The sequence below is a fragment of the Falco biarmicus genome, chromosome 9, assembly GCF_023638135.1.
Source record: "Falco biarmicus isolate bFalBia1 chromosome 9, bFalBia1.pri, whole genome shotgun sequence".
Lineage (NCBI taxonomy): Eukaryota > Metazoa > Chordata > Aves > Falconiformes > Falconidae > Falco > Falco biarmicus.
The window spans coordinates 54903621-54975709 of record NC_079296.1 but is presented as its reverse complement, the minus strand read 5'-3'; the positions used below and the strand labels follow the sequence as shown (position 1 = coordinate 54975709).

General features: G+C 41.6%; 3 long non-coding RNA genes across 4 annotated transcripts; all 3 read right to left on the bottom strand.

Annotated features, from left to right (window-relative positions):
* Nucleotides 1–16828: 16828 nt before the first annotated feature.
* On the bottom strand, nucleotides 16829–20153 carry LOC130155176 (uncharacterized). The gene is made up of 3 exons (XR_008823937.1): nucleotides 19941–20153; nucleotides 17930–18043; nucleotides 16829–17123 (listed from the first exon to the last, which is right to left on the bottom strand). It is a non-coding gene; the product is annotated as an uncharacterized LOC130155176 (long non-coding RNA).
* A 1493-nt stretch (nucleotides 20154–21646) lies between these two features.
* Nucleotides 21647–56744, bottom strand: LOC130155466 (uncharacterized). 2 transcript variants are annotated; one of them, XR_008824086.1, is made up of 5 exons: nucleotides 54858–56744; nucleotides 53423–54784; nucleotides 34795–34991; nucleotides 33450–33558; nucleotides 21647–21881 (listed from the first exon to the last, which is right to left on the bottom strand). It is a non-coding gene; the product is annotated as an uncharacterized LOC130155466 (long non-coding RNA). The 2 variants fall into 2 exon arrangements; XR_008824085.1 differs by having other exon boundaries at nucleotides 53423–56744.
* A 3089-nt stretch (nucleotides 56745–59833) lies between these two features.
* LOC130155489 (uncharacterized) lies at nucleotides 59834–65214 on the bottom strand. The gene is made up of 2 exons (XR_008824089.1): nucleotides 65175–65214; nucleotides 59834–64704 (listed from the first exon to the last, which is right to left on the bottom strand). It is a non-coding gene; the product is annotated as an uncharacterized LOC130155489 (long non-coding RNA).
* Nucleotides 65215–72089: the final 6875 nt, after the last annotated feature.

Below are 72089 nucleotides of genomic sequence, written 5' to 3'. Positions count from 1 at the left end.
TACCACTTAGAGGATTCCCTGTGAGAATCTGTGGGGCTCATCATGCCCTACTGCTGGTTTTGCGGATTTGTTCTCCTATCTGTGTGCAACTTGTCTGTCCCTTCCCGAGGTGGCTGTTGCAACCTATGCTGCAGGGCTCCTGCCCAGAAATAGCCCTGGAAATGCTCTTGGGATGCAAGAAAAACAGCTTGTCTCTGTAGAAAAAAATGTATTCTCTTCCACTGCTTTCCCCCCGTGAGGTATCAGAGAAGCAAGAACAGGGAAAGCCAGAAAACTCTCACAGAACTACAGATACCCATCCAAGGCTGTGTAAAGCGTGGGGTGGTGAGGTCTACTCGGGGTGGAGAAAAAACAAGTTTATCCTAAGGACAGTGCTTGTTGGTGGCAGCCTCATTACAGTCTAGGTCTCACAGCAATACTAGACAAAAGTAGAGTGTTGTTAGCCATATTAGTGTGTTATGAACATATTTGTGAGTAAATGTTTAATAACACTTAAGAGAAGCAAGCTATAAAGCTACGGCTATACTCGTAACTAAATAGGCCACGGTCTCTTTGCGCCTTATGGCAAGTGATACCACTCATGTATACCTGGCTGCCCCCACACCCCCTTCTCTTCCCAAATGGGTTGTTCTCACCCAACTGCACTTACTAACAACCCCAGGTGCATGCCATCTCCTGAACTACAGCAGGAATTGGGACTGAAACCCACGGGATGTAGTGTGGGAAGACATTGGTTGGAAGAAGCCAAAGCTGCACCAGGGAGGGTGCTGGGACTGCTGTCCCGCGCTGGAGCAGGTGATCTTCTCGTGTTTGACTTGCTGTTAGACACACAGCTCACATGGCAAACACGCTGGCCTGCTACGCTGAAACTGGAAATCTAATATTTGGAGATTGTCCAGAAAACTTTTACATCTAGGGATTCAGAGTTCACACTAGAAGAGCTAACATCTGCAAAATACCAAGCAACCTAAAATGTGTATCTCAGGTTAGCTTTTCTTTAGCAATTTGATAAACAACCTGTCCTAAAAATAACCTGACAAGGAAAGGTCAAATGGAGTACAGCCATCATCTACCCCAAAATCAATACTACTAAAATGTAGAACAATTCAAAATACATCACCTAAGTCTTGCTCCTCTTTATCCATCATCAAACTAACATAACATTGATAATCCTACCATTGCAGAAGACAAACACAGTAAGCACTTTTGAGTCATGGAACAACAGGAGATAAAAAAGGCCAGGGCTGAATAAACACACTGCTGTTGAGCTAAAAGATACAGAGAGAGAGAGAGAGAGGGTGTCTGTATGTCTGTCTGTGTGTCTCTCTGTGTCTGTGTGTCTGTCTGTGTCTGTGTGTATCTGTGTGTCTGTCTGTGCCTGTGTCTGTGTGTGTTACCACCCTTTTAGCCCCTGCAATTAAAATTTGAATTCAGTTTAATAATGGCCTGACTATGTGACCCCAACCCCTGACATTTATCACTTCCACGGACAGAAACCCTGTCACCGAAGCAGACTCAGAACTCAAAATGCAGATTTGGGTTCTGCTGAGATCCCTCATGCTCCTCTGTCTGCTTCTCTGTACTGTAAGAAGGACCATTTTACTTGTGTTCATTTTTTACCTTGCAGGAAATCATTCCAATTTCAGGGACATTTCTCTTTCTCCAAGCACATACACCCATAAATGAATATATTATAAGGATTACAATAAATACAATGGATATCAATAAAATCTCACAGAAGCATAAAATATTACTTCCTGTAAAAAGTGCAATATTTGGAAGGGCCATTTCTAGTGCTGTTATCTCCTAAGACCTTCAATTAAGGTTGCTTGTTTCTGTCTTCTTCAGGCACTAATAAATCTCTGAAAGAAGAAATGAAACAGGCATTCTATTGTATTGCAATATATATAACTTACATAAAATACCTGTTTATCCACTAGCCAACACATAATTTTCCAGCCACTCTATAAACCAATTTGTTGCTATGCCCCATCCATGCTGCAAAATTCCCCTCTCATGAACTATTTTCCTGTCTCCATAGTAACAAAAACACTTAAAAAGGACAGAATGAATAGGGTGATGTACAAAAACGGGTGACAATACAGTCAAAATACGGAGCACATTTAAAGCTGGAACGACCACAGATAGCTCATGTTGTCAGGCAGACCTGCAGGGCTCGTGCTCAGGAATGTTCTCACATCAGCGGGAAAATGGTCACAGCAATATGCTCTGGTATCCTTGCTTCCCACTATTTTTCCCTGGTTTAATCACAGTAACAAGTACTTGTACTGCATTTAGCACCACCGTATCAAGACATGATATTGGAATAAGAAATTAAATCATTGCTACTACTGAGGTCCACATCCACAGCCCTCAAATTTCAAATGCTCGTTGGATAAACAGCACAAATTCTGCAGCAGAACTAATCACAGGCACCACACATGGATCAAAATACTTTACTGATCTTGATGCATAATAATATTGGAGTGGTAAAAACATTTCCATAAAACATGAGAACAAATTCTGCCTGTGCAGAAAAATAAAATTAAAGAAGGATTATTATAAAGTTTAACAAATCCTAGATACAGCCGCATAAACAGAGCTCATGTTACCCGGCAAAACACAGCACTGAAAGATTTTCACCAGCTTTTTGTACCAGCAGCCACCGATAGATGCACACCTGTCTTTGTGGCTGTTGAGGCTCTGTACCTCGAACCAGGCTGTTGCCACGTGTCATAATAATTTCCCCTCTTTGAAAAATGGCTCAAGAAATAGATATTACTTAGGTACGTAAAATAAATGTGTCTGTAGATCTCTGCATGACTCTGGTTTTAGTATCTAGTCTTGCAACTTGGTTGTGCTACTTTGCGATTTGTGAATCATTTTACATTCTTACTGAAAACAGAGTAATGTGGTACAAACGATGTCCACCCTTATAACTGAGGAGTCAGGAAATATTCCCAAAACATCCTTTTCCAATCCCTTTTCTTAACGTTTAAGGGAATTTGAGGCAACAGAAGAAGATACATTCTTATCTGCTATACAGACAAGCTTTTTTCTTCTGAATACTTGGGGTATCTCAGTATCTGAAGTATTTTTGTTCAACAGGGAAGAAAAAACATTTTTCCTTGAAGATGTTAGTGTGACACCCAATCAGAAAACCAAGTCCAAAGACACGACTTGAGGAAATCCAAGACTTCTTTGAATCCACACTAAGAGAAAAAATAATGCGCTTATCTAAGAGCAGTTGGTTTCGCTCGTACCTGGAAGGCAGACATCTCCTCCCCTGCCATCATTAGTGCAGGCTGGTTAATGAGCTTCTGTGCTGCCTCCAGTATCACTGACTGAGCTGGGCTGTCATGCCTGACACCGCCGTCATGGCAAAATGCACACAGCACCTGTTACGAGGAGCAATGGCATTCACACCTTGATGTTATCAAGCAATGGTTGAGCTGTCAATATGGTCATCAGAACACATTCAGGGTAAAGTTTCCAAAGCAAGGCTTCATGAGCTTGTAACTGGTGGAAATCTGAATGTAAGAGATAATGAATCAAGAACACAAGCCTGGGGCTTGTGGGGCTGAGCTGGGACACCAGCCAGGAGCAGAGGGGGATGAACAGGAAAGAAGCCTGAGCTGCCACTGAATCCAGTGCCTGCATTCATAGCAGTAGGAGGAAGTGCTAAAGTCCCACACACACACACCCCCCCCCCCCCCAAAAAAAAAAAAATCACGTCAGCTATTTCTTAGAGGTTATTGCACTGGTAGCAGGAACAAGGTGAACACATGATCTCATCTGCCAAACACAGTGGTAGGGAAGCGAGCAGAGGTGTTCTCCCTCAGGCTGGGAAGTGCCGTTGAATACCCCCACTGACCGAGAAACAGGCCAGAAAACTGGGAGGTAAAACCTAGGATTCGTTATATTTCATCCCACAATGCATTATATTTCTGTATAGCAAAAGCAGGAGTTAAATTCAAACCAGCCCTTAGGCTGAACAGTAATCGCCACTATCATAAAAACCTTGTCATTCAGGAAATATACTTTCATATTGCCAGTCTCTTTGAAAGGACGCTTTCCCACTCTGGCTTGACTGAAGTTAGTCTTTAAATATCTATTCAAGGCTGGAAAGGAAACTGATATTTTACATTTATTGAACTTGGCGTTGCAAGAATCATTCTTCGGTTTCTGACAGAAAACAATCCAAATGCAAAACCAGGCAGTATTTAAGGAGAAAGGAAAACGTCAGCTCCCTGGTCCTGACATGCCCCACTCCTCCCACCTCTGCAGCACAGCAGTGCCCATAAATCAGTGCCGTCCCTCGCAAGGGTACAGGCTGTGCTGGGGAGGTAAACATGCTTTTTTCCCCCTCCGGTAGTAATGAATTTCTTAAGAGTCTTCCCAGACAGAGCACACGACCATGAAGCCTGCCAAACTCCCTGACCAGAGAGAGCACTCAAACCTGAGCCAAACCTCCTCTTGCTTTTTCAAACCATCTGCTATTTCCCTCAGGGAAAATATAGGAAGCACAAAACAAAACCACAGATCTGCCCCTTACTGGAAAAACAAGCCACTTATTATTTTTTCTCTTTTTTTCTGGAAGGGGACAGACTGCCATTTACCCACTCTTGATCCTCCATACTGCATCAAAAGACTCTCCTATCTGGCCACCATGAAATTGTATGAGCTGACTTGATTTAAAGGTTGAACTGTGTTATATCCATGAACAAAAAATGCTTAGGATGAGCTAACAGTGTCTATTTCTTCTGCTGCAATATAATCTTTTTGTTGATTTTATTTTTTTCTTGTTGCTGTTATTTTTCTCTTAAAAGAAACTATACACTGAGCAGTTCATCTATTTTGCTTTCCAGAAAGACTCACTGTGCAAAAGATGAAACATCACCTACACTAATAAAAAGTACTTTACTGAATAACCCATCAGAATTACTTCCTAAAGAGTCTTCTGTAAGTGAAATAAGCTCTTTGGTTTGGACACCATGTACCGTGCAAGCTCTGACAGCTACAAAAGGAATAGTTAAGGTTTTTAGTGTGTGAGGGTTGCTGAAACACTGTTCCTTCAGAGAGAAAACTGAACTACCAACACAACACACACCCCCCATTCAAATATCCAAAAAGCTCAAAACATTCAAAAGCCAAAAGAACATCTTTGCTACCGCTTGAAATTGGAAATATTTGTAGGGAATTAAAAAGCAGAGCACTGTAAAAGCCTATCTTTATGCACCTACAAGTGCCCAGGCCAGGTGTGTATCTCCTCCCACATGGTGCAGTGTTAGGTATCTCATACCTGGTTCAGCTGAAAAATTCCCTGTAGCTGTTGGCAATGGCTGTGCCGTGGTTTAACCCTGGCCTGCAACTGAGCCCCACGCAGCCGCTCGCTCACTGCCCCTCACCCAGAGGGATGGGGAGGAGGATCTGAAAGGAATGTGAAACTCAAGGGTTGAGATAAGAACCATTTAATAGGTAAAGCAAAACCGCGCACAAAAGCAAAGCAAACCCAGGAATTCATCCCCCACTGCCCACGGGCAGGCGGGGGTTCGTCCATCCCCAGGGCAGCCGGGCTCCATCACACGTAACGGCTACTCGGGAAGACAAATGCCACAATGCCAAATGTCCCCCCTTCCTTCTTCTTGCCCCAGTTTATATACTCAGCATGATACCATATGGTATGGAATGTCCCTTTGGCCAGTTCGGGTCACCTGTCCTGGCTGTGTCCCCTCCCAGCTTCCCGTGCCCCTCCAGCCCTCCCGCTGGCAGGGCCCAGGAAACCGAAAAGTCCTTGATTTAGTGGAAACATCACCCAGCAACAACTAACATCAGTGTGCTATCAATGTTGTTCTCACATCAGAGCCAAAACACAGCCCTGCACCAGCAACCAAGAAGGAAACCAACTCTATCCCAGCTGAAACTGGGACAGGCTGCCATCGTGACCAAAACACGGGGGACCAAATCAGGAATCCCCAGGAGAGAAAGCTTACGCACTCAGCACGGTGGTTTACCCATAGCATATGGAGGCAACACCACAGGCACTGGTGTAGTAATATATATTTCTGTTTACATCACTAAAGCTGCTCCATTTGGTTTTAATTCATTGATTAAATATTATTTCTGCATACTACAGTCCCAAACGTTGAGTTATGAGTGGCTGAAGCTTTAGGAGTAAGTAACTACTGTCTGTTCCCTGTGAAGTTAAACATTAGCATCATCTTACAGGCTATAGGAAGCAAGAGCTTCATCTTAAAATACAACCAAGCAATGATTTTTTGATATTTTTTTTTTTAAAGCCAACATAAGGAAACTTCACAGGCACCTCTGAACTGTAAAAAGTGAAGCCTATTTAAATTAGATAGGATTTTAGAAGCGTGTTTGATGACAATGTTGATAAGAGCTAGTTTTCACTAGAACCATTTGGAGAGACTTTCCGCATCATTTTGCATTTTCCGTCATGGTTGGCCTATTTTGCTGGTAATTCAAAAGGCTCAGAAGCGCACACACAAAAAAACCCCAACCTTTTTCTGTTTTCTCAAAACCATCTGAAAAAAAGATGACACCTTGCAGTGATGTAAGCTACTTTTGCTAAACCTAGTGGAACTTCCCTGATTTATACTGGCTGAATACATTGCTGTTTATGCTTTGGGAATTTTATCAGATGTTGTAGTTTTCAGAAATTGATTGCTGTTTTCAGCGATCTAATCCCTGTCAGGTGGTAGACTCTTCAGCTCCCATTCACATCAGTGAAATCCAGCAAAAGCACTGTCAAAACCAAAGACCAATTGCCTGCAGAAATGCTGGTGTTAGCTAAAATTGATCATAAAATACTTATTGAATTGCTAAAAGGTGCCTAGCTAATCCTCTCAAACTTTATAAATATATTTCTTGCTGAAAAGAGAATCTTTATGCCATTGGCAAATTGGACTACAAACAGAGGGAAGATTTGTTGGTTGTAGATGTGCTTCCCAAAGCCCGCGCCAGGAAGGGTGGCAGAGCAAAGCAGAGAGCTGTAGATGCAGGTACAGGAAAACACGGCTTGGAGGGACCCTGTCCTGCACCCCCCGCACTGTGATGGGGATCCCACCCCCACCAGATCACCCCACTCCTGCTGCCAGGGGGGCTGAGCACTCCAACAGTCTCATACCAGCATGGAAATTGTGTAAGTATTAAACAGTAAAACTATAAAGTGTTTTGTTAGTTTTCTTTCACTCTGCAGCAGCATTTTCATTCACAACTGCTTTTCTGATTTTGTTTTCAGAACTTTATAATTTTACAACAAAGTAAAGAAACTCACTCATTTCTGTAAACTTTTCCATGCTGGTATTAATGTGCTCTGGAGCCATGTGGGGTGGGAAGCAAAGTCTTTTGCTGCAAATGTAATTAATTCTCAAACTCCACTGAATGCTACTAGATTTAAAGCGCATCATTACCCTATTCAGATCTTCAGAAGAAATTTGTGCTTGAGTAACACCTGAAACATTTCTTCTGGGTTATTTTTTTCAGAATCCATTTCAATAACAACATGAAGCAGTTTGAATTTTGAAACGAAGTCAGAAGTTGGCAGGAATTTTGCGGGGACAGGAAGAAGGGACTGGTGCTCTCATTGTCTTTGATAGTAGAAGATTTTTTTTCTTTTCTTAAACATGGACATTAAACTTTCTAAAGAAATACAGAGCACATTTCATCACATAAACAGGAAGTGAGAACTTTCTAATGAATTTCATAATGGAATTACTTATTTCCATTATAATGGAATTAATTATTTGTGAGCGAAGTTTGCTTGAAGCAGTATCTCCTCCTATCTGTCTCTAAAATTACTAACCAAAGTAAAGGTCTATGATCTTCTGCATGTGGTCTCTTCTTACTTTTGCTTTTATCTTTTCTTCTTAACTTTTTCACTCTGATCTCTCTACAGCGAGGGATTTTCAGAGATTTGTTCCTCCAGAATAAAGAGAACAGTCCCCCCCTCTCCATTTTATTGTTAACCCTGCAAACTTGAGAACAGAAACCCAAGTGGGTTCTTACCTTTCTACACACTTGCACCAGCAGAAGGGCCACGTGTTGCCTTCAATTAAACCGGTGCAATCATACCAGTGGAAAAAAAAAAAAAAAAAAAAAAAAAAAGAAGAGACAGCTACGTAGAAAGGTGGGGGGTGGGGGGACAGAGATGGGGACGACACACCAAACCAGAAATGCTTATATCCTCTTTTCTACATTCACACAGAGCTGAAAAGCAGAGACTGTCCACTGAACACATCTTGATGCTGGGCTCTCCGTGGCAGAGAGTGCTGGGGATACTTGCTGTTCCCAGGTCTAATGGTACTCTCTGCCAGCTTGAGCATGTGTTACAGCAGCTTCAAGGCTGCTCTAATTTATTCTGCTATTGACGGATCCTTGTGGGAATATATTATCTGTGGAAGTTCAGCAATGCAGAGCTGTATCGCAGCTCCTCTTGGCCCAAGTACCTCGTTATTATTTGCATTAGGGTTGCTCCAGGGTTGCCTGGGGCCATGCTGTGCTTAGTGCTGTGGAAACACAGCGGTGTGTGCCCTCTCTCAGAAAGGGACAAGAAGAAAATGGCCTGGGACCAGTTGCCTGTGGAGTGTGGGGCTGCGGCTGTGCAGGATAGGCTCCCCCCAGCTAAAGGTCCTCTTCTGCGGGGAAATCTCTTCTGAGCACTCATGGGCACAACCAGCAGCAACAACAAGCAGAAAGCTGAGCAAATCGGGTTTGTTTCTTTCTGAAAAAAAGAAGAAAAAAAAAAAAAAGAAAAGGAACCACATTTTCATACTCGGGCAATGTCATAACTTGTGATTATTTGATCTTTACTTGGATGTAGAAACTTCCCAGAGGAAAGCTTCCTTCCCTCGCATGGGAGGCCAGGACTAAAATAATCGCGGCACGGACCTGGGGATGATTTAGCCTGAAAACTTTCAGGTGCTCATTGAACATTGCAAACTGGATTTCAGGCACCAGGAGGGGAATACTTTCCCCTTTGAATGCAAAAACCTAGCAGGATTCCTTTGTAATCTATACTTTCCTCTAGGCCTTTTGAAGCTTAACTTTAGGCTGAGTTCAAGTGAGGAGTCTTAATTTCTGCTTCCTCACAGCATTTTTACTCTGGGACTCACTATTGCTTTGTTTGCTTGGGAAGGAGGATAAAAAGCAAAAAGTGAATAGAAATCACCCTCTAAATCAATGCTTGGAATGCACACAGTTAGCTGAGAAATGGTTTTATTTATTAAAGATGTGAGAATCCCTGCTTCCATTGCACATCTAAATTTTCACTTAAGCAAGATAACTGCAGTCCTCAAAAAGGGAACAACCAGTGCTTAGGAGTAGCAGAAGTGGGTACTTTTGAGATCATCAGTATTTTATAATGCAAACAGAGAGACAATATTGTCTGAAATACGGTCTTAAAACCAGCTTCATCTATGCAACAGCAGTTTTCCCCACTTGCCTTGCAGTTTTAAAAATGAACTTGTTCCAGCAAAAGAAATAACACAGATACTTGTCATACAAGGTCACTGGCTATTTTATCCCACAGCTTAGGTTTTATGCTGTACAGCTCAACTTCAGACTCATTCAGAAATCAAAAATCTTGTGACAGACAGAAGTTGATGACAAATGCATGCAGTGCTGACCCACAGTACACCATCCACTTCTCTGATGTGTTCCACATTGTTCAGACATTGCCCTTCCACATCTACTTTCTTATTTATATTGGTATAAATATGCATTTATTTAATTGTCTTTTGTATGTGTAACATACATGTGTATGTTATGTATGTGTAAAATACATTAAAGCATCGCTTTAATATTAATCCATTCTCCTTTTAGTGAAATTAAAGTTCTACAATGTTTTTCCACTAGTTTTTGGATGAGAAAATTCCCATTTTAACTAAATTTAATTAATTTTAGATTTATTTTTCTCATTTTAACATGAAAATTCCCATTTAGCTCAAATGAGTTGTGATTTTAGTTTATCAAGTTTGCCAGTACCAGCAACAGTGCTAGCTAAGCAAGCAGACACATGGTAAGAAAGTTGGGTTTGAGTCTTACTACTCTATTAAACAGCCCTTTTCCCCATCTGGGAGCAGGTTTTTTGCTACATGGACTCCTTACCTCACTTAAGAAACATCTCTCTCCAGGCAGATGTAGGTCACTCAGCCAACAGCTCACGCCCAACTTCTTGCTGGCCCTCAGCACAGGTGTCAGTAGGAGATTTGAGGGTCATCATCCCAGAGCAGTGGAGGGCAGGGAATCTTTTTATTCTTGCAAGGAGAGTGGAGAAAGCAACCTTCAGAACATGTCCCTTAAGCAGCAGCACAAGTCTGCACCCCTACCTACCTCCGCTGAATGTTCGGGGGAAACAACACAAGCCATTTACGCCTGCAAACCTATACAAACAAGCAAGGTATTTGCCATGAGAAGTAGCTCATGGTAAGAGGAATGCGGTTTTCTGTATTTGGCTAGGAAGAGTTTCTAACAAGCTTTGGGAGAATTAAGCCTCCCCTTCCCGTGGATATTTTAACATAGAGATACAGTGTAAGAACAGGTCTTTCTCTGAAGAAAATATCCCACACTGCTGATCAAGAAATATTAAGAGGCTTAAATAAATATTGTCCGCTTGTTGTACTGTGATATCTCTGCAGCACACAGTGAAAACCACAGGAGGCACCACTGTCTCCAAAATGTTAAAGAAAATAATATTATAGTGTAAGTGAACCACTATCATGAACAAGTTGTAACAATTTAATACATTTATTGAAAGCTAAATTTTCCATATTTTCAGCAAGTTCTCATGCCCTTTGGGATATATTGTGTAGCTCAAACTACCAGCTACTGTCCCCTCCAGCAATAAAACATTAATAGACTGAAACTTTTCAATTGCGTTACTATGAATGCGATGCAATTTAATTTTATAAATGCCATCAATAATGCATAAAAAATATTGTAAAACATAACATGATGATTTTAATTCCTAAAAGTGGGTCTGAAGAAACAGCGGATGAAGTGCAATACTAAGCAGGTGCCAAATATAATTATTTACTCATGCTAATATCCACATGCCCAGAGCTGGTCAGACAACGCCTATGCAAACACCTTGCTCTGCCAACCACCTCCCTTTTAGTCATGTTAATTAAATCATGGTCATAAAAGACTGCTTCTGCCTGGCAAACTACACAAGCCTCTGTTTTTGAACATTGTAGGAAATCAGTTGTAAGAAGTGTTACTTTCACTCAATATAAAATTTGCTATTGGGGGTGAAGCTGGTACTTGATAGAGAGGACAGTTTTCTGTTATCCACACAGGTTCTGATCTCTGGCCTGACGACATAATGGGAACACATTATGAACTTGTCACTGTGGACAGTCACAAATATAAAGTGTAAAGAGAAAGAGTGTTTTAAAGACATTTTCACCTCTGGAAGGGTCTGATCCTTGGTGACAGAAGTGGGACGGCTGAGACCTGCAGTCAGCAACATTCTGAAAATGCATCCTGCATAACTGCTATCCTATTTTTCCCATGCCCATGATTCCTAGGGATGAAATTAGCCTCTTCCATTCAACCACATGAGAAGAACCAGGTCGCATCAACCTGATGTGAGGGACCAGGTTGCACCAGATGTGCAGCCTTTGGCATTCTCTGTGGCTGCATCCCTCTACAGTGATCCTCTACCTCCTCCTGGGACCCATTTTGGAACCTATCATACGTACATAAGTCTCAAACATAGTGAAAGGACATTAAATAACGTAAGGGAAGGACAAAGATGAGGTGTAGACTTTTAGCCAGCATGGGATTTCACTGCAAGACAGATCTCTGTTAGAAAGTGTAAATGCAGAATTTGGCTCACCCATTTGTGGTTTTGTGTCTGCTGAATAGCATGGTAGCCACTAAGTGTTCAACTATAGACTAACTTCTGCTTTACTTACCTTTTAACTAAAAAGATACATTTTTGAGTATTTTTCTAACATACACATTCATAATTAGCAGATAATATTCTAGCATTTGTAAGAACTAAAATCCAAGTGGCAGCACAAACTGGCTCTGTCATTCAAGTACCATTAAATCGGGGTGGGGGGGGAGGGGGGAAGAGGGGTGTTGCCATTTATGTGAACATGCATCATAAAGCAACACAAATATAACACAAGGTGAGACACGTGCTTTATCACTGCAAAGCAGAGCCTGGATAACCATGGATCCTAAATTGCACTACAGACTTTCCAGTGCGGTCAGGAGGAGACATTTCTGTGTTGAGACAAGGCCAACATATCCTCCAGTTGTGTACAGCAGCATAAAAATACTTTGCCAGCAAGGCTCACTTTGCTTGCCAGATCAGCATTTTTCCCTGGCATAAACTTGCCCAAGTGCATTATTTACAGAAATAGCAGACAACTCAACTTCAAGAGGACCTTTGGGACAGGTCCTCAGGCAACAGAGGCAGCTTCTCTGTACTGACAGTGTTGGGTTTACTCACACTGAAGATACGGTCTGAAAAGGACATGGCAAATGCGGGAGGGGGGGTTTCAAAAAAAACACCCTGGATATTCACACCTGCAGATCTTTCCAAGCCAATGTGTCCCACAAGCATAAACATAGTCTTGCGTGTGGGACATAGCCGTGATCAGGCTGGCACGGGAGGAACTGACAGCCAGAGACAAACAAGACCTACAAGATACCAGACATCAGTCTTGCACTTGAAACAGCCTTGCACGATGCAGGCGTATACATACCACAGGCATTTTCATCAGGGAAAGCTTTTAGAAGTACCTGGTCTGAAACACTCTGTGAGAAGTGGATCCAAAAATAAAAGATCTCCTCATAAGCTGCTTCTTGGAACAACTCTCACATGAAGACCAAGCTTGGCAGATTTGTGGCTGATGTGCTGGGTTGTGACATCTGAAGTCAGATTGTAACTTGACATGAGAGATCCAATCTGACAGCATGCATCAGCTTAAGATGCAGCAACTGAAGTCTTAAGAATATGTTTTTCTCTTTGCTCTGCAGTTTTGACAAAAGCTCCACTTACAGAAATGGCCCATCAGGTACTCCCTGCCTCTGCTCTTGGCTGGCTTTGACAGGCTCGGTCACAGGCTCCCGGGCCACTGTTCGTAGAGAAACGTGATGCATTTGGGGGCATTTCGCAATATGTTCCTATTTGAATGCCCAGATCACTGACTACGTTTCCTTGAGGATAATACATTCAAATTAAAGCAACGCCTGTAAAAGTGACAGATCAAAGGACCTAGAGTGCAATGTACCAGCTCCGTCCCCTCCCTTTCGCAGCCGTTTGATTTACTGAGGAGGAGAGGTTTTACCTGCAGATAGCAGCCCCAGCCCCATGCCTTCGGCCAGGCTTGTTCCCACTGTGATGCCATGTTCCCTTATCCCACCGAACCATCACTGAACCAAATTACCTTCTCCATCCACAACGCATGAAGCTTGCCACCACACATGAAGCATCCTCTTTCAATTAAGGCTATTTTGTAGCATCCCTCATGTGCAGCAACTTCCATTCTATCAATACGTGAAGGAGACTAAGCAGACACAATTTGCATCCCAAAGAGCCAGAGATGGGAGCTAAATCAGAGATATATATGATAACTTTCGGTTAGTTAAACCCTTTTCATTACACCAGCATAGATCCCCGCTGACTTATCCATTAGTACATTAGGTATAATTATGTCAAGAGAAAACTAGCTGAGCCTAAAAAGACAGTAAAACCTACTGACGAGCAATTTGCACCAACTTGCTTTTTAGCATCTGAATTCGTTTTGGGAAGCGTGGAAGTTCAAGATCTCCTTTTCCACCTGCAGAACATTCTCACTCAGACCTTTATGGTGGCTCTGACCCCAGAAGACCATCTGGGAGGCTGTCCAATGACTGCAGCCTTTGGCTGCTCACATGTAAACACCAGAATTTTGTTAATTCTCGGTACCCAAGATTGTCTTCATTAGTATGGAAGTGACCAAAACAGAAAAAATAAAGGCTGCTAGTGAAGAATTCTTTCCACTTACTTGGTGCAGCTTCAAATATTACGAAAAGCCCAAGAGCGGCTGATGACATCAGCTACCCTGCACTGAGGCAAAGTGATTTATAGGGAAAAAGCTTCTGGACAGAACAACACTGGCATCAGTCAAGGGTAAAGTGAAAAAAATCTTTCACTCAGTGGTGAGCAAGTAACCCAGCTCAGCGGCTGGTCATAACAAAACTCTTGACCTCATCTCGTATTTAACTTTCCAAGGGAAGTTTTGATGGCATCCAAGACTGGGTATGTTTGAACAGGATCACAGACATACCGGCTCTTTCCTGGATAAACTATGTGAAGCTGGAGAACAGCATCTGCCCTAAACAACAAAATGACATAAAAATCAGTCACATCCTCATCCCTATATTATCATGATTATAAAATACACTCGGGTAAACACTACATGGAGCAATCTCATCAAATTCACTGCTAGGATTTTTTGTGCCTTCCACTGTTTTTTCCTGTCTATGAAGACCACAAACAGTGTTTCTGTGCTAATTCACTTGTGTCTTCATAGGGGCAAAAAGAAGAGACAGGAAACATGACAAAGAGAACAGCTATGGAGGGAGTAATACAACCAACTTCAAAATCATTTTGGTCCCCCATCCTACCCTCTCCTGCTCCAAGCTGCCATGACTGAAAAACGTGCCCTCAGAAAGAGCAATTTTAGACCATTGCTTTATGTGCTCTGTTGTTCACCCTTTTTTTGTATTTCTTTCAAATATTGTAATTCATACAGCAGAGAGAAGAGATTTGGAGGGTAACTTTTTAATGATACACTCATAAGCTTAAGCTTATATTGATAACTGGTTTTGAGCAGCAACTGTGTTATTTGCAAAAAAAAAAAAGTAGAAACCAATTTAGGGAATTAGGAAACAATTAACCCTTAGGGCATAAGCGCTGCTATTAGGCATCAGCCCACCCTGGGCACACCATGAGGAACCTTATCTGCAGGAGATCAGAGGGATGGGAAAGGAAAATTGCATGTCCATTCCCAGAAAATTAAACACCAATTTGAAAACTCATCATGTGTTTTTAAAGCTATCTGAAAACATTAAGTGTGCAAGGAGAACCCTGGGACAAAGCGCTTCTCCAAGCAGGGGCTGTACTTCAAACACTACTTGTGCCGGTGGAAATTTATTCACCTTTGGGTCCTTGAGCAGCCCATAGTGGGAGGACCCCCAGCCTTTCATTGCTGCATCCTGGCCCAGCTGGTTGTCAGTGTTAGGTGGAAAAGAGCAGACATTTTGCATCACGTGCATGATCCGATCCTCAGCTGGGATAAGCTGTCAGAAGCTCCTTTGAAAGAAGCTGTGATATTTCACACCCACAGAGATGCTGCCTCTCTGGGGACAGACAGCTTTTTTCCCAGAAACTCATATATCATCACGATAACTGAATTCAAAATGAAATATGAGTGTTGAGCAGGCCCACGGAGCATGACCACTAGCAGATATAACCCAGCTTACCTGGGCTGCCTTCAGCATCTCATAAATGTTTGGTCCTGGTGGCATTTGCTGCACTTCTCTCACAAGAATCTTCAGTACACATACTGTAGCTTAAATCTCCAAGACAATTTCTAACCCACATGAACTATCATGAGAAACATCACCATGTACCAAGCAGCCCATGCAGCAGTTCTGGATAGATTTTGGGGTAATGTTTTGAGGTGAAAACAAGGTTTTCAGCTTGGGCAGACACCCACTGCCTCCCTGAAGTCTGTCCCTCCCTACAGTTAACAAGGACACAGCATAAGAAACATACTGCATTAACCATACTCCAGCTTCCTACAAGTACAGACCCACAAGACAACCATGTTTTGCCTTTTCTGCTCAAGGGAGGAACCCACTGTGGATGCAGCAGACCCAAGCACAAAGCGCCGGGAGCTGAGAAGACAAGAAGACAGGCAGTGGTCCCAAGCCCTGATAGCCCTGGTATGTTGCTGCTGCTGTTGTTCTGCTTTACAGTGCAATTGCCAAAATGTAAAAGGAAACAAGTTTTCTGCATGAGAAATATGTTTCTAGCGCAGACGAGGAAAGAATACTTCATTGTTTTAAAGAATAGTTAGAAAATTGGATATTTCTGAAAAATGAGCCCTGTGAATATAAACCAGCCGAGTCCCTGAAGGCCTGCAGTTTCCCAAGGAAACCTCTATGAATCTTGCCAAGCACACAGTATGAATAATTCCTAAAACAATTACTGGGTGAAGTAAATAGGTGGCTCAACAATTTAAAGTACGTGTGTGTGAGGGTGAGGGACTAATTGCAGGGAGACAAATCTGAGCCAGGTGCTGCTCCAGTCCTAGGGTTAAAGGTTGAACTTGATGATCTTAAAGGCCTCTTCCAACCTAAATGATTCTATGAGTCTATGATTCCCTGAGGTTTGGTGACATCTCACTGAGACTCCAACCATCCCGCGAGGACACAGGCAGTGGGATGTACTGGCAGCAGACCCCCAGCATCACTGCCATCAAGCCCTGGCACTCCCTGGAGCAAAGCCTGGCCCTTTGGTTACGTTACATAGTGATTTTGAGATGCTAATAAGTTAAGAGGTGCTCCAAATCCAGAAGGCATAACACATCATTTAGCGCTAATGACAATGGGGCTGCGCCTGCACTTTGTCACCCTCAGAAGGGACCAAAGAAATTATTCCTCCACACAAGGCCAGGGGGAAGAAGGGATACAAGGAGCAAGGGATTCCCTAATATCTGCTGAGAAGGCTGTAATTTCCTGAGCAAGAATCATAAGAGAAATTACTTTCATATCAAAGATACACAGGGGGTTATAAATATTTATGTAAAACTTGCAAAAAATAAATGGTACTGAATAAATAAAATATTTTTTAAAACAGTTAAAAAATGACAAGTGCACATGGGATTATTTTTTTTTTTTCTGATCCTAGAAGCATTCATGCAGATCTGGCAGTGCTGTACCTCACTTGTATAAATCATTGTAAGAGATACTGGAGAGGGAATAAAGGTCCAGATTAAAGAGCTGTGTTAAGTGTTTCCATCCCACTGTGCTCTACAGGTCCTTGTTGTCCCTCCTCTGCCCTCCCAGCAGGTCCTTATGCACATGATGTTTCTCTGCCAACATAAAGAGAGCAAGAAAACATTGCCTCAGCAAGTTCAGCACTCATACAGAAAATAATTTACTTAATGTAGGGCAGAATTAGGAAGACTCGAATCGCCTTGTCCCGGTCCAAGTACTCGGAAAAGGCTTCTGTGGCCTCTGGGACAACATTTCTGGGGAACATTTCTCTCCAAAGCTCAGCTCCTGCAAAAGATCCGAGTTTAAAGGCCAGCTACATGGGCTATTAATAAATCCAGTGCACAATGATTTTAGGCACAACTCTGCTACGTGCACATTAGCATTTGCTTATGCAGCTGGGATGGAGGCATCCTGCAAACCTTTTCCCTTCTGTTTGCATGCCCCCTGGGCAGCACACTTGAGTGGCTACACAACTAGCTCCAGAGCACACTGCAAACCAAGCTGGCCTCATTATTAATATTCGGTTTTTTTCCTCCACTCCTTCTTGGTGGGTCAACCAGAGACAGCTCTGCCTGTCCAGGCTGTTAAGGAGCCAGCAGCAGCTCTGCGAATATCAGCCCCTTTAAAATTACCAGCTGAAGCAATTTGGTGAAAGCATTTGCAGATTTCACGAAAATCAAATCTGTTTGCCATAATAATAATAATAATAATAACAACAATAACAATAATAATAGTAGTAGTAGTAGTAGTAATAATAGTAGTAGTAATAATAATAGTAGTAATAATAATAATAATAGCAGTTTATATCAACACCTGATAAAGTCCTATGAGATTTAGAAGTTTAGACAATGAAGTGGAATATCATCAGTCCAGGAGAATAATTTGGTACTTTGTTCTTTACCTTTCACTTGAGCTTTATGGTGCATTTTTAACAGCAATGGAAACCACTGCAAAGCATCACAGTGTCTTGTGGGTGTGTAAGAACATGCTCTGAGCTCTTTTCCTCTGAGGAGATCTGCATGCAACAAAAAACAAAACAAATAAAAATATATCTTATTCAGAATTTTTTGCCAAAATACTTGAGTCTTTTCCCTGGCTTCCCAGAGATCCCATGATGGGGCAACTGTGCCAAGGGGCTGCTTGCAGCCTTTTTAGCTCCCTATACAGGGAAGAAATACAGGGGCAAAACCAATAACACAACAAAGATCTGAATGTATGTCTGAACAAAAATCTCAAGTTTCACCTTAGAAGTGTCATGAACAAAACAGCCACAGCAGCTCGTTCAAAGCCTGGCAGCTCCGGACACTCCTGTGAGATCTGGTCCGAGTGCCTGGCCGCTGCCATGCCCCTGAAGGTACCAGGACTGGGGGGCTGGGGGGGGACAATTTACTGTTGTTCATATAAATATGTGTTGCTTATGCAAAAGAGTTCTAATCCAAGTGTCTGTCAGCAGTTCCTAGCACTGAGCTTTGAGAATGCAAAGGGAAAAAAAAAAATCTCTGGTTTTTTCTCAGAACTGAGCAAAAGGAGTATTTTGCTTTAAACCCAATATTTCAGTCCGCTCTGTTTCGATCTGCTCAGCATTAGCTCCATGCAGACTGTGTTTTCCTTCTCTCTCAGTTTCAGTATACAGTTAGGTGAGTAATATAATCTATAAATAAAATATTTTTATCATCTGAATGTCATTAGGAGGCTTAGAATTTGTGCCGCTAGATCTAACCTATCACAGATTATCCAGGGCAGATGTTATTTAAGATCTGTAGTAACTATGATCATATGGGTTAAAATTAAGAGAGGGTATAATGAGCTTCTTAAATAGCAGGGAATATCACTATGGGAAAGATCCTATATTTTTTTTAAGTATCCCAGCTGCCTGACTCAAGGGTTCATGATACTCCACCCAAACAGTTCATTCTTCCACACTTCATTACTCTTAGCCTTTTGTACATTTAAAAATATATATATGTATAATCTCTTCTATTCTACCATTATCAGGACATCATTAGAGCGTACAGCTCATTAGACTTCGTAGCTTCATGTCTATAACCAAGCTATTAGACAGAAATTGCTATTTCCACAAGCGCTCTGAGCTAGCATCCTAACTTCTGGGACGAAAAGAAGCAGGAGGAATGTTAATTTCCATGGTGGATCAAAGAAAGATCTCTCTTCTGTGGGATCTGCTCCTGGGTCTGAGAGGGGAACAGCAACGTAGCATGAGGAGGAGACTAACAATCACTGAATCACCGGTAGAGAGCTGCCATTTGAAACTCTAGGGATCCACCGCATTCTAAAAGCCAGGACAAGAAAACAATTTTCTGCAAAAATGTATTTAAGACAAATGACATCTTACACACCCACACGCCAACCTAAGAGGGTTAACAGTACTAAATATCATTCATAATGATGTCTTATTGTTATTTGTACCTCAATGAAATTCCGTTTACTGGCAGAACAGATGCACATCTTGTTTTGACCACTGCAATTAAAAAGAATAGCACCCTCCAGCTGATGTTGATGAAAACATTGGAGTTACTCCATAGATGGAAGCTTGGATGCCCAGATTTCTGAACACTTACAGATAAAATCAGAACCTAAGTCCCTTTAATTACTGTATTAAATCCCATATTGTATTCTTTGAGCCTAGATTAAATTTGATCAGTTTTTACATAAGTATGACCAAAAGAAAGTCAATAATAAATGTGAGATCCTCACAAAGAAATAGAGACAGAAAAGGAAAACACAGCCAAGGACTATTTGTGAGTGGAAAATCCCTCCTGTGATGGAAGCGTGGGTTGGTGGCCTCCGCCACATCGCTCCCCACCGCAGACACCAGTGCCAGCGCTCATCTCAGCATCAGCCAGATGGAGAGGGACTTCCACAGGGTTTTCCCCAAATCCCTTACCTGGGCTTACCTTATACTTTCACGGTCCTGTGGCTTTATAAAATTCAGGTTTGAAAAGGCCCCTCTCCCAGTGTGAGGGGTGCAGTGAAGCTGGTTTTGCCCTCCGTGCAGCCTACCCACTCCCTTCCTGGGCCATCGCTGCCACCACGAGGTGCCTCCTTCACCAGGACTTTCTGCCCTGGTTTGCGGTAAAGTCACATACATTTTCTCACGACTCCTGTGTTACTCCTTGTGGAAGGCAAAGCAAAAGAAACAAATGTTTATTGTGGCTTTAATGGCTACTTATTTTATTACAGTCAATTGCAAACTCCCCGGAGCGGTGTGGTGATGAACGCACATCTCTGCTAACGAGTAGCAATTAGGAAAAACAGGTAGCACCATCTACAAAGACAGACCCCCTCTTTTCAGTAAGATTAGATGACACTAGAGTCCATAGCGGTCCCCATAGCAGTGCATGGGAGTTGGGTCCCAGCATGGGGAGGATGCCCCAGCTCCAAAAACCCAGCGTGCCGCTGCCTGGGTGCAGCACCACCAGGAGTAAACCCCAGGAGGGAGCAGCAACCAAAGGCAGTGGCTGCTGGTCCCTGTGGGCCAAGACGGCTATTTGGAAATAAAATAAAACTAGATTAGAGACACTACATGTTTCCTCCAGAAACCTGAGTGAGCGGTCAGCAGGGCAGAGCACGTTTCAAATGCTGCTCCACAAGCACTGGCAATTAAAAACCTTGGTTGAGTGTGTAAAACAAAGCACTTTGTTCTTTCTATCTCATTTTAAATTGTTCCAACAGTTAATTGTGTTAAGATTTGGTTTCTTCACATAAACACATACTGTATGTAGGAATTAACTATACAGTAAACCTATATACCTGCTCGGAAGTGTTTGTGAACTCATAATTATTACAATAAAAGCTAAAAATTAATTGCTGGAGTAAACCAGCAGCACGGATATTGTTAGCGATCAAAGAGAGGAAACAAAGGAAAAAAAGTGCAAATTAAAACCCAGCTAATCCAATTACTGGCTCATATTTTCTCAGCTAAAAATAAGTTAGGTTTCTTCTCTTATGTCACTATGTATGAGGACCTCTGTAAGATGCAGCTGTAAGCATGCACATCCTGTAAAGATTTCCACAGTAACAACTGCTGACAAACTCTTACAACTCTGGTTATCTTAAAGCGTCTCTTCATGCGATCTGTTGGCTGAAGCTGCTGAGTATTTTAGCATTGACTTCAGATTCACACAAGCACCCCTCAGCAGACGCCATCAACCACTCCAGCAGCTGACAGAAAAAGTCCTTCATCCCACAGGATTAGTGCCCGATCTCACCAGCTCCTTACAGGACCAGAGTCCTGCCTTAATAAATTCAGCCACAGCAAACTCTATGTATTTATTGTGCATGCATTACTAGAAGAATATTATATATGATCATGACCTTTTGAGATCAACTATTTATTACTTGGAAGAAGCAGTTGCTACTGCAACTCCATAAATATTGCTTCCCACCCAGGCAGGAGGTGCTGCCCGCAGCTCCCCACACTCTACAAGCGGCAGCCGCTGCAGGCAGCATGGCCAGCACGTCACTCCGCTTCCACACCAGCAGCCCTGCTCAGCACAAGGCTCATCTGGAGGAACCACCTTTACATTTCTTAGATGCAGCATCCATTTAAAAATCTCTCCCTGTTCTGCCATAGAAAAATAATAGAAGATTGGAAGTGTCCTTACCGGAGTTACCCAAGTCTGTCTTTGTTTATTGCTCCCACTGCTCCTTGGAAAAGTCAGTCTTGGCCGTGTTGAGCAGCCCAGCCCAGCATGCAAAGCGCTGAAGTCATCCGCAGCCCAAGAGCCTCTGATGCCAGCTGCAGCACGATGGGCTCATTCAGCAAGAGCTGCTGACCTCCTCTGCATCCAATATCACTTCCCAGCTAGCATCTTTTTTTCATTATTTTATTTTTTCTGGAAATCAGAAGCATTTTTAAATCATGACACCCTGAATACCAAGCAACGATTTTGGGGGAAGCTTCTCAAGCAAAGTCTAGACAGAAGAGGAGAACTCTAACCCAGTCTGAAAGGATTATATTCTCACTAACCAGGCCAGCAATCATTCCTCTAAATGCATACAGATATATGGGTTCCCTAGAAAGAAGAATCACAGAATGACCGGAAGAAAAACCTCTGTTTTCTGGGGTACTAAGTATCGATTACTTTCATTTCACTTGTGGAAATGAAACACCCCTAAAAGGCAGCATCAGGTTTACTAAGTACAGATTTGATGAGCTAAGTGGAGCCTCATGTATCTGCATAGCTGAAGATGTGACTAATTTTTGGCAGAAGCAGCAGAGATTTGTTATAAAAAACAAAGCACCTGCATTAGTTAATTAGCTCCTGGTACTGAAAGATCCTTCCCAGAAGGACTGCGTTCACAGTAAATTCCTTCCTGAGTCACAGCGATATATGTATCAGCAGACAATTCAATCATGACAGCAGAAACCCGATGTGCACAACTCTCAAATCTTTTCCGACATCAGCCTTCAGCAGTGAGACAGCCTTGGAAGCTGAGCTAGAAAAAGATGGATTACATTACAGAACATGGAAGATCTGCCACCCACCAATGGAAAATGATCTTTTTAAAACGAAGATGGAGGGACTTAATGAATTGATAACTGAATCTCATCACAGTACTGTTATAATGGGACATATCAAAGTTTGCCATCAGCTACACGTTACTGTCTGAGCCTTCTTCCTTTCTACTTTAATGGATAAAGTGATTTATTTTTTTTCCCCCATTGATGATGTGGTGGGGGAACCTGATACTCCAAACGGGGAGCTCATCAGCGGGGGCTGGGGGTCCCCTGGGCCGGGTGCTCTTTCAGCAAATGCAATAATAGGAAGGCAGAATGAGGCTGGCAATGAGGGGCAAAAAATTAAAAACTTTGCCTGCAAAGAGATTGGAGACAATCCAAAAGGGCAAATACGAGCATTTCCTTCACAGGTTGCATTCATTGGCCATACATTTCCAAACACATAAAAGATGTCCTGCTCCTTCTGTCCTAAGAGGCCAAAATATGATATAAACCAGCAGGATTCAGTCAAAGAAATATCAAGTCACAACATCAGTTTCTCCGATGTGGAATAACCTAACAAGGAGTTTAATTTTGGCAAATCAACATTTAAAAGTTGCCCAGAATTGCAGTTTACAACAGGGTAAAGGATGAGGATGGTGAAACTGTAGGCACAGAACACAGGTTCTTGCTAAATAAACTCATTACATCTAACTTTGCACTACTTCTACTTAACAATATTCAGTTGCTGTTAATAACATGGTATATTGTGACAGAAGACACTCAGATCTGTGTCGTAAAAGACAACAGCAAACCGTAGCCTGAGATGTCCAAGGTGGCAGTCAGTGGCACTGCTGCCCCTAGGTCCAGCCCTCCTCCTGCCTGCGGGTCAGGGATGCCCGCTGTCCTGCTGCACACCCCATGGCCCCCAGAGGATGCAATGAGCTTCAAAGACACGTTTGCAGTCTCCCTGGAACTCACAGGTTTTTCCTCGCATTGGTTTTCTACTCTATGACCAACCCTACCCAGATGCTCAGAGTGAAAATTGGGAGGATATAGCCTTATAATTTATTTTTGGAGATTTTTAAGCTGGTATTCTTCATTTCCTTGCCTGATCTCCTGCCTTATAAAGTAGAATAAAATAAAATCTCTAAGGGCCTTCTTGGAGCTCCTGTTTCAATAGTGGAGCTACTGCTGGGAATAATTCCGACATTGTTTTGGGGGCTTTTGTTGGTTGATATGACACATTACCAGCTTGGGATTTGAGGCTGGGGATTTTTCCCCCCTCCCCCCCATCTCAAGAGGAGGTAAGGTATCTATTCTAAAAATAATCCTTATAGCCATAGTGGCAGGCATTTTCAAAAAGGAAGGTTCTGCAATTTTTACCAAGCACAGTCACTCTGATTTCACCTTGATGTCCCCCAAAAATGTGTCCTGCTCCTGAGCAGGAGAAACTAGACAGTGCAGAGCCAGGACCTGGTCCAGGAGGGTATTTTTGATTCAACAGAGAGAATTTAGTACCTATTCTTTTTAAACAGGAAAGATGGTGACAATATTCCTGTTTTTGTTTTGCTTCCCATTCAATGCTCCATTCTGCAAGGACTTCAGTGCATGTTTATCTCTGCAAATATCCTCAGAGATTGCAGTAGGACAAAAAAGCTGTTTGTTTATTGGGGCGGGGGAGGCACACACAGGGGTTGGGATGCAAATAATCTGCATATATATAACCTTTCTAAAATGAATTTGTTTTGTCTGAGATTTACGCTGCCATCCTTGGTAGCGGAATAACATTACAGTGTGCAAGTAGTCCAATAAATTCATTCACTTCTCCTGATGCCTGCTCGGCCACCTCCTTTTCCACTGCAAAATTACAGAGAAAGAAAACAACAAAAAAAAAAAAAAACAAACAAAAAAAAAAATGAATACACAGAGGTCTCAAAATTCACAGTGTTTTGAGCTCATACCAAAGTCAGCGTGCCTGTATGTGGGAAAGTTTCCACTGACTTCATTTCCAAGAGGTGTCTGAAAGTGCTCTGGGACAGACCCTCATCCTGCTGGCACGCACAGCTCCTGCCCCAACAAGGACGTTTCGGCTGATTGGCAAAGAAAAATGTCTTCTTTTTGTCACAGTGAATAATCCAGGTACTGAGAAAACTCAATTGCTCATGGTGTTAAGAAAACAGATGTTGCAGGACTTTAACAGTGGTTCAAAGACTCTTTACACTGATGCCCAAAGCTGTTAAAAGGGCACAGGCTTATTCCCTGCATGGACTCTTCCTTTTAACTCCATACCAGGCTTTCATAGCTTCAGTGGCTATTTATGAATCATGATGTTGTTAATCAGTATTTCTTATTCACTGAAAAATAGGATCAGCAAATTTAGCAAATTGTGAAAGTCATTTAAGACCATTGTCTTACATCTGAAAAGAGCCAGTTTTGATAGATGAACTTTCTGCCTTCCTGCTCACCCTCTCTCTGCTTAATCAACTGCTTCCCTCTCATGGAAAAAAAAAATCCTTTCATCATAGAGTCACAGAATGGTTTGGGTTGGAGGGGACCTTAAAGACCACCCAGTCCCACCCCGTGCCCCGGGCAGGGCCCCCTCCCCCCAGCCCAGGCTGCTCCCAGCCCCATCCAGCCTGGCCTTGAGCACTGCCAGGGATGGGGCACCCACAGCTGCTCTGGGCAGCCTGGGCCAGCGCCTCGCCGCCCTCACGGGGAACAATTTGTGCCTCACAGCTCATCTGCATCTCCCCTCTCTCAGCTTAAGGCCATTCCCCCTTGGCCTGTCACCACGTGCCCACGTACAAAGCCCCTCTCCAGCTTTCTCATCAGCCCTTTTAAGTTGCCCTTCAGCTTCACATTCCACACCAGCCCCTCCTTGTTGGTGACAACAAGGTCCAGCATAGCACCCCTCCTCATGGGCTCCTCTATCACTATCCTGTATCACATAGAAGGCAACACCCCCTCCTCATCTCCCCTGCTTGTCCTTCATAAAAACCCTCTACCCTTCCTTCCCAATGCTACTGTCATAAGAGCCATCCCACCACATCTCTGTGATGCCAGTCAAGGTCATAGCCCTGCAGGCCTGCACATGCCTCCAACTCCTCTTGTTTATTCCCCATGCTATGTGTGTTTGTATGGAGCATTTTGGTTGGGCCCCTGATGGAGCTGGCTTACCAGCTGGGGAGGCTGGACTACCTTTGTGCTGCTCTATAGGTGCTCTCCTGTTGACCTGTGACTCCTCTCCAGGTGCTGGGCATCTATTGCCGGCACTGGCATCAGCCTGGTAGGAGGGGGATGGACTGAGATTTCTTTCCCCTGGTAACTTCAGTGTAAAGCAGATCAGGCTGCCTTAGTCAGCTGCAGTGTCCCTCCTGATGTGATGGGTCTCTGCTCTTCATTCTGCAGAGGGCAGAAGTGGTTCTGCAAGGGCACCTCGGGCTCTGGGCGATGTCTCTTCCTCCCGCAGGTCCTTGCCGTTGTGAGCTTCCGTTCTTCTGCATTATTGGCCCCTCTCCTGGCTGTGTGTGCCGGTGGGGGATTTTTGGGTTGCTTGGCCACAGGCTGTGGGGTCCACTGCAGACTGCACTTGTCAGCAACTATTTAAATCCTTCCCAGCCTCCCAGAGGTTACACAGCCTCCTCACCACCTCCTGCAGCTCAGCCACTGGCTGCAGGAGGTTTCCACCTAGGCACACCTTCTTCAGGCAGGTCTGCTGCCTGTCCCTGCCCCAGGAGAAGGGTCCAGGTACGTCTTGCAGCCTCAGGTCTGCACTACAGCCTCCCCCTGCAGCAACTCCATCTGGGTGGAGGCATTAGCCACCGCAGACCCCCCAGTCAGAGCTGCAGCCTTGACTCTCGGACAAGTGCCCACCATTCTGCCTTAAGGGTCAGGTAGGATGAGTGCCCTTTACCTGTGTAGATGGTCACAGGATGCTACACAGTTGGGTTACGTGGACCTTAAGTCTCTCCACTCAGCCAGTGGAACGCATCTGCACTGGATGATCACCTTGGCAAGTGACTGTTGATGGGGGTTACACCACATTTAAATTAATCTCATTTATAAGCAAAACACTGTATTCTTTTCATCATGGCAAGACAACAACCCACTGTTTGGTTAGGCACTGTGCAAAGCCCAAATCCCTGACGAGAGACTGCTCACCCTAAGGATGGAACCCCAGGCCCCCCATGGCAGTGGCTTCCCTGATTTCTGGATTTCTCCCAAAGTGTTGTACATGAAATGTAGGCGTTGAAGGCTGCAGGGTGCTCAGACAGGGTTACTATTAATGGACTAGGGAAATACTGCAGCACGGAGCTCAGTGCCGCCTGCACTTAAAGTGCCTTATAGCCCAGCTACCTGATGCCAGTGTGGGCATCCTACAACCTTGGTGTGTGGAGCAAACAGGGAAAACTGACACTGGTGCTCCAGGTTAAGATTGGTTTATCTTTTCCCTTGCATCTTCTTTACGATTTTTGACATTAGACAAAGTGGGGTTTTCCTAGAAAAAAAATTTCATAACCACTTCTCTGCATAGCACTACAAAGGCCTCATAAGGTTATAATCTTCAAACATATTATTGCAAGCCTTTGATATTAAAATTAACTGCTGTAAGTAGTTAATTCCTGGGTGTTTAAGAATAAAGACCATCCCTGTGCAATGACAATTTGAGAACAGAATTGAGTTGATGTTCCTCAAGAGCTCAGGTTCAGGTGTGTCCCTGGGCTTTCTGCAACCTCTAAGGCTCAAAGAGCATTTCAGACTTATTTACCGGGGCAGAGAGAGGGGAGAGTTTGTACAAACTTTGATTGATTTGCATTTCTTCAATTATTTATTTCTTTTTTTGGAATTAGAGAAATACTAGTCCCTGGTAACTTGTTATAGAGCATTTGGGCATCTCATACCTCTGGATCTAAGAGATACGGATAGGAAGAGCCTGATCTGGATGGAGACGTGTGCTATCAACAGGTGCAGTAGGCTTTCCGGACTGGAAATCAGAAACTAGACATGCACCACTCCTGTTGAGCAGACACAAAGTAAATCAGTTTGGTTACCTACAACTTTGTGCTGCTCCTTGGTCACCATTAAATCCTAAGCTGTAAAATGAAGTTCATCCAATCGAATTTCTTGAACCCTTCTGAAGAAAATAGAGAGTGAACGTATCAGACCTTGTTGGTTTTGCCATGATGCTTATTACTTTACGCTGTCCCCACAAATCTCTCATAATACTTGGCACTTAAAAAATAGGTTAGGAACACTCAGTGATTAATCCTCCCAAAGACCCCAGGAGATCCATAAACAGATATTAGCCTCCCTGTCTACAGAAAGTGAGATGGAGATAGTGAGGATTAGACAATAAGCTGACCCTGTGGCCAAACCGATGCCCTGCTTTATTTGCTAATCCCTTATCATCTGTACTCTGCTAAGATCCAGGTTGATGACAATATTTTAAGCCTTATTTTCAAAGGCAAGGACAGAGCTGCAGAACAATTGCTATCACTGGAGCAGGCATTAACTTCTCCTCCCAACAGCAAAACCCAGCCTGATAAATGGCTGAAAGGCAGGGTGCAGCGCCAGGAGGGCAGTGGGGGCGACTGACTTCAGCAGCACGGTCCTGAGCCCAGTGCCGGGGTTGACTCAGGCATCTCCAGGCACCTCCACACTGCAGGGTTGACATAAACACATCTTAAAGCATTCTTGGGTGATATCAATCAAATGCAGTGACTAAACCTGCTCTACTTAAAAGCTGAGACACAGCACTTTTCATGTACCCTGTGACTATATCCACTCCTATTGCTGCCCACTCTGGAATGAAGTAGCATATGACAACATGTCATTTTTCCACTTTCTGAGCACCACCACACTGACATTTTTGGGGAAATGGCTGTATCCTGTACACCTCTGGGCACCCAGCAAAGCCCGCACTCAGTGCAGAGTGGGATGATCATGACCCATCTCCCCAGCGAGAGGCAGGAGCTGCTGAGCTGCCTGACGGCATCTCTTCCTGGGTAGAGCAGCTTTTGGCTCTTTTCTCCTGGCAAAATCTCCATCTGGGAAATGCTGGAGGCCCGTGTCTCTCGGCAAAGTCCGGGACGGTCTGCTTGCAGACTTGTCACCTGCCTCTGTCAGAGCCTTTCCCCTTGCACCCCGACTCTGCGCTGGCCCCAGTGGAAGATGGCTCTGCTTTCCCAGCTCCCACTGAGCCCTGAATTTGGCAAAAGGATCTAACGAGGAGTAGTCTGCACGCATCCACTATTTCCACGCGTGGGTTTTTGTTCTCCCTGTGAGACCACAGGTACACTCATTGCTGCTTCTGAAGACCTACCGTACAGGCCATTGTGAACCCGCTGCTGCTGAAGCAAGATCCCAGCTGCCGTTTCCTATGTCAAACACCCAAGCCTCCTTATAAATACATACATATTTACACAGTGCAAGCGCACAACCACACCAGTATCTCCCGAAACTGGCAAAATCTAATCTGCTCCCCAGTCATGACAAGCCAACTGCCGAGTTTCAGTCTACAGTGTTTTCTATACGGCCAACCGTATGCCTGTAATAATGGTGGTTTACAAGAGACACACCAAGAATTACTGAACCAAAGCTTTGTGCAAATGTAAATGCTGTGATATTATACACAAAGCGCATATTTTTCTTTCTTAGATTATAACGTTTGGCACAGCTGCACATAACATGCCATATAAACTCCAGCGTACATTAAGTTCATTCGCATAGCACTTTCTTCGGGATAATCCCCAGAAGATGAGATAAATTATATGATTCCCATGTGCAAGATCTAAACCAAATTCTTTTGATTAATCATAAGCCATTAATGGTAATGGTAATGAGTATGCCACTAAGCATACTATAAAATATGTAAAGCCTGGATGGCTCTCAATAGATCTTGGCAAGTGCCTCATTTAACCTTCACAGCTCATGAAAAACTGTTCGAACTTCTTCGTTTTAGACATGAAAACTATTGATTGTTTACAGCATTGCATGACCTTTTCTGACAAGTGGGAAAAATTATGAGATATTAGGTTGTAATTCAATCATGCAATATGCTCTAAATTATGTTGAGTTTCAAAATGCCGATGTTGTTTCTGCACATTTATTTTAGCTTTGAGTCTCATCTAAGTCTTTGGAGAAGAAATGTATGAAACTATTTCAAACTGCAGTTTTCCTTGAATGGCCCTGAGTGCAGATAAACTGTTAATATCTGTAAGGCATCAGATATGAAAGGTTAATCTTAACTATAACAAATAGTAAGTAATTTTAAAAACATCAACTAAATAAGACTTAACATTTATACATGAAACAGATTGTGTTGAACGAAGATCCTATTTTAAAAAACCTGTGCAAAGACATACCCAGACTCAAACCACTGGTGATGTCCAGCCACTATGATGTCTAGCTAACATAAAGTCTTCTTCGTCTAACAGCACCTGTAACAGTCTGCTTTGATCCGTTATCCTGAACCTGAGCCTCAAACTACATCTTTCCTTCACTGCTGATCAGACAGCACACAGGGCTTCAGGAGTTAAAAGTATAATGTGCCAGCAATTTTTTCTCTCCTATGGGATCTCATTTATCTTCCATCTGATCATATTTTCACTGTTTATTTCACTTCAAAGTCTTCTACCCTTTCATCATCAGAACTACGCCTCCAATGACAGGGAATTATCATATCTTATTATAGACCTGTAATTACGAGTGATAAGTGACCACTGAAATGGATCTTTGGGAGCACAACGTTAAAGAAACATCCAGAAACTGGATTGTGTCAGAAAAATGTTTTGTTATATGCTCTTTCAGTGGTGGATGACTCTGCAGTTCCTATACATGACAGAGATGCTGCTGATGGTTATCTATGATTTTTCTGAAAGACAGACCATTTCCCCTATATAAGTAGAATACTTTTACTAGAAGTGTGTGACACCTCTGCCAACGCTAGCAGATGTAAGAGAGAAAAGCCACATGAAAAGGTCCTGCATCCCCTGGTTGCTTTGGTCTCATACAGGTCAGTAAATTTTGCAGAACTCCAGCTCACCCCAGCCTCCCCCAGCAGGCATCCCACCAGAGATCACTTCCCATATATAAATTCACGTTTCATATATTTTGCAGACTGCTCAGCCCATTTATGACTTAAGCATTTGTAGCTAAAAAGATTTAAAAATTTACAACATGTAAAAAGTTTGTAATATGGCCATTTCAGTGAAGGGAACCCATCTTACCTTGAAGGTCTGCAGGAAGGAGGCATGTTTGTCAGACCTTTTGCTCTCCATCTGGGACTTTTTCTAAACCAATACCTATTGATTCAAACTTTGTCTTTCCATAAGTGACTCTAACGCTCAAACTGAAACAGCAATTATAAAATACAGTGGAACATAAATACTAGTAAAAGTTGGGACCTGAGGCATTCAAGTGACTCAGCAGAGCAGCAGTCTTCCACAAGCAGTGATGAGCAGCGTGCATTTTCTTGGCTGTTTTGAATTAGCAATGTTCTCATCCATATACAGGGCTGTTCATGTGGTAGCTCTGCAGTATATACCTAAGAACAGGACTGGAACCGTCTTTCTGTGAGGGACAGTAAAGCTTTTGGCCTGCTGTAAAACAATGATGGCTTTGGTCTGTAAAAAAACCTGAATATAGACAGGTTCTTTAGAGCTGATAGTTTAGCAGTAACTGTCCCTGTCATTCTTACCCATTTCAGGCACTGAGATTCCTGAACATCCTGCTGCATAATTCGGGGCTGATTTATAGAAAGAAGGACAAAACATTACCAGTCTCAGCAGAAACATACTTCCACTTGAACTGGAAAGTTCAAATTTGCTGGAAGGAGGTCATTCGAGTTTGTATTACTGTGCTCCTTGCCCTCAGATTCAGCCTGCTCTTTCAAGAGGGCAGGTCTTTGAGGGATATCACTGTGTAAAATATTGAAGAGACCTCAAGCCACTGTGAGGAGCACAGACTTAATAGGAAGAACCAGCCATGCCTCTGCATTGCTCAAACCACTGTACCAGGTCCTCTGAGGAACTAGAACGAGCATAGTTTTTAAAAAGGAGCTATGTAAGTTAATTTTACCTAAAAAACAACAACCGGGCACAAGTTTCAAGGTAAGTTCTGTATAGAGAGATTTCTGACAAGGACTACAAGGACTATTGGGTAAGTCACAGAGTTACTGGTGAGCTAATTTAGGGATGTCTTACCTTCAGAAACTTCATGCTGAGAAAGGAAGCAGCTAAACCACATGACTAATCACTTTTTTTTTTTTTTTCTCCTGAAAACTTGGGCAAAAGACTTGGAAATGTGTATCAACAAAGCAGCCCAAAAGATCGTGGGACTTAGATTGGTGATTGATTTCACATGATTTAACTGTTTCCTTATAAAGACAAGGCAATCATTTGGAAAGGCACCAGCCTTGCATAGCTTTGGTCCATGGCATAAGAGGATGTTATCAGGATGCTGCCTAAAGTAGATTACAGTCCAGTACTGGGAAAGCGTTAGAGCTGGTGCAGGAAGTGTTTCACCCAGGACCGCCAATTAAGGCACAGGGTAATTGGCTCTACAACGGCAGCAAGTTCCCTTTGCTTTCTTCATCTGCTCTGAACACAAAAGCGCATAAAATATTCCAGTACAATTTGAGGCAACACATCTTGTTGAATTTCAGACAAGTGAGTTCAGTTTCAGTGAAAACACAAATAATACAACTCACTAAGCTGAAATACTTGTGGGAGGGGTAGGCAGAGGGATCATTTACAGCTGCCTAGGGTAATTACTCCATAGGTATTCAATTCTGGTGTTTCTAAAGACATATACATCTGTCAGCTTCTCCTGAAGGCAAAAAGAAAATAAAAATGCTGAGGCAGAGACATCCCTAAGATAATAAAAAATAAGTTTATAGGCAGAAGTTATCATTTCTGCATCATATTTTGATTTTCAGCAACCCAAGTCTAAATATACGCTCAGAAGCACCAAGAAGGGATGCAATGCAACATTGCCTGTGTAAAACTCTTAGATCTACTCAAACCATTTTATTTTATTTTTTTCTGCAGTGGGGGAGGGTATGCTTACATCTGATTGCTTTAAAACAAAGAAATCAAACCCTTGAACTATCGATCCACCGATCCACTGTCATGTTAAAGGTCATCATATTTACCACCAGGGATGCACAACCAAGCAATCAATTTCCTAATTAACAAAAGGTGCATTGTATTTCTGCCACCAGATTCAGGTAGTTTAAGAAGCTAATCACAGCTCAATTAAAAGTTACTGCTCTCAATTGGAAGCAATTGGGTGAATGTATCTAACCCATTTAAAAATAAAGGCAAGCCATACCATTTGAACAACCACTAAAAAGCAGTGATGGGTGTGTAAACCCATAAACAGCATATGGGACCATCAGAAAGACACTGCCCATGATTAATAACATCTTTGAAGGCTACAAGTGGGGTTTCCTGTGCAATCTGAGTCATTTAACTGTAAAAGATGGGTAATAGGTAGACACAGACTGCAGAGGACACCAGGACTGTGAAGAGACTAAATCATCAGTACTTTGAGTCAGACTGGACCTGATTGCCTCTGAACTTCAAGCCAGGCCCACTCCAGCCTGGCCATCTCCAACTCTTATATTAAAACTGTGGATGTGAATTAATAAAGAGCAGAAATCAGGGAGACAGAGGCACAAGAAAGGAAACAGAGAATCAATATTATTCCTACTAAAGGCAAAAGGTACTTTTGTAATTTTGTAATTAGTGCTTGGCACTAAATGTGAAAAAATTAGAGGAAATGAAATAAGACAGTTGGAAAAGACAGAAAAGATCTGAGAAAACAAGAAATTATGTGAAAAAACAGAAATGGGAAAGAAAAGCAGCAAGTCCTTGCTCACCCTGGCAACTTGGGTCTGGCTTTGCCTTTGGAAGACATAAGAGGTACAGGAGAATTTTATTTTCTAACAAGAACTTACATTGCCAGATCCCAATTCTGCCATGTGGTCCATACTGGTATTTCAGAGTGGGAGTACAACGCCTTTGGGCTTTGGTTGAGGGATACAACCTCACCTTCTGCTTTTCATGCTGCCAGTAAACCATAAAAAAAAAAATAATTTCTGTCAGTGCAGTTGATATTTTCACCTCTGTACGGCAGTCCCCTTTATTGTCCACATTCATCCCACAGCAAGCACTGAAGAAAACTCCTGGAAACATGAACAGAAATGAGGAGAAGAGACTTCTTTCAAGTCTGTGTTCTGCAGCAGCTGATGGGACGCTGTCTCATGGAACCACCAAAAATGAAGACTTTCACAGCATGAGGGAAAAACAAGCTCGGAGGATGATGCAGTTGACAGGCCAGCTCCCAGCTACTTATTCCCCTGTGACTCTCCTTCCACTGGTTATTATCTGCAGCCAGTGGCTTTTGTGCCAGCTCTGAACCAAAACCAGTGATGGGGGAGCCTGAGGATCAGAGCAAGGCACAGCCAAAACAGCAGAGATTGGTTCCCCACCAGCATTTGCCAAGGAGGGGGCTCTGGGCAAAGCCAGAACAACAAGGGGCAAAGCACAAACTGGACTGGAGCATAAAAATGCACATGACAACAAAAATTCCTTCCTTTATTTAAAAACATTAACTTCAACGCCATCCACTGACAAACATGGAACTAACACTCACTCCATGTGCCTTGCTTTACAGACTCACTGTTTTCTTAAATATACCTACTGCACTTACATCGTCCTGCAAACAGACAGGTCTTACAGAAATGCTCGAAAGTGAAAGGTATTTTACCATACTAAATAGATATTTTCTGCTGACAGTGACATCTAATTTGTATGAGTGAAACACAAAAGTAACAGCCCTATCTGAATTTCTTGCAGGCAAAAAGTTTGATGGATACTTTTGACATAAATGGCTTCAATATTTTTAAAACATTACAGAATACAAGGGCAAGTATTTGAAGCTTAGAATGCATTGTATGGTAAATTCAGAAATAGTTGGAAAAAAAGAAAAATCATTACAAATTACTGTCTACCTAGGGGTATTTTTTCTAAGGCTTAAAAACAAAACCAAAAGTTGTTATAAAAGCTATAAAAGTTTTAATAGCATCTAATAATATATAATTTAAAATAAAATGGCAAAAATAGTTTTAAATATTCTGTGCTTTGATTCTTATATTGGAAATGAAAAAATATTCATCTATTACTTTCTGCTAGGTAGAAAAATGATAGCAGTGTGATGCATTGCACAAGTCCCGCTGAGGATTACTACCCTGGGTTTGGAGCAACTGGAATATTTGCCAAGCCCATGGCAACCTGCACTACCTTTTGTTATGCAGAGGTATCGATCTGCGTTTATCCAACGGTGGGCCAGGAAGAATGATTTCAGTGTCCAAAGGTACCTATTTTAGCTGTCTCTCAAATTCAGTATCGATAAATTGCAGCTGTTGACCTTGGCAACTTGGGAAATTCAGGCGCTAACCACCGCTTCCTCACGCTGGGAAGGTTCTGGTGACTGTGACCTGCAGGCACAGTGAGAGACCACAAAACAAAAGTTGCATGCTGCAGAGCAGGTATGCTGCTGCTTTGGTCATTTCTTTTCATGATAACTGCTAAACACCTCCTAAATAACATAGAATATAGAGCAGTTTAGTTTTAGCCAAAAGACTGAAATGACCAATTCTCTAGAAAAGGAAACATAATCCTGGCAGATAAAAAAATCTTAAAGATTTTTTCCCCCACACAGAAGAGACTATCTATGTTCCCCAAATCATTCCTCCATACCTTAACTGAAACATCCTTTTCAAAGAGAAAACAATTCAAAGCGGGGAACAGCTGCAGATAACTAACTTTAAAAAAGCTGAAGACAGACATCCAGTATATGTCAAGAAAATGGAAAGTAATGAATTTCTAACAGGCTTCTGAAAAAAACACTTTAACACACTTTTTATATAATAAGTATTATGGTGATAATACACACATATATATCTATTTAGGTATATATAAATAAAGCTTATGAAGTCTTTTCCATATGAGTAGTTTGCATAACGTTTGATGAATTTTACAGATTGTACAAGCTGCATATCGAGATCATCTTCCTCAGTACATCTTTTACAGTTTTTCCTACTGTAAAATGGAGCATTTCATAGCACAGAAGAAAACCGGTCCCTCTTTCCCAAGATAAAATTTCTGTTATGCATCTCATCGCCATGGAAGACTGAGGTAAGTGCAATGACACCATTGGGAACTTCTGACAAGGCTCCCTGCCTTTGGAGAAAGTGCCTTTGCACCTCCAGAGCCTGTGAACGGTTTGCTCCTCACAGCTTGGTCTCAGTTACTAAAAACGTGCTTTCAGGAGTGTTTTCTCTTCTAAGCTCATTTTTTGAAGATTAAATACTCATGGCTCAATGCCCTAAGCTATGGCTTAGACTTGACTTAAGGAGTAGCTTTATGGTGCAGCTGAGCCAGTCCAACCACAGGCCATGGGCACTGGCGCTTGCCTCATCCCACTGACACCTGCTTCAGAAAAAATTGCCCTCCAAAACCAGCAGGCATGTTTTTGCCAGTTTAGCTCCTTGAATTAGATTCTTGGGTCATCAGACGAATTGTGGCATTGTTGCAAGGCAAGAAACGGATGGTGCAGTTGTCAACAGAGGAGGACTCTCCCATTTGGGTACAACTAAGATCTGGAGACCCTTAAATACACCAAGAAATTGAACTCTTGCAAGTCTTCCTTCCAAAGAAAACCAACTCTCAAAAAAAGAAACCAATGCTCTTCTTGCTCCCATTTCCACAATGCTCCTGACATAACTTGCTGCTAAGTGACTAAAGACATCAGCTACTCCACTGGCAGAGCAGAATAAATCTCAAGGTAGGGAATTAAATAGGATTGCCTAGTCTTAGTGTCAGAGAAGCTTTGTCATTACAAGGATTTCCAGCTCAGTTCTGTGACAACGGACTCTCTGAACCTTTTCACTAAGAAATCATAATGCAAATTTTATACCTGGCATGAGTCTACAGTTGTGAGAAAGTATACTTTTCCAGACAACTATAGTGACATCTTAGGCAACAGAAAATAAAAACCCTACAAATAAATAACATCCTTTCATAGCTGCAGTGCAACCCCACAGTGTAGGATTAGTGCATCTTTATTTAGGGTCTATTCCAAAATATTCTGAAGCCAACAGGAATTTTGCATTAACTTTAGAAGGCTCTATCTAGCTTTCTGAAACAAAGCAAGAAAATGCAAATCGAATAAATATTTAGAATTTAAATGTACTTAAGTGAAATGCAGAAAGCAAACTCAGAGCCTCGGTCTCCCAGGTCCCCCTGCACAGCATTTATTTTAACTTCTAATGTTGTGTCATTATGTTTAATGAACAGGAATCATACTTAGCACAGATACTACAGCAAAGATTCACCAACAGAACTACTTGGGAAGGAGAAAATCATTCAGCTTATATTGTTTTAATATTGCATTAGCATTCCTAACAGAATCTCCCTCGTGTGGAAAATAAAAATAGCCTCAATTCAACACAAATCATGCACAAAAATGTTCCCCAAAGCAGTTTCAGCTGAGATTTAGAATTTCTCTGACTCTAGACCCTTGATATTCAGCAATCTTTGCTTTGAAAATACAACCATACCTACTTTTTAAAATCTAGTTTATTATGACAGACTTTGATGGCACCAAATTCTTTGGGTTTACACCTGAACAAGCCAGCAAAATTATACACCTAAATGGCGTTTTGAGTAACTGTGCTTAACCTTACTAAGGAGATCAAAGCGATATCCAGGGTCACACGCTTCACCCTCATTAGGAAAATGATTTCACAGGGCTGTTGTTTGGTCATTATTGCAAAGCAGGGCTCGGGAGGAAAGGGAAGAGAGTCTTCCAGGGGGAACACTTGCACAGAGCAGCCAAGGCACCAACTTTGCTTTGAAGATGGCTCAACAGAGCAACCTTTAGTGAACAGTGACAGTTCTGCTTTACAAGAAACCCATCTCAGCACCCTCACAGGCAGCAGCTCTGCCAGAGCCCGCAAATAAAACTGGTTCAATAACCAGAAGACAAAAGTGAATGTTAATTACTAATTAGTAGAGCTTCAGGCAATTATGTAACTATCAATGGAAAGCTCAGACAGACACATGACAAAATCAGGCAGAGAGGGAGACAGAATGGCAGGATGCGGGGCCAAACGTGACAAAAATATTGTTTCAGTCTCCAAGGAAATTACACCTTTCATGTCCATTTACATTTGATGTAACAGGAAAGTACAATAAAGAAGAATAATGATTCAGTCCCACTAAAGGAACTCAATGTGACGTGCCTTCTGCTTCTAGGCATCCGTTCCACAATTATTTTAAATCTCTGGCGTCTGTGTGGCACAGATGAAGTATGTGAACATCAAAAATTAATGTGTTGAAACCCATGAACCTATCTGCTTTCTTTCAATTCACTTCTGCACTTCAAACCTTGGTCGAAGCGTAGGCTTTGCAGCCCATCCACCTAAGCTCCAGACCCTGCTTCTCCTGGCAATCCCCAGTTGGATTCACCCTGCCTCTTCCCCACAGCATTAGTTCAGAATTGGTCACAGCTGGCCCGAGCCTATTGCTAGGACTTTTCTATGTAAATCCTGCAGGAATCTGGCTTGTTCTTTCCAGCAACTCCTATGTCAGCCTATGGCATAAATGAAGCCAAGCAAGAACATCTCATGAAGAGAAGAGCTCTCGTCGATGTCCGTTGTACCACCCTCGCAACACAGCAATGCCTGTGAGGTTACCCAAGGGCAGATTCCTGCCCAGGCTGTGCATGGGTGAAAGCATTTACTTGAAGCATCAATAAAATTATGCACCTTCTTGATGTGCAAAGATATTTTATGTGTTATCCTAAATATTTTAAGCACCCTACGTATTTTAAAGGTAATCACATCAAAAAGTTGCGATAAATTACTGCAAACTTAAATTTTTTTCTGCACCAAGAAGTTTGTAAATCCTATGCTCAGTGTGAATCAGATTTTCAAGGACATTTAAGGACAGTTTGAAGGCACAGTCCATACATGTGCATGTCTCGATGGGTGCATCCATTAGTGGTCTACAAAAACAGACGTTAGAACTTGCCCATCCAAAATGGATTAGCACATAACTTTTGCATACAAACCAGGCTTCATGTGCATTTTTTGTGTTTACCCATAAATTCCAGGGGAAAAAAGGGTGAAATGAAAGTGTTCCCCAATTATCAGCAGATTTGTATGCTGTATGAAGTACAAAACAATCTTTGTGACTGATGTCCAAACCCAGTATCTTTGAAACACAACATTTAGGGTAGAGCACAGCACTGGAAAATTAATGCCAGATTTCTTGATGCTGGAGGGGTGGTTTTTTTCCAGGTAAAACACTTTATGAAAGATCAGTTTAAAATTTCTTCATGTTTTTTCTCTTGGCATTCAACACCTAAAAAATATTACTAACCTAACTTTTGAAGTATTCACAGCTGCAGAGTGGAAGTAAGTGTGTTATCAGAGGTACTGCCTTTTAAACACCAGTCCCTGTGCTACCTTCCTGGCACACCTGCATTACCCTGTTACTGATAACAAGATATTGGGAAATACCTTTGCTCGGGGGGGGGGGGGGGGGGGGGGGGGGGGAGGAGAAAAAAAAAAAAAAACAACCAAAAAAGAAAAAAAGAAAAAAAGGATCTTTTTCCACTGCCTTTTAGGTGGGAGTCAGGCATAGGAAGAGTGCTAGAAGCCTCAAAACCTTGTTAATGTTGCTAACAAGGATCCAGCCATTATGAACAAGGACTGTTATTTTGGTGCCAACAGGCATTGAGGAGGATGTCTTCTGTGATTGTTTTCTGTTACCCTGCTGTTTTCCTAATAAAAAGGCAAATTAGGGAAGCAGGAATTTTGATTCCTCTTTTTGCCCAAGACAGCTTATTTTCCAGTTTGTCCAAGCTGTCACCATCTTCAGGATGTAAGTCTGTTTTCCAAGTCTCCTCTGAAAGCTCTGACAGGCAAGCTTGAGCAGTTTTTCCAGAACACTTGTCTTGGAAAATGGTACTTCTTAAACTATCACTAAAGGGTGTGTGTGTGTGTGTGTGTGAATGCATCTGGAGCCTCAAAATCTGGAAATCACATAAGGAACACCAAAGATCAAGTGTCTAGGCATTAGAAAATTGAAATCTGGGAAACAATGTATAATTTCAATAACAATGGCAGATTAAATATACATATATATAAAAAACAGACATTGCACACTACCTAAAAAGTATCATGTCAATTATTTAAAAGGATTAACTTTATATTCAAGATTTTTTTGACCACTGAGACAATGTTGGACATCATAAATCTCATCTTTCAACAATTTCTACACTATCCATCTGTGCCTGCAATAATCTGCACCCACAGGGGTTTTGTGTTTCATCTTTGTTTTGGCATTAAATGAAGAGAAAGCTATTACTGCTTCAATTACACCAATGTCATGAATATTAGCACAAAATAACTGTGCAATTAAGAACTTTATAAATCAAAAATTGTTTGAGAAATACAGTTTGGGGTTGTGACTTCTGTAACCTGATGAATTTAACAGATCTGTGGAAGAGTTTTAAATAAGTACACTGAAATTTTCATGGGACCAACTGTTCCCTGGTACTTTATTCCCGTAAGAGTTTAAAATAGGCACGGCAGTATGTGAACCTGCAGGCTTAACCCACATGCAAATAGATATATCATTTAGAATCGCTGGCATGGAAAATTAGTATTTACATTTTTTTTGTGTGTGAATAGATGAAATATTTGTAAGTATTTTGGAGAAACTTGTCTTTTCTGTAACTCTGTTCATTTTCTTCAGATTCACCAAAAGAAAATGAGAAAAACTCCTTTCCTCCAAATTTCAGCTCAGCTATATTGTATTATATTACATACACAATATTTAGTTGACATACAGTTCTGTGTATAACAGAATAGAGTTTAACCACTAACAACATTGTGTACGTGTACTTATATTGTCTATCCTCAAAATAGAAGTTACTCCAATATGATGTCACCAATGTGGCAAAGTCAAGCCCTGAAAGTCAGGAATTGCTTCAGCCTCAATCCAACCTTATGCATTTACAATATAAAGGTTTAACACATATATGCTTTATAATTTATACCATGTTTTATATACATGGTCAGAAAATGATGGTGTAATGAGAGCAAGGGGATTCTAAACCTGTTCAGTCATCACTGATGCCTCTCAATGTTCCTTCCCTCCCAAAGAATCTACACCTGAGTACACACACCTGGGGCACTGACCATCATCTCTGTAAACAAATTTAACCACAGAAAGTTTATCACAGCCCTGCCCTGCCCTGCCCTGCCCTTCCCTTCCCTATTTAAAACAAAGTAGTTTGTTTCCTGGATTATGAAAACCTAGATCATCAGTGTCTCCAGTTGAATTAAACAACCAATATAAACTGCTGGTAACCTGACATACTTCTGCCAGCTAGGCTAGCTTATGAGTTAGTTTGAGTTAAATACGACTGCAACAAGTGGTGACATTGCTAAACTTGCATGGATTTCTAGGAAAGCAGAAAGAGACAAGGAATTCACACAATTAAATGGACCTTTTGAAAAACAAGCAATAAAATTTAAGACTCAGTTCTGTAGCCTATGAATATAGATGCTCCTTTTGTTGACATGTTGAATATACGGTAGAAGTTAAAACCAATATTGTTTCCATAGGCGCAACGTATCATTGAACAAAATGCTTCTACAGGAAGACTGCATCGTAAAACTTACAGATTTGGATCAAAGCATAAATGCAAAGAATCTTAAATATCAACTTCTTTTCCCTGCCTTTTTACAACATGTGCTTAGGTTTTGTTATTCCAAAGCCAACCTCATTTGGCTCAAATGCAGGAGCTGAGACATACTAAAAAGTTATTGTAGAGTTGAATCAAAATATTTTTTAAGTTCCCTATTTCACGGCACTTTTACAATACTCTTCTGAGTGCTGTGCAGGCACAGGTTGAGATACATCAGGGAGAACATTTTTAAAGAGACGGTCTGTTCTACTAAGGGCCTTCCCCAAAGCCAGCAAAGGCAATGCAGAAGGTCCCCTCTCATTTCACAGAGGAGGTGACAGTGCTGCAGTAAGGCACCAGTGGACTCACCCCTTCTCCTCTGGCCTGAACATCTGTCTGTCACAAGTCCTTCATTCATTGCTATTAATTGGAATTAAAATTCTGTACTGCCAGCAAGACCAACCCTCATTGCTTGACAAGGACCCTTCTTTTACACATTACTGAGTGTGCCTCCAGCTCTGTTAACTGCAATTCAGAAGCTGCAAACATTGCAAGAGGTCAAGAGATCAGGTTGCATCATCAGATGGCATTTTATCCCTGCTCAGCTGCTGCACCCCCTCCTCTGCCCAGAACCAAGCACAGGCAGCTCACTGCAGCGCAAAACAGAGAGGGCAGCTCTCCCGCCAGCTCCAGGAGGGAATTTGAGAGAGAGAAGGGAAGCACAATTTTACTAGGCAGTACTTGGGTTAGTCATACTCTCAGGCAGATCTGAGTACAATAATGGAGACTTTCGATCTGCCAAGCTTTACTCCTGATGTACTACATGCTGTTTTTACAGAGGGAAGGAGCAGACCACTATGCAATAACCACAGAAAGTAATAAACCAGGGGAAGTGGCAACATAGATGAGGAAAGACATAGTCCTACTTACAGAGGCAACAATTACTGTGGCCAAACGCCCAACTCTTGCTGTGAGACCCAAGTGTGAAGGATTTAAGACACCTTTGTCCCTTTGCCCTCTAGCAGGAGTCAGTCGGTACAGTTAGTGCATTTCGGAGTAGGAGAGTGCAAAGCTAACATACCAAACAATACAGAAAAAATGGGCTGAAGCACCGGAACTAACAGTCGATTGTTAATTCATTAACATTGTCAATTAATTCTTGCACCTATAATAAGTTTAATGCACTGCTGTGGCTCTCCAACACTTTTTCTATGTATAACTATAAGGAAGCCTCTCCTCTGTGCCAGAGGACTTGGCATATAAATATGTTGCCTAATTTCTCAGTGGGAAAGACCAAAGATAAAGAGGTTTGCAGGCTATAATGCACTCTTCTTGGAGAGTTCAGACACAACAGTGTGTAAGGCACTTCTTCTACCCATGCCCACAAGGGACTGCCATAAGTCCTATTTAATTCAACTACTGCATTATACAAGTTCCATCACATCATACAGAACAGCTTTAAATAGTATGGGTTCTGTTATGTTTGATGCACTTCACTATCAGTGCATGATTATTTTTTTAAATCAATGAGATATTAAATACTCCACCATTTCTTTCATCTCAGTGTGAATTTTTTTGACTTGAATTTAATTTTACGAAATAACACCTTCCTCACATCTCAATCCAACTGTTCTCAGATCCAGAATAGTTAAAACTGGTGAAATGCATAGTTTTGATTTTTTTTATTTTATGCATCACATCGCATGACACATCTTGAAAGCCAGGGCATTTCAAATATCTATGAAAATGACATAATTGCCTGCCAAAATTCACATTACTTTTTCTGCTTTCCCAAATCACTGTTTCCAAACAAATCATCATAGAATAGCCCCTCCAGAGCAAGTACTGCAAACTTATTTAAGCTAATGTACAAAGAGATTTGGAACTGTCTGACCACGGATAAGAAAAGGACCATTTAGGATGCTTTTTACACAATGGTTTATTCCCCTGAGACTCAAACTCTTCGTGTTTAAAAAGGAACTTTCCATATGAGGGGTTAAGCTATATAGTCATACACATCTATAGCATGGCAGCAAGTAAGTTGGTTGTTTTCTACCAATATTTCTAAATTCAAGTCTTAAGGTGCTAGTAAACTTCATGTTCAAAAACTTCAAACACCAAACCCACTGCATGGCAATCCCGAAGCAATAACATATTGCTAAACAAGATGGGCTGCTTGGCTCAGAAAGTGACATTTGCTCTCCCTCTAGAGTTCTACCTGCATGTGCTGTAACCTATAACTTTTAGCTAGTTGAGTTATTCTGCTAGTGCTGTTGGTTGCTGTTCTTATTCACTCAAAAAAAGCTAGTGACCTTGCAAATTAATCTTTTCACCAAATCTTATCACAATATTTTATTCAGCCTTGACCACTGGTCTAAACTCCTCTCAGATACATTATAATGCTTTAATGTAATAGCTGCAAGCAAACTACTTACAGAAGTTAGTATTTATATTGTCTCAGTATTCATTATCTTTAGAAGCATCTTCCTCTTTGCTTTTGACATTGGTATATAATCAAGAAAATTCACCCTGAACTGTCTAATAAGACTCTGCACTGCTCTAGAAAAACTAGGCAGATCAGTCTTTTGAACAAAATGGGAATAAAAGCATTTGCTTCATGCTTATTCAAATATTTCATGTGCATGAAGAAAAAAAAATCTAAGAAAAACAGATCTCCGGTAATAAACATCTGCTCTTTGTGCCTAGCAGAAAATTTGGCTCCTCTCAGCTGTCAGGAAATCGGAGGTAACCTTTGAGTTCACGAAGCCAACAGCCATGCACTGCCCTGATCCTGGCACTCGCAAAATGTCAAGGATAATCTCATTTCCATTTTGATGAATAATGTACAAAACGGCAAACACTTCTGCACATGTATATACAGGAACTTGGCCATGGGAACTCAGTAGGTTGTGTGGAAATGGAGGCACAAGAAAAAGATGACTTGAGGGTCAACGAGACTGATGCCTTTCAAAGCTGCAGTTATTTTACTTTTTTTTAATGTTAGAAGACAGCGAGATGAAATAACTAATTTGAGTACATATCAATTCGATTTCCTAGTCCTTGTAGCATTATTGCCCCTCCACTGAGCGAGGGGAGAGGTGGCACTGCAGGGCAGCTCATCGGCAGAAGAGCCGTCGGTGACGCGGTGCTGTCGGCACTGGCTGTCAGTCACCAGCCCTGCAGAGCGCCAGCCCAGCACCTAGCTCTGCGGGGAGCCTTCGCTCAAGATCCCTCTCAACCTGAGACTAAGAGCAAGAAAAAAATCTCTCTTACACGCTCCCTCTGTCTCAAAAGGGGCATGCATAAATAAAAAATTCAGCATGACTTCTGAAGGCCAAACATTCCTTTGCATGCAGGAACTCAAGCTGGCAGTCTTTACAAAGGCTACCGGCTAGGTCTTGTTTGGGGTTTTGCAATTATATACTGGGAAACAGAAGAAAAAGAATAAAGAAACCCATGGAGCCAAAATACCTAAGAAGAGGTATCACATCTATAATTTCTTGGTGTCTAGGTAAAATGGCGCGACAAGCCCAGAAAAACAGCCAAAGCTATGCATTCTTGTCTCTGTTTTTTCTCTGTTCGTACCTATTCTGCTCTGTCTAGTAGGAAACAGGCAGCAACAGCCCAGGGTTGGTTCTAGGTCATGTTCTGGTGCATAGGCTGAGCTTCCAAAGTTTGTTTTTTTCTAAACATTAAGAAGGCTTACATAAAAACCATATATTTTAAAATAAAGGATAATTTTAGGTGTGCCAGAAGAAAACACAAAATAAACTTCTCTTCCCTATGGAGTTTCTTGGTTTCAGTGGAGGTTACAGCTTCACAGGACCAAGCGTTCACTTGTCACAGCAACGACACTGAGCTCTGTCAGAAATGCCCTTCCAGCTGTGCCCCTTGGCCAAGCAAGCCCTCCTGTCCCACCACAGACCACAACCTCATGCCCTTCAGAAACAGTGCTCGTCATTACTTCTGGCCCTGCCACTCATCCTCAGCTGCTCTTGTGCAAGCTGCCGGCTCCTGAAGGTCTCAGCATCCACCTGAGGTTTTTCTGGCTCAGGTAAACCAGGGAAATTTGACTGAATGCTTCTTACATCGGGAATGGGATGTTGAAATCATTTTGCTTAGCTGATTCTCTGAATTAGCTGACATTCAGTCAGAAGGGGCTTTGTCTTCCACAGAACATACTCATTATTATTTTTTCTGCTTTTGTTTTTTTGGTCTTACATCTCTTTCCCAATTAAACTGATGGTATAAATCAAAATAAAAGTCTTTTTACTTCAGGGAAGCAATCTGAGAGCAAAGCAGGACCGCTACGGTACACATTTACGTTAGTTAAAAGTCTCTCAAATTTCTTACAGAAGTTCACAGCCAGAATGTGATGAGCCTTAAATGCACACGGATTTCTAGATGGTGAGTTAATAGGAAAGGCTTTGTCCACACCGTCACTTAGTACACATCAGCATTTCAACACACCTTGCACGCACACAGCAGATAGCTGAAGGTACCCTGGTGCTCCGTGCTGAGGGCAAGCAGCACAGCCTCTGACATGGCTAAAGAAATGCGTGGTTTAAGGTGAGATTGGGCATGCAACACCAGCATTGGCTTTGACTAGCCAACCTGACCGCACACTCAGTGGGACCAGTGGCTCTCCCGTACCACATGCAATCTGTCAGGCAGCTGCTAACAGAGAAGTATAATTTGACTGCCTCTCCTCTACCCCGGCTGACTTCTTCTCCAGGGAAGAGTGTGTTGCCGTGGCCAAGAACATAGTCTCAAGCTCTATTAAGCTTTCTCTTAAACTCCTGCAATAGAGGTAAAGATTTCCAAGATGGCAAAGTTGTATCATGCAAGTATTGCACGGATATTGCTTAGAACTTCTGTTCATTACCTTACATGCTTGAGATGCTTTCTGGAGGAGAATAAAATATATACATAAATGTGTGCTCAGAGGGCATGATATTGAACTTCTCCTCAGAGCCTGGGGACAGGCCAGTTCAGAGTAGCCCAGGCAGTCTCAATAGATTGCCCTGGCAATATCCTCACTCAGCCAAGGTCCATCAGGCCCAACAGTCTTTCCTCAGAGGTCGTCATTAGCACAGCAGCAGATAGGGAAAGAAGAAACAAAACCCATGTAGAAGAGTCCTTGGCTGTTAGAAACACCGTGGGTCCCAGCAATCCTGAACTGAGGTTATCGTGCTCAAAAACCACAGGTAAACACTTCTTTCATTACTCTAAGTCTTTCTTTAGGCCTCAACAGAGTTTTTTGACAATGACTTTTGCATTGTATTTTATGGGAAAAAGCACTCATATTTTATCTGGTCTGAAGCCAAATGCAAGAAATAACAGAGGCTGAATATGATGGACGATGGAACCACGGCTGCCTGTGTTCATACCACCATGTGCTCACTTCTCCCCTCTGGCTCCCAGCCAGCCCCTAATGAGCTGGTTTTTTGGAGAAGCACTCTGGTATCACATACTGGAAAGCAGCATAAAACTCTAGGATAATTAATATTTAGAATACATTCTCTTTTAAATGCATGGATGTAAGAACATGTTAGGAACAAAATCCATTGACGCTCTTTGAGTAATGCTGGAAAACACAGCCAGTTATCCAGATCACTCAGGCAGCCACTGGTAAAGTCAAGAAAAGCCCTAAATACACTGCTGCAGATAATGGCATATTCACTATGTGAATTTCTGTGTCACGGGAAAGGGACATGATCTTGTATTATCCTGCTTGAGATACTTACCGCATCTTAGCAGGACTGTACTAAGCGGAAGCACAGAACTACATTTTGTAAAGAAGGTCTTAAGTAATCCATTTACTTAAGGAGGGTAAAAAGCTCTTCATTTGTAATACAGGCATAGATTTAATGACAAAATGGATTTTCATCAGAAGTTTCTAAAGATTTCTAAAAGGCTTTGAGCATTAAAGAGAATTTGAAATAAGCTTGGAATTTTGCCTAGTGTTTTTAGCTGATTTCTTTCCCCTTCCCCTATCCCAGGCACAAGATGGTAATTAGAGCATATTACATTCCCTCCAGAAAATATATGTCATTATGTGAGAGTCTGTGAATAAGGAGTTCAACGCATCTCTACTTCATGTAACTAATCTCCTAAAAATACAGCATGTGGTAGAACAACAGAAAAGGCATTGCCAAACCAATAACATAACTAAGATTTGATTTAGCAATAACTAATATGGTCCTGCAGTGACCTTTAAAACTACCTGCCAAGAATTTTTTATAGAGAGAGAGAAAAAAAAGTGGATCCTATAAAGCCAGTAAAGAGAAACATTACATTGGCAAGTCTCTACAGCAGTAATCAAGGTAATATAGATGTTCATTTGAAGGAAGGGCAATTTGGCTTAACATTATTGAAGTCCCCCCATTTTCTAACATCCTAAAAGCTTTTCTAACTAAAAAAGGCTCTTAAACTGTCATGTGCTGGATATAAACCATCTCAGTCAGAACCACTAATCCCTCAGGAAAGAATTTCTTTGGTAAAAGGGTCTCCCAGGACTGCAGCTAAAAACTTAATAATTCAATTTTGGGGTATCTTTTTTTAATCAATTCATATCAAGAACACATAATGTTTATACCACCTGTGGAATATCTTTCTGTATTTCTGATTAATTAAAGGCTTATTCAGGTCTGAAAGGATCTAGCATTATGGCATTTCCACCAGCTTTTTTTTTTTTTGACAGTTATTTACAATGCAGGCTTAATTATCGCATCTTGCAAACTCAGCTTTCATCCCCGAGGTTACATTATACACTTTCAAATAAACAGATTTTTTTTAATACAGGAATTTGAAACTGTGACAACAATCAAGATAATAAAATATAAATTTATCTTTCTGACCACATTCTTACCACTTGTAAACTTTCCTCAAAGCATTAGCAAACAAGGGCTCTGTTTAATCTAGGGAGCTATACTATTCCAGTTGCATAATAAAACAAAGGCGACAGGCCTGTTTGATCCGTGGATTATATTTTGTCTGTTAAATTTGCCAGTAGCAGAAGGGCCGTGGGGCGGTGGAGGCTGAGGGGCTGCACAGGCTCCGCGGCCGGGGGCTGTACCGACCCCCCCGGGGCTCTGGCTGCCCAGCCCACCGTGCTCCCTGGGGGCTGCTCACTGCCTCAGCTGTACACAGCCCACTCCTAGGTACGGTCAATGCAAAACCACATCCTCTTTTAATGATTAAAAACCTAATCTCAGAAAGCAATTAAATGGAAAAAAATAGTCAATAATACGAGATTTCAGAAGAAGTATCGAAGTACCAAGGGAAACGTTGGTTTTACACAACAATTGGGTTTAGTTAGATTAATAATACCTTTTTCTTTTTTCTCCTAAAATAATGTATGGAGAAATTCATATCAAAACAACAAACCTCATCTTCATTTTCAATGTCTTTATGCGTCAATTTTTTTCAGAACTTTGGACTGGAATATTTTTTTAAAAAATGGGAAGAAATTTAGGTCATTCACAATGCAGATCTATAATGTTTGCTATTTTAATTTTCCACCAGCAGAATAATTAAGCATTTTCATATTTGTTAAAGCAATGTAGCATGTGAACTATCATGCTACTCTGATCAGAACATGGTCAGCTAATATATTCTTCAACAACAGATCTTCCCTAAAACAAAATGGATAGAAGATTGCATATATAAAGAAGAGAATGAAAAGATGGGTGTAAAGAGAGCATTTATGTTGATCGGCAGCTACTTTTGAAATTCCTAATACACTTGACCTGACAGAACATGCATACTGAAATAGTCTTCAGGTGGTTGAGGGAAAAAAAAACCCCAAACAACCAAAACACAATGCCAGAATTATAAGAGGAAACACTGAATATGCTACAAATACTAGTAAGTCATTCATGTGGCTTTAATGTTGAATCATTACATAGGTTTATTAAGGAACTGAGGAATATATGCATTAAATTCGATTCTCACCAACAGATGCAAAAAAAAAGCTTGCATGGAGGAAACTTCCTGGAGCGCCAGGCTCATGGCTTTTGCACAGACCCTGGGAGGAATCACATTGCACACATCCTCAGCTACACTAATCTAATGGGATTTCCCCAGGAAAAGAACACAGCATAGAACATAACAAACTTAAATTACTGACAGCACAAACAAAACCACTGACCAAGAGGTATACAAGACTTTCTGTAATATCCTCCTTCAGAAATACACTTCAAAGCAATTCCAGCTTAAATCAACGAAATGAAAGCAATTTTGACGTTTGGAAACAGCAGGGCATAGGGATACCACTTGGTGATGTACTGCTAAATTAAAATGAGGATCAAAGTAAATTTCTCTAACAGTGGTATACAGTTATGAAGAATATTCATTCTAGCTCTAATTTTTTAAATGATTGTGCTATGAATATACAGTTCATTAAAAAGATAATTGTTCAGACTTATCCTACAGACATTACCCAACTTAGAAGGTTCCAGCTGCACCTTTCAGAAATATCTGATCATCGTTGCATTGCCAGATATTTACATAATGATGTTTTAAAATGTGAAAATCAAAAAGGGCAAATGCAGTTTTAATATGCAGCAGCCTACTAATGATAGTCTAGAAACAATATACATACATGCATATATAAATGCTGTGTGATGATTACACATGCACTGTGGATACATCAAATGCAATACATACCTGTTTCTGAAGACAGGGTGCCACACAAACATTGTCCTATTAACTATTTACTATAAAATCTACTAAACTCTTATAAACTAATATAAACTAAACTATGTAATGTAAGCTATAAACTTTACTAAAAACTATTTGAAATAAACTTTACTATAAACTTTTTTTAAAAAAAATATCTATTAGTGGAGAATAAGCATGGTCTGTAATCATTCTTACCCTCTTTCTTTCTTTCTCTTTTGAGGCAGGAATTAGTTAGCCCAACTAAGAATTGTGTTAGTCTCTGCAATAGACTTGGATAACAGAGAAAAAAATACTTAATTACATATAGCATGTACATGGGTGTGCTAATATATGATATTTAGTATAAGACAGGATACATCATTGCTGCTAAGGGACTAATGAATGCAATTGCCTATGTAATGCAAATATCTCTGTGGTGTTAATGTGATATACTTTAATGCCTTGTGAAGGCATTTGATGCTGAAGCAGCTTTCTTGAATAGATTAAAGGAGCCAAACTATATTTTTCAAGATTAACAATAACACTGTGCAACTGGTGATGATATAAGGCTGGAGTGCTGCAAGCTTGATGTTTACTGACTGAATAAGGTTTTCAAAAGGCAGTAAGGTACAGCATTCCAGCTGAGGAAGACTGCAAAAGGTAACCAAACAAAAGAGTTTTCATGGTTTAGAGAGCCATAAAAATTAAAACCCCACTATTTAGCTCACTTCTCTGTTCAGGCTGCTATGAACCCCAGTAATGGTTGTTCGTGAAAGGTAGGGTGGTATTTTACAAATGACACTGAGAGCAGTTTGTCCCTTACAGCTTTTAAAATAGGGCATGTCCTGATTTATGACCTGCAGCTGCTCTAGAGGTGAAAGCACATCGTGTCTGTAGAGCAGCGTGTGAATTTACAGGCCTTCCCCCCACCTCACCTTTCCCTCCACTCTCACTCCTTGTCAGACAGATTTGGGCTCCGAGGATAGTTTAGAGACCCAGGATACATAGGGCGTAATGAAGAGGATCTCAGGTAGTGGCATGGAGATATTTCTGCCAAAGCTGCCTGCACACAGACCGCTGAGACGGTCAATTAGCTGTGCAGAGGAATGGACTTGATAGATAATTAAATTACCCGAGGGGTCAGACCATTAACACATCGCACTGTACTTCACAGGCTACCCAGAAAAATGAATCCTGATTCCTGACTATTTAGGCAGAGCTTGAAAGAAAATAAAATGTGCCATAATGTTAATTATGTGAGCATGAACACCTCTGCAGCATAAAGCGTGTGAGAGAGGAGGAAAAATTTTTTTGTACTGTTTTTTTCAGCTAGCAGGAAGTGACACATCTATTTACAAATTCATGAATGTATAAGGAAAATAAATTAAAAGTCAAAAAAGGCTATCTACTTTGAAGCTTTCTGATATTTGTTTCTTTGTCTCATCTTGTGTTACCTACTCAAAAGTATGTGAGATGGGGAGGTGAGACCTCCTGCCACAGAAACTCCAACTGAACAGCACTGAATGTTCAAGCATGCTAAAAAAACTGAGGCAAGAAATAGCAAAGGAAGGGTTTACGTTCTCCTTATAGATGCACTTCTTTACGGCACCTAAGGAGTACTTGTCCTAAAATCCCTCTATGAAGCCCAAGCCTGTTTGCTTCAGTTGTCACATGCCATTAAGGCATGAAGGGACCATCACGGAGAAAACAGAAAAACCAAGAGGAACCTGCCTGGGGAAGGCAACTGTGACACCAGGTCTCAGCTTTCAGAAAAGGATCCTGGGAATGGTGAGGAGCAACGCCTGAGCTGTTTCTGACAGCAGATTAAGAGGACACCTTAAATTTACTCTGGAGAACCCAAGACCATAGCTACGTATGGTCTTGGATCCTCCAAGGATGAAGGTCCTCAGGAGTATCATCCCAGCTGATGACAATGAAACTCCTCATGAGATCTCTGCAGAAACCTTCCCTGCATCCAGAAAACTACATTCAATGAGAATTGTTTTTCAGTGACTCAAACTTGAACAACACAATGACAGAAAAGGAACATTTTCTGTGCCAGAAAAACGTCCGATGACTATAGCTACCCTGTTTTCATCGGCATTCACTCCTCACCAGTGCCAGTACCAGCTGTAAACCATCCCTTACTGCCAACTACAAACCCACAAAGAGACAATAGTTTCAACTCCCTCTTCTTGGATCTTGGGGACCTTTTATCTAGTATATAGAAGTACTTTCAAAGAGACAGTCTAGAAAATAGAGTCCAGACATGCTGTATAAAACCTGAAGTATAAGCTTCACTATAGGGAAGCTCTTGTTTCAGATATACAAAACTCACCCATTTCACATTGTAGTGACAAATGAGAAAAGTTACTGAACTGAGACTTTAGAAAACATATATCTCAGCATTTATGAGTAGCTTCACTCACTGAAAACAAGGGGTTCTGCTTCATTACCACTCCAATATTTAAAACCTAAAATATTTCTGTTCATTTCCATATAGTGGGTAGCTTAATGAACTTCATTACACATATAAATCCTAGGTGTTGGAAAGGTGAACAAAAACTCCCAAAAGCAAACAAAAAATATTTTTCTAACTTAATCAGCAAGATCAAATTCTGGATAACCCTTGCTGATATCACTTGGAAATAATTAATTTTGACATCAAAATGTGAAGATTAATTTCCTAACCTAAATATACATGGCACCCAACATAAATAATTAACTAAAACAAGGTCCATTAAAAATGGAAACAGAAAAAGAAGGAACACTGGGAATTGGAAAAATGGGTGCCTAGAATACAAAAAACATTTTCTGTGTTTCAATTACATGCTTCCCTTTAACTGAAAAACACTTTCAGTTAAAAATTAAAGTAGAATTCAATGCAATACCAAAATTCAGTGGAAGAATCAAGAAGCAACTGGTGTGCAGAATTTGTTCCTGGTCTTTGCAAGCAAGGAGAGGTGTTTTGTCCCCTTGCTCCTTCTGAAACTTAATCATACAAGGGTTCGGTGCGCGGCAATACCCCTGGTGACCCCCCCATCTAAGCACATCGCACAGGCAAGCTATACCATGTACTAGCTAACGATAAGGCATTTGATGACAGATCGGTATTTGTGGATTTACCCAGGGCAACACAGGAGCAAGCAGTGTTGGTGTCTGCATTCAGGCATAAGGATTTCCCACCTAAAATATTCTCTGAGTCTCCACGTAAAGTCCTCTTTACCACCAAACCAAGGAAAAAATCCTAAAACCACGCTGCACGCTGATGGTCAAGGGTTATGGGGGGGAGCAGAGGAGCTGTAAACCTCCTTCCCTCCACCCTTTCCTTTCCCCAGCCCAGGAGCTGTGCAGTGGGTCTGGGGATGGAGCTGCCGTGCCAGCACAGCCAGGTCTCGTCACCCAGCAGGCTGGCAACCCTGCAGGGCTGAGGGCAGCCAAAGAACACCAGGAATATTGGTAGAAATGATAACAGATCAGCTCCACAGCTGCTGCTTTCACCTCAGGCTGCTCTAAGAGTCTTCGGGGACGAGGGTCCGACAGGGCCACAGGCAGTGGTGGTGTGACAGCAGGTGACACCTCTGTACTCCCACGCCCAGCAGGTGGAAGGTACCAGCCAGCCCCAGTTTCCAGCAGAACTCATCTTTCCACACACCTTGGTTCTTCTGTCCATCTTCCACATCAGCCCGAGACTAAAAGGAGAAAATTTATAAATATATATATACACACACACATAATATACATATAAAAATCCTGTGGATTAACTATATACATATAGTATATAACTCATAAGATTTTTAAATTCACTCATGGCTAAACAAGCAAGGAGGAAGAAACTCCTGAGAACCCACGACTAGCAGTACTCACCGTTACACACTTGAGAAGCAACCAGTAATTACGAAGTTGCATGATCAAAGCTTTTAATGCTAAATTTTCACAGCAGTTTGTAACCATTAAGCAAATGTTTCAGCTCACAGGCAAGGCAAACATTACTATGCACCTTCAATGAAGAGTTAAATTTAAGTAAAAAAGAGAAATGAAATTTTTCCATTGTTACACAAATAACTTATATCGTCTGAAACAGAACACACACGCCCCCAGACCCCAGTCTTCCACCTTAAAATGGAAGTTGCAGAAGCTTGCACCCTGCTGGTAAGAGTTTTTGCTATAAAATCAGCATTATTTTATTTAGCAAGAGAAGAAAAGTCACACTTTGAAATATCAGCATCAGTCCTGAAACCCATTTATGAGAAGCAATTACTTTAGGTTATTGATTTGAAGCTTCAAGGGAGATGTATCACGTTTGTTTTCAGACTAAAGAAATAAAGAAGGAAATCATTATGTTAGACATAGTATTTCATATTAATGCTAATAAAGTTGTTGGAGAGGTTTTTTACCATTGTGTTGTATAGAAGTGTGAATAGCAGAATCAAAGAAACCCCCAAAGTGCATGCCCTGGGCTCCCCAAACAGCATGTCATAGAAAGCCTAAGGTTTCTCAGGACTTAGAAAAAAACTGATTTTGTGTATATAGTTAATGGAAAACAATGAAAAAGTGTTAGGAGTAGCATCCACTCTTTGCATTAAAAAAAATCACGTTGATCCAATGTTAAACTCAAGATGAAAAAAAGGAGGAAGCTTTACATGGAACTGGGGTGTTATCTTCAGTCGTCTTGTTCAGAACAAAACAAAGTGCCTTAATCTACAAAGCCATGGTTCAGATCAAGAATCTGCGGTTTTCCAAGCATAGATCCTACCCTGAGTCCAAGACCAAAAAGCAAGGAGCCGGGATGTGTAAGCAAGTGTCTGCCCAGAGCTTCACAAACTGCAGTCCTTGCTTCGCTGGCATCGGGCGTGCTCCTGCCTGTTGGGAGGATAAAATATGTTTTTTCCATTTGAGAACCTTTGCCCATGATTATTTCCAAGATCATTGGTACCTGAAGAAGGCAGGCGTAGGTGTCCATCCTCCCTATGCAGAGGAAGCTCACAGCGGTTCTGGGACAGCCTCGCTCACTCCTGAATTAGCCTGATTTATTTAGTGATGACTCCTCAGCAGCAAGACACAACACCTTATCCACAGGGTCCTTGTTTGGTGAACTTTTAGCAATACCAGGAAAAAAAAAAAAAAAAAAAGCTGAGTTTTGAAATAAGGGCTGTTGTGGGAAGGATGCGCCCAAGCTGATTTGCCATACAGATAAAGCTGGTGTCTGAATAATTCCCTGCCATATTAAATTCTGTAACAAATTACTTTTTACCTAAGAACTACATCCAAATTCAAAGGAAAGGCATGTTCTCAAAAGCCGTGCATAACCACAAAAGGAAAATCTCAGACCTGTAAAGAGCAACTCTCCGTACCAGAGATACAAACCTGTTCCCACAAAGAAAAAAGGAGGAAAAGGGGTGTCAACACTCTGTGTAGCCCCTGGGCTGGCAATCCCATCCCAGTCCCCAGGCTGGCAGGGCTCTTGGTCACCTGAAAGCCACTCCCAGTATATGCACCCTTTTCATCCATATGGATTGTTACCCTTGTGACAGATCATTCAGCCTGACTTGCAGTAGGTCATGCGCTACAGCATCAGTAACAGTGTAAGTGTAGATCGCTATTGAATATAACTAAGTTACACACCAGACTCGATGGGAAGGCTGGCATACTCAAGCATCATTGCAGGTGTGTGGAGGTAGAAATATCTGGCTAGTTTAGATCATACTTCAAGTTTGAACACATTCAACGGCTCTGGAATAATGGTGAAAAAAAACAAAAACACTGTTTCAAAATACTTCGATTTTAGGTGAGGCTAGATATTAATTTCATAGCAGAAGTACAAATTTTTTCATTGAGGCGTGCAAAAAAAAAAAAAAAAGAAAGGATTAGCTTGCTTAATAGGTGACCTTTCATCACCTGAATTTTAAATGAATTCTAGACCAACTTTATTATGTTCTCACATAGTTTTATTTGTAGCAATGTTTCCAACAGTCAAATAGGACGGTCCACATTGAGAAAAATGGATTTGTTTAAAATTTGGTTGCCTAGGAAAGCAGAACAAAATGAATTGCTAAGGTTAATGCTGGGTTTTGATGAATTATCATCAGCTTCAGAGCATCTACCATTTGCAGTGATGACAAAAGTGAATGCTGTTGGGCTGCGTAACGGCACGGAGGGATGTGCTGGGTTCAGGGCTGGCACGATGGATGTCCACCACACAGCGGGGAAGATCTCAATGCAATTCCCCCAAGACTGCCCCAGCCGTGAAACTGCACCACACTGGGGAAACAGCACTGCCAAAATTAACCTCCACAACATGAGTTACAAGCAAACTGGAGGTAAAGAGGAACCAACATGCAACACCAGAAGTAAAACTTTGGGGTGGGAGAAGAGAAAGGCATAAGACTGCACTTGCAGAAGAGCTCATTTTTGAAGGCAAATCAGGATCATGATAAAAAAAAATATGTAACTACAGGAATCTTCTATCTGTAAATACACAGGGTTTTTTACTGTAAGATTCATGTGCACAGATAAATACCTACAGAAACTTGGCCTTCCCTAAACCACACTACACTTGGTTTAGATTCTTAGATGTTTACCTAAAACATTATTTTAGGTTTGATTTGTTTGGGGATATTTTTGAGTTTTGTTTTTAGTTTTGAGTAGGGGGCAATTAAGGTTTCTCTCACTAAAGCAACTGATATAGTGGGATACTGCATCCTCCAGCTCTGAGCTCCTGCAGCCCCGCCAGCCTCCAGGCAAGACACATTTCCATTCATCATGCTCCAGAAAAGCCCAGCCTGCACCCGCAGGTGCCTCCCCGAGGGGGCTGGAGACCACACAGTCCCCTCCACTCACACCCCCCACCCCCCCCACTCACCTCCACATGCCTTCAGATGAGCTGCCATGGGAACACCTCCGCTTGGCCCCCTCTTATTTTGGGAAGGGAGCAAATGGAACAGCCGATTCCACCGACTTTGCAATATGGCCATTAATGGTATTTGCCTGTATTTATTTAACATTTCCCCAGCCATAGCCGATTTCCATGATGCATCACACAACACAGCTGATAAAAAGACAGTAACCAGGTGTGACAAGTAACAACATAGTAATAAATGATGTAACAGCACTGGGAATTACAAAACCGAAAAACCAACAAAAGCATTGTTTTCTGGATCACATGGTTAAAAGGCATGTAGTGCTCTCTCTCACTCATGTACTATTTATATGTTGGATGGGAAAATAAATATTGCAACAAACAATTTTTTTTTCTATGCTATGAAACTTTGTTCTCTCTGACATACCTGGAGGTTTTATTTCTTCTTTTTCAAGAAGTCTATAAAAAAGTCCTCTCAAATGAGCAATTAGGCTTATCTCACTTGCTCCATTTAAGATCACACTATGATTGTTCTTACCATGAAAGAGTTTGACTACATAAAACTTTACAGCCAGGTAGATTTGTTTGGTTTATAACACAAAAATATATGCTATAACAGGGAGGAGGGTGATCACAGTAAGGAGCTGAAATGACTGCAAGATTTTTCACACTTTTCCCTGGAATTACTCCCATTATGTAAAATCAAACAAGTCTTGCCACCTGTCTACAAAATCCTCTTTATTTCAACCTTTGATGCTCCAAAGCCATTGACTTTGCTGCTAGTCTTCATAAATTGCAAATTGCTGTGGAAAGTACAAGCACCAAAAATAAAGGCAGGAGAGGTCGTTGTGAATAACGGGCCATCTCCAAAGCTGGTACAACCCAGCCACCAGCCACCTGCTTCTAGAGCCGCCTTTGGCACATGGGCACCAACGGGCAGGTGACACTCCCTACATGCGGAGAATCTTTTTTCCCTCAAAGCAGAACTGTTCTCCATTTTTCCTGTTTCTATGTTAATGTTTTATATATTAATAATTATTTATATAATATTATATATTTCTATTTTAACGTTTCTATATTTGTATAATAATCACATAGAAAACATTCACTGTTACAGTCACAGTCAGGCTTAGTCTTTGGTATATCTTCTAACAATATAAGCTGTTTCATTCATTGTCTCAGACCTTGTCTTGGTTTTTTACTATAGAGGAAAAAAATTTCACTTAAAAATGCCTATCTGTATTACTGGCTGTGGTCATGCATCAGGGCGAATCGAATTTACAAGACTGATTTCTGATAAATACATGATCTTTGATGCAAAAATGAAATTTCAGTTCCTTTTAAGGCAAATTAACACCTCCTGGGTTCCACCCATCACCGTGGTTAGCATATCCCCCATGAGATAGTGGACCACCACAGAGCATGAGGGACAGGAGCTTGCTTGCAAAAGGCAAAGTACCTAAGCCAAGACCCCCAGTTAAACGGGGTCCAGACCAGAAGCAATATAACGTTACTTCCAAGCTACCAGATCACACTAGGACCTGGAAAAGGAGTTGCACCAAATGCAGCAAAATCGCATGGGTGAAACCACACAGTCCCAGCATGTGATACCCTTGGCTTTGGAAAGTTTAAACTCCTCCCTGGAAGCCCCTGTGTAGAATTGTGCCCCTTCCCTGCCCACATCTGGAACACAGGCTGGGGAGGAGGGGAACAACGCAGGATGGAGAGGGGAGGAAAAATACCATGGAGGCTGTTTGGGAAAGTGCCCCAGATGATCTGGAAAACAAGACTTACTTGCCTCTTTTTTTTTTTTTTTTTTTTTTTTTTTTTTGACATGAGGGATAGCTACAGCTAATAAACGATCTAGGAAATGTGCCTTGAGTTAATTACTTATCCTGTTTATTGCTGCACTGTAATCAAACTGAGCTGTTTTCTAGGCAAGCTGTTAAATATAACAAAGCAAATAGCAATGCTGATTTGGGAAATTTAATATCACAAAAGGCACCAAAGTCTGTAACACAAACCTAGGACCAGCCCAAGAAGGACATTGCTACATTCACATACGCCCACAAATGCCGGCACTTACAAGGCTCAAAGCTTCTCCTCCACGCAGGGAAGGACTGCCTTGATGTTAATGTGAAATTCCACCCAAGTATGATATTTTGTCTACATTTGGAAAATAGTAAGACATTTGGGTGGATTGTTTTCCTTTGGTTACCAAGGACACTCTGTCATAGAAAATCACCTCCACGTGAATTTAATTTCCCGCAGATACTGCAGCACACCCTCCTCCCATAAGTCAGTTTTTTGGGGCATCTCTTGGAATGAACTGATGCTAACCAAAACACATCCTCTGCCTTTTAGGCAGGGTTTTTTCATGTTGTTTTGTCAACTTCTCCATAAACCGTCATTATTTGCAGGGTTACAGAAACAAGAAAACCCTCACAATTGTTCCATTATTGTTTGCCCTGTTTCTTCAGTGCCAAGCATCTTCCTTTCCTGTCTTCTTTTTGTCACCCCCTTCAGAACAAGGTTCTTTGAGGGTGAAGGGAAAGCTTACAGAGCCTTATAAAATGAAGTTTGCCTAAGAAAAATTTAACTTTTTTTTTTAAATCAAACCTGATCATTTAATTCTGTAAGCTCTCCCCTTACCTTCCCAATCTGACTTCTGCCTTTCTCTGCTCTGCCTCCCAAACTGAGAAACACACTAATTTCATAGCTACAGCTACCCCTTGTCCCAAAAAGAGCCTGCCTTTCTTTTACAGTCTAGTTTACTTCCTGGAATTAGCAATGTTAAGTTTATCACTTTATTTTTTGCACTGTAAAAACAGTAGAAAGAAACCACTTCAAGCTGAACTAAACACAGTTTGGACAGTGCAGTGGCTTCAGGCCAGAAAATTCTTACAGCCGAGAAGTAGCAAGTATTATTCAGGTTGTTGGAAAAGTCTTTTCATGGCTGTATCTGAGTAAGTGAGCCCATGGTGCACATTTAGCTATGAAGGCTGGAATTCCTGCTCCACAACCCTAAATACTATTATTTATGTTAAAAAAAAAAAAAAAAAAAAAAAAAGTTATTTCCAAAACAATTTGCTCTTCCTCCAGTTAAAACCCAGACTTCTTTACTCAGAAGTTCCACATTTCTGATACAGTGCGCTAGTATCAATTTACTGTAAAAAACAAAAGTGAAAACATTTTGAAAAGCCTGACACCTCTTCCTTACAGAAACCTTATGCACTGTAATGGCACCATTTCAGCTGTTGTATTATAGGCTTATTTCATATTTAAATGTAATTATGTTTGACCTTTGCTCTAATAAATCCTTGAACCAGAATTGGAAGATAAGAAATTCAAATACCTTAAGCTTGCTAAAGATAAAATGCTGAAAGAAAGGTGATGTTGCTTAAATAGCTTTGCTCAAAAATCAATACAGAATACATTCATAAATTAACAATCACTCTAGACTAAAACATTTATTGCTGGAGGAACACTGCATAATTAAACCATGGGAATGAATAACAAATTAAAATTTAATTTTAATTTTTCAGTTCTTTTTAAAGCCTTTGGTTAAAAAATTAACTTGGCTACACCTGACTATTTCTACTGGAGATTATGTGCCTTAATTGGTCATGACTCCAAAAACTGGAGTTCTTTAAAGGTCAGGCTCCAGCTAAATGATTTTAACTGGATTTATGCCAAAATCCAGAGATGCATAGGCTCGGGGTAACTGGCATAGGCCAAGAAAAAAAAAAAAAGAAAAAAAAAAAAGAAAAGCAAATACTGCATTTGTAACCCCAAAAGGGAAAATTCTGATTAATCAAATCATTTAAATCATACTTATCCTTGACCTTGTGAATTGCCAAATTAAAAACAGTTGTGTGCTTCCAGCCTGCGCTGGATTTAAGCACTGCAACCTGTGCTGGTGTTACATCGTGGAGCAGGAGGAGCAGAGCCGGAAGATTAAGGATGCTGCTGCGGTCCTGACAGCCGCTCCTCTCTCAGTTCAGGGTTGGGATTTCTTTGTTTGATATGATTTTGGACTAGGTGGACTGAATGGCTATTTAGAACTGGCCCACAAGATTCAAGGCAGCCCTCCAGCTTGCCCCAAGCTGCATGGGGCTGCAGCCTGGGCACCTCACGCTGCAAACTGGAGCATTGACAGCAGAGAAAATCAGAATTGTTTCAAGAGTGCTTCCAAACTGAAATGCCACCGTAGGTGCCCCTGGAGTGATTTCCAGGCAGTGGTGCCTGCCACAATACGTACATCACTCCTCCCTTTCTCTGCCTACGTTGCTGTCTCAGGCATCCAGCATGACCTGAGCAGCACATGCACCGTGTATCACCAAATATCCCTTGTTTTCTTGAGACATCAAGAAAAATAGCTCAAAAACCTCAAGTTCCTTTTTTTCCCCCCACTTCAGTTTTCTAGGATGTTTTTTTCAGGTTATAACCATATGCTCACACAGAAAGCTGTTTCAGACTAGAGTAAGATGCAAAGGAAATGAAGCTGGGATGATTACTGTTTGCTCTTTGAAAATGGGCAAGCAATACAAACCTGCAGGAACAAGGCGTAAGATTTAATTCTTTTTTCTTTTGCCATTTCACGTTCCATTTTGCCTCCCTCTGTCAAAATCATCCCTGGCTGTTCAGCATGAGGTGTCACTGATTAATCCCAGGGAAGTAGGGGGTTAGGAAGGAGAATAATTACATCAGGCAAATGTGATGTGCTGCCTACAGCACTTAGGTTTTATAGGCACCTTTGACCTTTTAGCTGCATTCTGAACAGTGACAGTTGCTGCTTTTCCAGGTAAAACATGCTTTGTGTTAAATAAGGGAGGGGAAGGGGTAAGATGGGGTAGGAAGGACAATTAACTTCCATAAAATAATTAGATAATTTCTTCCAGATGTGTTGGCTTCTGCTGATTGCCTTGGATAAATTATAACCAAAGCACCTTCTCTGTACACACCAGTCTCTTTCAATATATCTATTATCAGTCACGCAGTGGTGAAGCAAACACTGAGTGGCCACAGAGAGATAAATTTGAAGAAATTCTTTCTGTTAGCAGACTTGCCAGGAAACTATAATACAGGAATTTAGTCTTTTAGGAAATATATGGTAGTTTTACACTATAACTATCATTTAGATATTTTGGATGGGATTGATCTGGGTGCATAAAAATGGAACTTGTACTCTTTTTTTCAGTTTTAGGAAGGTATCAGTAAAGGATGAAAATGTCTGTATCATGAAGGTCACATTAAAAAACATCATTAGTAGATCACTTGACCTTTGCTTCATAGGTCAATTCTGTGAATCGAATTTCCTTCAGCATTAAATATTTTTGTTCACAGTACTTAAAAATACCATTTCTTCAGAGAAATAAAAATCAGCAAAGCAAGCTGGCCCTTTTCTCACAGATGCGGCAGGGTGACGAAGATGCACAGCGTACTTTGGGGTTCCTCTCTTCACGTGAAATGTTGATGTCCAGTGAGGGAAGACCACTTAGAGATGTCTTACTCCAGACCAGCAGGTCTGGGGGAGTCTGACTGCACGGGCAAGGGCCAGTCCCGTCGGTACAGTCCTCTCTTACATTGCTAATGATGACAAACCTGAGAATGGTTTCAGTGCATCCCTAAATCACCCCAGCTGGTAGGGTCTCCCCTGCTATATGCTCTGCAAAACCAGAAGAAAAATAAGTAGAAATGGAAATATTTTGAGCACAAATCAAAAATAAGGTAACAAGTCTCCTCAAAGTAACTGCCTTCAACCAGTGCTGGAAACACGATTCCTTATGCTGGTCTGACCCAATGTATGTGTTTGGTTCTTACTTATACCCGTGTCAGCACTGAACCCAAGTGAAATCCTCATGGTACTTTTGCACATATTAAATTAGATGAGATTTTCAGAGTCGTAGATTTTGGAGCCAGAAGAGACTGTTATGATCTATTTGAACTCATGCATCACACAGGCTGTAAGTTTCACCAAGTGATTCCCATGTGAAGACCATAATTTATAACTGACTACGAATATACTTTAAAGCAAGAAATCAAAGTTCTCTATAAAAAGGTCAGTTATTTCATGTAGGATGAATGATAGATGAGACCTAACAAATTAAACACATACAGCACTTTTTTGATACCAAAATACTCCTCAGAATATGTTTTTTGTTACACATCAACTTTGCCCATTGTAAGATTAAAAGCATAGTGCAAATACAGCCCTGGAGAAGGAATCCTACCTGACCATACCCAGCTGCTTCCTTTCACCTAATACATGTGAGAAACGACATTATACGGAAAACCAGAACATAATCTTTATGGCACATTAGCAAAACAGCTAAACAGTGAATCTGCAAAACCAGAAAATAATCCTTTTCTTTTAATGTATGGTTTTCCTTGAGATTTTACCAGCACTTAGCCAAATAAGCAATATGCTCTCCTCATGCACACAAGAAGGAACGTATTTCATCTCTAAGCATTTACACCTTCTGAAACCAAAGAATACACCAGGCCACATTAACCAGCATATGCTGAAATGGGGAGAATTTTATCGTAAATATAACTTGCAAAGACACAGGAGGTTCATTACTACAGTTGTCAAATATTAATGACAAATCCAAAGAAAAAAATGTCAATAAAACACAATATGAAAGAGCCTTGAGAAACAGAGGTGAAGGGCAGTTCCTGTCTGGGTGACATGCAGACACCAGGAATATCCAGCAATACCACTCCAGGTACTCCAGGTACAATTTCAGTGTTACTTGGAATAAAAGGAGTGGCAATTCTCTAAAAGCCTCTGGTGAAATAGGGAGATGGACTCAGAAATATCTAAATTAGACACTCCAAAAGAGACTGAGAACTTTTTCTTTCCTCTCAGACATGAAATGGCGCATTTTTAAGAAAGAAGACCTTCAGAAGGTCTCTATTACACAGTGGACCTCATCGCAAGATATTCGTTGTTACTTATTTAGATTGCAGAGGCTGAGCAGGCTTTTAGCACTTATCCCTGCAGAAGAAAAATACAGCAATTCTTGGGGAACATTTCTTGGAACAGAAGAAAAAGAGAATGAAAAAAAAAAAAAGAAAAGAAAAAGAAAAGAAAAGAAAAACATGTTTTCCTCTCTATCCCCCTACCAGGGTCCAGAGGCAATTTTAGAATTTACAGATACGGGACAACTCTGCAAACCCAGTGGGAAGTTCTCCTTCCCACAAGGTCTATGGGAGGTTTGCAATGACACTAACAGCATCATTAAGGGCTCACAGCTAAATGCAGTAACGAAATCTCATTCATGTCTACAGCAGCCAGTAGAGCCAGCACCCCAAAGGCAACACACGCGGGGTGTGGTGGGGCTTTTATTAGAGGGGATGCTCTTTCCCAGCACTGCCAGTCACACCACAACGACCTGAAGTCCAACTGCATGGAACCTGTGACAGCTCAACATCATCTGCAAGTCTGATCACCATCAAAATTCCTGGCTCGACATAATGGGCAGCTGCCTCAGAAGGCACCCACTACCTGAATTGCTTGAGAAAATGTTTGTATCTCAAACAGCTACCATGATCATTGTCCCATGAGTACAACCAGTCACACTTCAGATACCTTTCACATTTCTGCTTATTTGCATCACTTGCATGTTTCATACCAGGTGCATTTCTAAGGAAAATGAACAGTTGACATGGCACATTTGTCCCACCGTTCTACAGTATTTCCCTGACTTTTGGCACCTGACACGGATACTCATGAAGGAACATTTACCCAAGCAAGCTGTGATTTGCTACAGTGTAAGTGGACATTTTTCACCCCGACTGCAGACATTTGCCGTTCACATGGGGTTTCAAAGCCTGTAGCTGAGCATGATGATAACAGAGACTTCACTGTTCCCAATCTTGGATATGCACAAAGGGGCATTTTTTGCAGTTCAAGCCTTCCCTGCTTGGAAAAAGAACGCACAAGGAATTAAAATGTGTGTGTAACGGTTAGCACAACAGCTCATACTGTTAAATCATACACAGACAGAAAACACTATCAACTGTGGTACTGGGTCTATAAGTAGCCCTGAAGTTAAAGAGTCACAGAACTCTTGGCTGCTAGTATATTTTTTCTCTTAAGTATCATTTTAAATAATGCAAGAGTTTTAGTTTCTGACAAATCACAAGCCAGGTCACAAGCTGTTTAAAATAAAAAAATCAGTTAATTTGTTTCCCAACACAAAATATCTAGCAATTATTGCAGAGTTCTTTCCCTATTCTGAACAATTTCACAGTCTCCAAATATGTATGAGGTTAAGGTCTCTGTGACTAGCCTCACTTTTAACCCTGATCTGTTAGCCTACATTGATCTACTTTATTCCAAGCAGTATTTTGTGACCATATGATTTTTTTCTTAATAACCATACTTACACCTGAAGTGAAACAATCCTTTGAAGTCCAAATATTCTATCTGCTGCCTCTTCCCTCTGAAACAGATACACGGGTCAGCACACTAAAGGTTAAGTTTACTTCTGATGTCTTTTAGGTGATTTTCCTCCCCCAGAAGAAAAGAAATAGGGTAGAAGAGTATCTCAGACTCAGGAGATGCCTTGACTCCTGTGCTGTTAAAATTTAAGTGGCAAAAGTATCATAGCCCTGCCCGTCCTCAGACATAGTTAATCAGCTTTCTGGTGGACATACTGATACAGGGACACTCAGGTAGAAATCCTACATCTTCCTACTTCCAGGCACAGCCCACTTCTCTAACCCACCTTACATTATACCCATATTGGGTTTACTATGTCATGTGAAAACCAGTGTTAAAGCAATTACTATTTAAGTTTTCCTAAGATAATTACCCGAAGTGAAAATTAGTTGAAAAACATGAAAGAAAAGGCCACACAGCCAGCCAACAGTGCAACATGCCATAAGCAGGACAGGACTGGAACCCAGGAGACCTGGATGCTATTATCCTGCACTCAGCAACTTAGTTAAATAAATCACTGCACCTCTGTTCTCCCCATCAAGTTAGTGGAGACAATGATAATGACTGCTCCATAAAATCCTTTGAGATTTACTGTTTAAAAACAATCTGAAAGGTAGGTATGCTATTCTCTTGATTAGATTATTTTATATCACTGTTCTTCTCATCGGTTTACTCAAGCTGTGAATTAGAGTCAGTAAGAAAGAAAAAAAATAGGTGCAGCTTGGTGGTTACACTGGAACTAAGCAAACCTTTCCAAAAAATTAGCTATATTCTACATGTGCGTGAGGGACAGCAATTAAAATTAAAAAAAAAAAAAAAAAAGTCTTCCCAGATCAGTGTACTAGTGCAAAAGCTGCAAGGCATTAATCACCACAGAAAAGGTGTCCTTAGTCACTGAGTGACCAACACCACTCTTCATGAAGGTGGTCCAAGAGAGGGAGCACCAGCATCTCTTCTGAAGAGTACCACAGCTTCCTGAGGGTGCCCTGTCTCATACGAGAAACACTAGGTTTGAAAATAAACTCTTAAAAAACTTGTGTGTTCAAACAGAGTAATGGTGCCAAAATCAGCTGGAAAAAATATAGAAAACTTTCCAAATCCAGGAGAATGGAAAGCTAAGGCTATTTAAAAAAAAATGCATTTTATCATTAACTGGATGGCTGCATTTTCACTGGTACAAATACAGTTAGTTCCATTGAGCGGACACAGGAGTTTTTATAGAGATAATAAAAGGAACTATCAAGAAAAATAGAAGATAGATCCTTGCCAGGATCAATCAAAAAGCCTAAAAGATAAGTAAAGCCAAGCAAGTATGCCCACCAATTCAGAAGTTTGAAAGAAGACATAAAAATATAATTCAATTATGCAATGAAAGACCACTGAGCAATCCAAAAGCTATGTAAAACCAGGTACTGAAATATTAAACTAGTTAAATCTGAAATAACACCTAAGAAAATAAGCTCAATAAAGACAACACAATTCAGAAGTAATTACAATGGTAGAACTGAACGGTTTATGAATGAGCTCTGTATAGCTGACGAGCCGGATATTTGCAGGAACATTTTCTTCTGAAGAAACAAAAAGTGTAAAAAGAAAAAGGCTGGCAGTGAAATAACAAGGAGATTATTGTGGATTTTAAAAGAGTATTGTTAGCATGTAAATGGAAGATGTACCTGATGTGAAGTAGCTTTAAGCATGAAAGGAAAAAGGAAAGCACAGATTAAGCTGCAAGTCGTATTGGGAATTAATGAGAATTAACAGAAGCATAATTGTACCTCGTTACTTTAGAAAGTAAGAAAATTTTAATATGCAGGAAAATTTACAGGAATGGAAAAACTGAAGATTTTTACAGAGGACACATAATTTTTTCTTCCTGGGTGTTGCTGCCCCATTGAGTGTTTGTTGGCATAAATCTGGCTTTCCATGTTTTTCAGTCTATCTTCAATATTTCCTCTGCCTCTCTGGGTTTTACACTCAGGATTTCCGCTCCCCCTCCATTGCTTGATGACAGGATAGCTTGAGCAGTATCTAAACATGAATCAACCCTAAAAGGAGGAAAGATGTGTTTCTCAGCCACGACTCCTGTGCAGTGAAGTAGCTGCTGGAGAATGCTGCAAAATTAAATGTTATGAGGAGTCTGAAAAGATCAACGGCAAACTCAGAGTTAGGAAGCACAAACTTACATACACTTCATCCCAGGCTCAGTAAATTTACTCAGAAGCTTTGACTATTGATAAGGGAAATACAGAGAGACACTTCAGATGTGCAGGTACTACCTTAGCACCATCACACCAGACAAATTTACTTTTTTAATTAACCTCTCACCAAGTTAAGAAACTTTGCTTTGTAGAGTGCTCTGCCTAGGAACGTTGTTCTCTGTATGCTGGGCATTTCAGTAAAACAACTATTTTTTCTTGCACAATTAATGAAGCTTCAGATGTAGAGAACAATCTATTGCTCATTTCACTGATGTGATTTTGTATAAATGTGTGGGAAGGGAACACATAATCGAGTTCATTAAGTCAGCCAATTGCCTAGGACTGACCCTGCAGAAATACTGTATTTAGTTACTGAATTCCCCCGAATGCCAGTGAAATCTTGGAATGACTACATCTTCTTTAAGTGAAGCCAATCTGGATATGGTCATAAAAGTTCATCTGCTGATTTAATACGAGCACAACCTCACTGTACTTGACAGAGGATCCTCAGGAGTTGTTTACACATCCAGCTGCAGCTGTTAGGCTGTATTTTCACAGGTTTTGCACCAGTATTTAAGATGTGCATATATCTGGGGTCCCAGACAGTTTTGCTCCGGTACCACAGCCAGCAGAGAAGCAGCAGCGCATGGTATGATGCCAAGCTACACAAATGAGGCAAAGGAAGCATGTGTCTCTTCAGACAACACACACGTCCCCTGCTAAAACAGTGGCCTTTGCGCCACCAGCAATCCCCATGCCAGTGTTTGAGCCACTGCTTTGCATCTTTTAATGGCATCATCTCCAGCCATGAGCTGAAGGAACACAGGAGCTGATGCCCCAGTCAAGGACAGCTCCTGCCCTTCAAACCATAAGTATTCCACACGGGATCTAAAAAGATCCATGAGTTTGAAGGTAAAATGCAGCTTCTGACAACCTGGAAATCCTCCTCTGGCAGCCGCGAATTGTCAGCAAAAGACCCATTTTCCCTGTACCTTCACCTACTGGGGGAATTTTAGGAAGCAGTTGTTGTGATGATTTTACCACCCTGGCTGTCCAATGCCGCACGACAAACGCTGTATGAAACACTTGCCCATGAGCAGAGTGCAGCAGCCGTGCCCCGGCCGGCCCAGCATTTTGGCAGGAGCACACCCTGCCACGAGCACCTGCGCCCACTGCGTCGCCTTCCCAGCTGCGGGAGCTTTCCGGGCTTTGCGGAGCAGCACAGCTCTTGCTTTCTGCCAAAGTTTTAAGCAACTGTCATCACATCATGTCTATGCAGCACCATTCACAGTGGCTTCCTGCAAAAGAGTAAATTGATTTTATAGGGCCCTTCTGATGTTTGTCCTACCAGCACGGTCCGCACGTCTTTCCCAGGCTGCCATCTGGTACAGGTTTGCGTTAGGCTTCCCACAAGAGATGAGGAGGGGGTCACACTTTTTCCCGCAGCAGTGTCTTCTGTAGGAAGCAGTGTCTTCTGTACCTTTTTCTGACATCTGTAGCAAACTATTTTCCTGCTTACTCCTTTTTATTTGCTGCCAGTTGCAGGTTTCAGTTGTCGCAGTCACTGCTTACCTGCAAATGCCAGCACGGTCCCTCCTATGCAGGACACCAGAGCACATGGTTCTCCTGCGATTGCGTCATTCGTCTCCTTCAGGTGTCAGCATCAATGCTTTTATTCCATAGAGCTTCAAGTAATTCGTGAGTAATTCCATCATAGAGTCTCATACATACACTGCGTACATGTCACAGCTCATATGAAAATGTGGTTTTTTAAAAAAGATGAAAAATGCCAGAAACAGTGCTAATGTCATTTGGGGGGGTGGGAGTGGGTGGGTGTTTGACGTTTAGGTGTGGGGTTTTTAACCTAGGGCAGCAGGAGTAGGACCGTTAGGTCGTCGACAAACCTTTTCATTGGAGCTGAAGGTAGCAATGGTGGCTATCACCTCCCAAACACTACCACAGTCTGGCCAGTATGTTTTACAGGCATTTCTCTGCACAGGAAGGAGCAGGTTGACAGCCAGCTGAACATGAGCCCCCCGTGTGCCCAGGGGGCCGAGAAGGCCAGCAGCACCCTGGCTGGTAGCCGAAGCAGCGTGGCCAGCAGGGCCAGGGCAGCGCCCGTCCCCCTGCGCTGGGCACTGGCCAGGCCGCCCCTCGAAGCCGGGCTCAGCTCTGGGCCCCTCACTCCCAGACAGACCCTGGGGGGCCGCAGCGTGTCCAGAGCCGGGCAGGGGGCTGGGCAGGGGGCTGGGGCACAGGGCTGGTGGGCAGCGGCTGGGGGAGCTGGGGGGGCTCAGCCTGCAGAAAAGGGGGCTCGGGGGGCCCTGATGGCTCTCAGCTCCCTGGCAGGGGCTGTGGGCAGGGGGGGTCGGTCTCTGCTCCCCGGGAACCAGCCACAGGACAAGAGGGAACGGCCTCGAGTTGCGCCAGGGCAGGTTTAGGTTGGGTATCAGGAAATATTTCTTCACTGAAAGGGTGGTCAGGCATTGGAACCAGCTGCCCGGGGAAGCGCTGGTGTCACCATCCCAGGGGGTATTTAAAAGACATGCAGATGTGGCACTTAGTCACATGGGTTAGCGGTGGGCTGGGCCTGGCAGTGCTGGGTTAACGGTTGGACTCGATGATCGTAAAGGTCTTTTCCAACCTAAATGATTCTATGATTCTGTAATGAAAATCTTGCTAACTTAAGGAAATTCTCAATTTTAAAATTTAATTTCCCGTCAATAAATCTAATTAATTCAATTTCTGATTCTTAATAAAAATGGTTTCCTACATCATTATAGCTACAATCTCTAATATCTGAGACCCTACAGGATTACAGTCTGTGTAAATACAATTTCTGCAAACAAATGGGTTTTACATACAGATGGAGAAACAGAAAATGGTATTAGTAGCTATGTCAGCTTCAAACACCTACCATTTTGAAAAAAGACAAAAATAAAATTACTGGGTTTTCTCTCTGTCACACTGAGGAGAAAGACATTTGTGACTGTGCCATCTTCAGTTTGACAAGGCTTAGGATATTCCCTTTCAAGAATTGAATTATCTTAAATATATCCCCACCAGAAAAAATTAAGACTGTCATTGAGGTTATTTGACATTCTGCAAGCACTGGAAATCTTTCCCTTGAATGGGAAATTTTGTGTTATAAATGTTTGTGCAGTTTTTAACTAACCCACTTGACCACAGTTCCGACAGTTGTGAGATGGTTGTTCATAATATATTCGTATGGCAAAATGTTGTTATGCAAAAGCAAACTTTACGCTTCCTAGCTCACACATACGAGCACTCCGTGCAGCACAGCTGGGCCAGTTGTGGCTCTCCGTGCAGCCAGATGACGCTCCACTGCTTGCACAGATATACAGATGGACAGAAAGATTCCTCCCTGGCCAAAATTTGTTGTCTGCGTCCCATTTACAAGCCTCTACAGAGTATCCAAGTTAACACTTCAGGCACTGATTTTGAACATGGGGTTGGGAATTGCACAAAAATTCAGGAAAAGAATGACTGAAAAGTTTTGAATTAGCAATAAGTTAAAAATACATCACTGTCAGCAACTACCACTTACAATCTTCACCATTCATGTAAACCAGAAAGGCAGAGAAGAGAAAAAGAAAAGAGAATCAAAGGAGGTCTTAATAAACCTAAAGAAAAGACCCAAGGAGAAAACTTCACAGAATACAAATCACCGCTGAAACACAGCTGGTGTGTAACTTTTAATTGTTTTTAAGGAAAGCTAATTCCCATGGGTTTTGAAGATGGGACAGCTTTGGGTTTAAAGTCATTTACCAAGTATATTGTTCAGAGGTGCCTTTAGGCAAAATCACTTTTCTGTTTGTTTGGCTATTTTTTCTTTTTTTTTTTTGGTTTTTTTTTTGTTTTGTAATATTATTTAGCTGTGAGAAGCATCATTACAGCCAGCCTTCCACTTCCAAATTTTCCTTTGTTTTTCTTGCAATTAGGCCAGCTCTAGGATGGAGCAGGGGAGGATACTCACAGCATGACAGCACTCTGATGGCCATGGGCTGAGCCGGCCACACCATGTGCTCCATCACACTGCAAAACTCCAGCTGCAAGACCCTTCGACTTCTCGGGTTCTCCAGCTCCAGTTTCATGTCCTGGGAATGCATTTTCTAGGTGAGCAGAAATACTGGTGTTTGCTTCTTTCCCACTTTAGGAAGACATTGAAGCCAGATGAGGAAACTGCATGGGGAATTACAGCAGCGAGGGAAAAGCACAAACACGTGTTTTTACCAATCAAATTCTACAGAGAACCCCCTTTTTCCTTTCATTTCTCTTTCTGCAAAAAACATGACTCCTTCATGCACTCCCTCTCCTATTCCCAGTCACTGGACCCATGTCCTAGGGTTTCACTTGGGAAATCAAATCAAAAATCAAATCCCTGCAGTGGCGGTTCCAGGGCTCAAGCACAACCCAGATTCTTGGCAAAATGACTCCCAAAAATCCCAGAAAGCTGGGAAAACAACATAGCAGTCCCTCTTGGGGAAGGCTTAGGAATGTAGAAAATTTGTTTTATGCTTAAGGCACTCTGAACACCTAGGATTGATTTGTATAGAACAGGGGGCGAAGAGAAAATAGCAAGAGCAAATGATCTTGGTTTTTTCTAAATGTTTTTTTTTAAAGGTAGTTGGAGTGTTGGAT